At 37.5% G+C, this 64,503-nt stretch overlaps 7 protein-coding genes across 7 annotated transcripts; 3 read left to right on the top strand and 4 right to left on the bottom strand.

Annotated features, from left to right (window-relative positions):
• Nucleotides 1–1,389: 1,389 nt before the first annotated feature.
• Nucleotides 1,390–2,794, bottom strand: LOC128867736 (ATPase inhibitor mai-1, mitochondrial). The gene is made up of 4 exons (XM_054109196.1): nt 2,718–2,794; nt 2,536–2,638; nt 2,036–2,180; nt 1,390–1,750 (listed from the first exon to the last, which is right to left on the bottom strand). Exons 2-4 carry the CDS (start codon nt 2,583–2,585, stop codon nt 1,622–1,624), a joined length of 324 nt encoding a protein of 107 aa, XP_053965171.1. The 5' UTR covers nt 2,586–2,638; nt 2,718–2,794; the 3' UTR covers nt 1,390–1,621.
• Nucleotides 2,795–4,083: 1,289 nt separating this feature from the next.
• Nucleotides 4,084–10,454, top strand: LOC128865652 (protein virilizer). The gene is made up of 7 exons (XM_054105884.1): nt 4,084–4,310; nt 4,399–5,084; nt 5,163–6,784; nt 6,950–8,272; nt 8,336–9,035; nt 9,105–10,133; nt 10,194–10,454. The coding sequence occupies exons 1-7, from the start codon at nt 4,245–4,247 to the stop codon at nt 10,366–10,368; spliced, it is 5,601 nt and encodes a 1,866-aa protein (XP_053961859.1). The 5' UTR covers nt 4,084–4,244; the 3' UTR covers nt 10,369–10,454.
• On the bottom strand, nt 10,402–11,827 carry LOC128865653 (5-formyltetrahydrofolate cyclo-ligase). Its single transcript, XM_054105885.1, has 3 exons — nt 11,155–11,827; nt 10,837–11,092; nt 10,402–10,752 (listed from the first exon to the last, which is right to left on the bottom strand). The coding sequence occupies exons 1-3, from the start codon at nt 11,269–11,271 to the stop codon at nt 10,523–10,525; spliced, it is 603 nt and encodes a 200-aa protein (XP_053961860.1). The 5' UTR covers nt 11,272–11,827; the 3' UTR covers nt 10,402–10,522.
• A 3,435-nt stretch (nt 11,828–15,262) lies between these two features.
• On the bottom strand, nt 15,263–16,114 carry LOC128868002 (ATPase inhibitor A, mitochondrial-like). The gene is made up of 3 exons (XM_054109687.1): nt 15,885–16,114; nt 15,660–15,798; nt 15,263–15,558 (listed from the first exon to the last, which is right to left on the bottom strand). The coding sequence occupies exons 1-3, from the start codon at nt 15,929–15,931 to the stop codon at nt 15,472–15,474; spliced, it is 273 nt and encodes a 90-aa protein (XP_053965662.1). The 5' UTR covers nt 15,932–16,114; the 3' UTR covers nt 15,263–15,471.
• A 3,301-nt stretch (nt 16,115–19,415) lies between these two features.
• Nucleotides 19,416–20,760, bottom strand: LOC128866685 (uncharacterized). Its single transcript, XM_054107591.1, has 3 exons — nt 20,625–20,760; nt 20,262–20,559; nt 19,416–20,149 (listed from the first exon to the last, which is right to left on the bottom strand). Exons 1-3 carry the CDS (start codon nt 20,678–20,680, stop codon nt 19,988–19,990), a joined length of 516 nt encoding a protein of 171 aa, XP_053963566.1. The 5' UTR covers nt 20,681–20,760; the 3' UTR covers nt 19,416–19,987.
• Nucleotides 20,761–26,841: 6,081 nt separating this feature from the next.
• Nucleotides 26,842–28,561, top strand: LOC128867330 (kinesin-related protein 12-like). Its single transcript, XM_054108449.1, has 2 exons — nt 26,842–26,999; nt 27,071–28,561. The coding sequence occupies exons 1-2, from the start codon at nt 26,950–26,952 to the stop codon at nt 28,413–28,415; spliced, it is 1,395 nt and encodes a 464-aa protein (XP_053964424.1). The 5' UTR covers nt 26,842–26,949; the 3' UTR covers nt 28,416–28,561.
• A 3,306-nt stretch (nt 28,562–31,867) lies between these two features.
• LOC128867733 (uncharacterized) lies at nt 31,868–53,514 on the top strand. Its single transcript, XM_054109193.1, has 3 exons — nt 31,868–31,991; nt 34,140–34,543; nt 53,284–53,514. Exons 2-3 carry the CDS (start codon nt 34,328–34,330, stop codon nt 53,308–53,310), a joined length of 243 nt encoding a protein of 80 aa, XP_053965168.1. The 5' UTR covers nt 31,868–31,991; nt 34,140–34,327; the 3' UTR covers nt 53,311–53,514.
• The last annotated feature ends 10,989 nt before the right edge of the window (nt 53,515–64,503 follow it).

Raw genomic sequence — 64,503 nt, 5'->3', positions numbered from 1 at the left:
TTCTTTTTCGATTCCATATCTTTCTTATAACGATTTGTGATCTTAGCTACCTTTTCAATTGCTTTGATACTTGAGTCGAGTGATAATTCAATTTCCTCCATTTTTTTACGCAACGCTTTAAGCTTTTCTTTTTCCTGTAATAAAAAACCAAAATATATATTGTAAATATATACTGAATTATATACATTTACATCAGTATATGAAGAGTTTTGCATCGATGCGTTTTTGTACCTGCTTCAAGAAGAAGGCGTTTTCATCGGCTTTGCCTTTATCCCAAAAATTTGATAGACGTCTGGAAGTTGAATGCATATATGTGTATATACCCGCAATGAATTCAGAGGTGTTAATACGAATTATGGGACTTACTGGATGGTTTTCAATATGACCATTCTGTTCCTTGCTTTCAGAACTCGACCACAATGTACATAAAGCATAGTTCATTGAGATTTTGTGCGTTCTCAAATATTGCCGAATTTAATAGTAATACCAGAAATTTGTTATAAATAAAAATTTGTTTAAGGTTTACAATGAATTTTTGTATTATTTGTTTTTAGCTTGATAAAGAAAAGTTGAAAACATTTGAAGTGATCAAAAGAGTTCCCAGAGATATTGAATATATTTTAAAATATTAAAATGAATGTGTAAATTTGTGTGTAAAGCACCAAAGTTGCTTTAAAAAAAGAATGAATATAGAAACACCTCATAATTATTTGAATTTACTTCCCTTTCACTTTAAGCTGGTGATTTCCAAGACTGACGCGATTTTACCTTATCAGTTCTAAAGTAATTTTTTGTTTTTTTTTTTTGCCAATGAACAAATATATTTTATGGCCCATTGGTGATTCCCACCACAAATACAGCCATCATAGAGATGCTCGGCGTAGTATAAAAGCCTGTGAAAATCGCAATTAAACACAATAGACAAGTTCGGCTTCAAAGTAGAAGACAAGCTTATTATAAAATCTAAGGAAAAAGAAATAAATACTTAAGCAAAATGAACGTTTTCGCGTTATTTGGAATTTTGCTGATAATTGCATCCATTTTTAACGGCGCTACAGCTTCACGAGACGCACGCCCAGTACGCCCAAGCATCAATGCACCACCACCGAGGAGAGAACGACCAATTATTTACGATGCACCAATAAGAACAGGCAAACCGAAAACGATGTACGCTTAATAATATCATAAAATCTTTTAAATTTGTAGTTGCATAAACTAAAAAAAAAATACACAAATAGCATAAATAAAAAATAATTGGTTGTTTTTTCATTGAGTTGAGTTAAATGAACATTTTCTAGAAATTACCATGAAATACATGCGGCAGTAAATTACAGTAGCTGTCTGCACATCATATAAACAGGACGAAATTTTATTTTACAGATCTCCAAATTTAAGTAATCATCATTTTTATTGCATTTTATTTGCACATGGAGTCGAAACTTCCACACTGCGTTATATAAATGTAACGAAATAAACAAACATAATCAAGTAATATGTAAAAATGAAAAACATTATAGCATTTTTTATGTTTAGAATAGAATTTTTTGAAGGCGCCTTGATTTGTTTTAGCTACGGTGTTAGACTGTGAGTCCCACGCTTATATATCTTCTAATTGTTGGCTTTACTTTTTAATATTTTCAAGGAATGCCTTATGACGTTGGATGGCTTCTTCGTGCTCTTTGATTTGTTGAGCATGGAATTCGGCTTGGTGGATTTGATCGTTCTTCAAACGATCGAGCTGTTCCTTTTGCTGAAAAAAAAAATATATATAAATTAACACACAGAAGTTCACAAATATATTAAGATTCCTAAAAAAAATTAAACTATTGATTCGTTCTATTTGGGTATATGATATAAAAAAGAGAAAACATTCCCAGAAAGTTTACGAAATGTTGTACGTTATGTGATTTATAGCACACTAAAATGTATAAAAATAAGTTGGGAACAAACAGATTTCGTCACAGTCAGCCCCGGCTTCTCTACGTATTAGTCACCCTACATACACATGCACATATGTATTTACACATTGATGTACCTTTTTGTAGAAATACTCTTCTTCACGAGCTGCCTCCATTTTTCCAAAGGCACCGCCAGCTTCGCGGATTGAACCACCACCGCCGCCACCCTTACCAGCGCCACTACCCAGATCACCAAGTTGACTGTTGCTCATCTTTACTAATCTGAAGTTAAAAACAAAAACAAATTTAAATAACCAAGCACATTCAGTTTAATAAAAAACAGGTGAGCAACCAAACAACAAAAATTCCATGATAAAACGGGCACCGATTATGGCCGAAAATGCTTTGTAGATATTACATAACCGCTAACGAAAAATTAAGAATTTCGTCGAATATTTATTTCTTGTTTTTTGTCAAACCAATTAAGTCTGCGCTTTTAAAGCGTTTTTCTTATCTCAATCTGAGCCAAATAGGAAAAAAGTGAAAGTGGTTTATTGCGCCGCGTTTTACAATGCACAAAAATCTGAAATATGCCGGCTTTTGTACTTCATATTATGCATGATTGTAGGATACTTACTGCATTCCACTGGGATAAAGACGCGCAGCGCTACGACTTACTACAAACATTTTGTTTTTGTTTTATAGAAATTTAATCACTTGAAAAAGTATCCGGAATCGAACTGGAAGATAATAAGAATAAAATGTTAATTAATAACTATTAGCAGTGGTATATTTCAAATCTCAGATATGTGATATTACCCAAACAAATAACAAATATTTAATTTAAAATAGACTTTGCTTAAACTTCTACTATAAACGCTGTGAAATACCCACACATTTTTATGATCATTTTTATTATTTAACTCAAAGAAAAATTTCTTTCCAAAACTTACCACTTGTCACCTTTACTGTAAAAAAATTAATGTCAAAACTAATGTCTTGGCCAACGGAGTATTTGGAAACAGCGACTGGAATGCTGGATATTCCAGACAGATTGTGTTCATTTCATTACCGGCAGAGGACGCCACAAGCACTTTCTCGAGTCCTACACGTATGTAACTATGTTACATATTTGTAAAGGCTTTTCATTAAAAAAAAAAAAGCTGATAAAAATTCTTTAATGTTCAAAGTGACATGAAACTCTACTTGTAAACATGATAAAATTAATCTAAACCAATGATGATAGATTTCAAGATTTGCATGATAGCTATGGTGGAAAAAAATTGTTGAGGGGAACTTTGGCGGCTACGTCACTTGGGATATGTTAAAGAAAATTTAACTGGTGTTACTGACTTACGATAAAAATTGACACATCCAATGCTCATATCATGGCAACGGTTTGTTTACGAATATGGTGAAAAAACATGGGCGAAAGTGAGCCATTTTATTGCGCTTTATTTAAAGTAAGTTTTTGTTTAATTAAAATTGATAGTAACACGCTTACGTTTAGCTCTTCCGTGTAACTCAAATATAGCTGAATTTAATTTTAAACACACAACTTTTCACAATTTGTTAACCACGCAGGAGCAATCGAGCTCCATTTTGCAGATATATCTAAATTACACGCAATAGCTCCATGTGCAAGAGCTACATAAATGTAACTAAGTTTGAGTGTGTTACTACTGAAGTATTTGTATTCATCGATATGAGCACCGGCTGTGTTGATTTTTATCGTATATCAGTAACACAAGCTAAATTTTCACACATTTAAACACATCCCAAGTGACGTCAGCCCATCTGTAAAATTCGTTTAGAGCCGAAAAATGGTATGCTGCCTAGTATACCTTAAAAATCTTTTCACCATGTATACCAAGGTGGATTTAATAAGGTGACAGCATTCACCCAGCTGAATTTTTCACCGTAGGTATGGCTTACGTCAAAATGATATGCTTTGCTTGTATGTATTGGTATGTTTACATTCGTATGTTTACATTTGCTTGCTGATTTTGACATGATGCTTGCACCAAACGCAACAACAAATACATGTAGGGTTTTACTTATATGTGTTTGCTGTCACCTGTAATAAATTCGCCTTGATGTATACCAACAATACCAATAGTGAGTTTAAAAATTTAGACGGTGCAACGGCAACTCTGATATGAACAGGAAACAAACATGTCAATAGAAAGCATTATTAGTTGTAAAATTTTGGCATAAAGCCGATTTGGCTAATGCTGGTGGAAAATAAATATTTTTCCTCTTTTTATACTATTTTATTAATTTTATTTTACACTAAATATCTACGCAAAGTGTATTAGAATTAGTATTTAATCAGTTAAGTGTAAAATGGTGGAATCTGACGATGCAGCTGAGCTTCTTTTCTTTGACACTTTTTCACATGAAGTGGACACGGTAAGCGGGATACTAGTATATACGTAGTATTAGTTATTTTGTGACTGCAGTTAGCATATTAAGTGTTATTAACGTTTCGTTTATTTAGGACATCAATCTCGACCTTGTGCAATTCCCAAAACCAGTTTATATCACTCAAGTGCGAATAATACCTTTGGGAGCACGCGTGCAAGCCGATTTTCCCGGTGGTGTGCGTCTGGGCGCCACCAATCCCTCAAAATTCGATATCGACTTTTTTGTGAACGATTTGGGCATGCCGGGTGCTTCAACCTTTGAAAATTTAGGCCACTTGAAGTATAACCAAAACGATTGCATTCACCTAGAATGTACACAGGAGAAAATACCAACTGATGGTTTAGTCTTACGTGGCTGGTACAGCACTATTACTTTGGCAGTGTATGGTATATTAACGAATTCGATGAATGAACCAATAGCAAGCCCACCACCGCCACCTTGTGAACCAGCTGGCCCTGAGGAGATTTGTAATTTGAGTGGTAGCGGCGAAGCACGTGAGCCTAGTTTACCAGAGGAAACAAGTAAAGACGAATGGAAAGAGCCATTACCGAATGAGGTGCCAACGGTACACAAAGCGAATCTTAGTGATTTTGAGCGAGACGATTTAGAATATGGTGGCGTGCGAGGGACCGTCGAGCATTATCAGCATTCAGGAGATGAACGTGAACGTGGTATACGTAAGACATCGCATTCTTCGGAGCGTTCATTACCACCGCGCAACCGTACACACTCGGAAAGCAATGAAAGAGAATATGTGCGGTAAGCTATCAACCAGTTTTCTTTTTTAACCCTGATGTATAAGAATATTACAATATTTAAAAACTTTTATAATTTTAGTTCACGTGGCGAACGCGATCGGGAGAAAATATCTCGTGACTGGTCACGGAGCCCAGATTACTCTCGTCGTTCGCGTCGAAAACGTTCGGAGCGCTCACGTTCCGACGCCGAGGAGTCGCATAAATGGCCACCACGTACGCCACCCGCATCGATTGACTCTCCAACACGCCCACGTTCTCCCGATATTATGGAGTACTCGGAAGACGACGCACATTATAAACTTAAGTCCCGCAGTTATATGCGCTCCAACGAATCCTTGACTAATTGTGCAGCAGATACACAAACTTTGGATGATGAAGAAACACCTGGTACGCCGGGTGAACAATTTGAACCCATACTCAGTGATGACGAGATTATCGGGGATGAAGATTCCAATACTGCGATTGAGCAAGGTATGGGTGATGAATTCGAAAGTGAACTAGGAGCAGCAGCTGCTGCTGCTGGACCTGCTATACTCGAATTCAATCCCTTCACAATGCCACTAAATCGTTATGAGAGTGAAATGGAAGCCTTATATCAGAAGGAGTTGAACTCTTTAGTAGCCATTATGCGTAAATATGAGTTTCAAACTAAATGCACCAGTATTGAGGTTTTTAATGACACAACAACCACTAAAGAGGAGCGTGAGAACTTTGTTTATTTGAGTGAACAGCTTATTAATCAGTTGTCTTATATAACGCAACAATTCAAGCGCCGCAACTTCGTATTACAACAGTTTTTCAAAATCGATCCAAGCCACCTCACAAAATCATTTAATATTTTAAAAATAGCTTTAGAATTCGAATCTGCTTGTTTGCAAAAACAACCTGCTTTCAAGATACGTCATATAAAAGTAGGTGCACGCCTTACTGAACTTTTGGCATGTGCACCGCCGTTTTTGGAGCACCTGTTGCGTAAACAGAATTTCGATCCTTTCAACGCACTCTTCAAACTCTACAAAGAAAATTATATGGCCGTTTCAATTAAGCTTATGTTGCTCAAGGCTGTCTATGTATTACTCGACACTAAAGAGGGCATACGTTACTTCCTTGTAGGCGGAGAATTGAATGGCTATCAGTTGTTATTGAACACATTACAGCAGTCGCATCTCTCACGCATCAAATTCGCTTTGCAAGCGATTATCAAGAAACTGCACTTGAACGAGGCGCTCGAATGTGTGCGTGAAAGTTGCAGCAAATTATTCGTGCTCACCAATTATACTCCGGTTGCAGCAGCCGAACAATATTCCGACATCGAGCAAGCTATTGAGCAAATTTTGGATGCTCTGACAAGTAATTCGTGGTCCTACCAGCAACCGAAACGTTTTCTACCCGTCTCTAAAAAATTCGAAATAGCCAATGATCCTGCAGCACAGCGCAGCTTCGCCAACTCACTGCAGTCTTACTTCGTGCAACATGCATTAGGCGAATCTTTGCTTCTACTTTTGGTCAATGCCGGTGAACTGCCCTCGTCGTTGTTGCTGCGTGTCTTAGATTTACTGCAAACATTGTTAGAGACGCACGTGGGTGTCGATTATTTTGTTGATGATTGTTTTGAGACTACGCAATTATTGGTAGCTGCGCTGTTGGGCATAGAGGAAGTGCCAGAAGATGTGACACCCACGGAGGAGGAGGACTATGAAAGTGAGTTTGGAGAAATAACAGACTATTAGTTTCTTAGAATTTTTATTTTAAGTGCATTTCTATATTTTATATCTTATTTATTATTATTTTATATACGGCAATATTATATACTCAGATCGTGCACACAATTTTATAACGAATTACTATTTTTTTTTTTTATTATAGTGCATGTGAAAGTTGCTGACGAACTCACCCACCTCAAACAAGAGCCGGAAAGTGCAGGCAGCGTTGCTAAAAAGTCTGACAGTGACACCACTACCGCCGCAATCGTCGAAGTCCAAACAAAAGCTAAAGAATCAAAAGATGTAGGAATGGAGTTGGACAATTCTGAACCCTCTAAAGAGTTTACGCCAGCGCGCATTGAGCTCAATATACAAACGCTTCGCAAACCTTTGTTAAATCGCTTGCATCAACTCGGCGTAGAGTTGGCCTACAAAGTGCAAACACGATACCATTTGGATGCTATTATGCACTTAACACGCGCTGAAAACTATGACGTCATCAGACTAGCTACACATTTGCATGCACTGTACTCACAAACCTGCCAATCCCCGGGTCGTCATCTTACCGTTGAAGCAATAGGAATGAATAATAATATGCAGTTCTTCATGGATCTCATACAGAAGGAACAACACTTGCAAGCGCAGCGACAACTCTCCTCACCGGGTACCAAATATAAGAGTCCTGTGCTTAGTTATGCTGTTGATATGGTGGATTGTTGCGTGCGGCACTGTGCTCAGTTGGATTATTTAATTGAACACGGCGCTAGCATACTTGAATTGGCTAAGAATCATGAAACGTTTGAACCCTCAGTGTCAGCAGTGCTGCAAGAGATGTTTGTTTATTTAAAGCCCTTGGAAGCCTTAAATATATTCTCTTACGATAATATCACGCCATTAGTGGAGGTAATTGCGCGTTCGTTGGAATACATTACGACTTTTCCTGGTGATTTGATTATGGGCTTGCGTATTCTGCGTCACCTAGCTATCGGTCCCACCTGTAAGGCATATCGCAGCTCGAACACGGAGGAACTAAAACATCGGTTTGTAACGCTGCAATTCTACTCCGCAGACGGGGTGCAGACAATTATACAAATACTTGAGAAATTATGCTCGTATTTTGAACAACCCGGCTTACATACGCCCGCTTTAATCACGATGCAGGGTCTATATTGTTGTCAGATAATATTACCAGCACTCCAAGTGCTACGCGCTATGCTTTCATATGCAATACAATGCCGTGATGTTGAATTTAAGGATTTGACTGCCATCGATCACCTAATGAAAGCGTATTTTCTCTTGCATTATTTCCCTGCTGCCAGTCAGGCTTCGCATGAAATAGCACTGGCCAAGCAGGAGATCATACAGCTCTTGCTGGCTTATACCCAGCCCAATGAACAGGACGAAGAATCGCTGCACAAGTCATTGTGGACGCTAATGATTAGGGAAATATTGAAGAATATCGATGGTCCAGCAACATTCATACCAGGTATATTTCATAGACTAACTGAAAACTTAAAATTATTATTATTGATTTCCCTTGCTCTTGTAGGTCTGCATGTGCTCACTGAATTGCTGCCACTCCCATTGCCCATGCCACTGCCCGCCAATACGCAATTACCCGAAACTCAAACTCAACGTTTGATTACCGAACGAAAGCTATGGTCTGCACATTTGCATCCGCAAAGCGCACAAATTGCCAAACTTATTGAAACAATTGCACCCTCCACATATCCACCACTGGTGGATCTCATGACAAAGGTCTGCCTACAGCTAGCTGACCTGGCTCCCAACATGACGCTCCTAATCACAAAAACTCTTAGCGATTTGCTGTGTACAGAGTGGCATTCTGCTTCTGCCACACCCACCGCACACTTGGCACGATTATTGAATTTTTTCGCGCGTCTGACGCCATTTGCCGCGTTGAAGATTTCCGCGATCTCCATACTAAACGGCAAACTATGGGAGCTCTTTCAATCGGTACTTTGTTATGCTGGGCCAGCATCTGAAATTGTGCAGAACTGCCAATTGTCCATACAAAGCATTTTGAAAAATTTTATAGACGCAGGAATTTCCTTTATTTCACCGAAATCAATAGCATCGCCCGAGTTGAATTTGGCCGCAGCACTGCCAGCTAAGGAGCTGTTACCGCGCATTATTGAAGCTATACTAACGAATCTATTTCATAACGATGCACATCAGGAATTGTACGAATTAGCGTTGAACAACCTTAATCTTTTAACAGAACTTGAGTAAGTCACTTATTTAATTTTTTCTTGTTAATACCTTACCAATAACTTGTTCTTTTTATTACTGCACAGCATTACATTATATCATTTGACGCAACAGTTGAAGCAAAAACGCACCGATTTCCAACAATGGTTCGAAAAATTCTTAAAATGTGCTGAATCAGATCAGACACCAATCACTTCCATTGAGTTACTCATTAGTTTCCTACACTCCCTTATCTACATTGCTGAATATTTGCAGCAACAGCAAACAATACCCATACGTACTATAAAATGGTCTGACTCGCAGCTATCTCTCTTGCTGGGCTTTCAAAAGAACACGCAGCCAAATCTAATGCAACGTTTGAGCGCCGCACACACAAAATGCAAGAACAATACACCCACTCAAATCAAAGTAGAAGATGACATCACTTCCGCCAGTAAACTTCTTTCTGAAATAACTACGCAGCTGGAGGCTCTCGACGACGTTGTAGTGGCAGAAAGCGAGGAAGACGCCGCGCTTGCCAGCGAACCAGTACTTCCACAAAGCGAGGGCATTGTCATGCAGTTTGCTGCCCGCCCCATTTTTATTGAATTTGACGTGTCAGCAGGTGAAGAGCAATTGCACGCACGTTACTGGCTACAAGCGGCCACTCTAGATTTGGATGATGACAAATACGAGCGCGTAGCTTGCGATCTAACTGAATTGGCTGCAGAGTGTTTATCCCCCGACACGAATCTGACATCGGATTGTAAGCGCGTCCTACATTTGTCCGCTTCACCACAATCGAATCGCGAGCGCACACCAACAGCACCATGCTTCCGCACACGGCGTGTCGAAGTGGAGCCGAGTACTGGGCGACCAGAGAAGAAAATCTATATTACACCAGTACGTGGTCGTGGTTTTGCTCGTGCGCCACCATCACGTGGCGATCTTTTCCGTTCACGTCCGCCGAATACATCGCGTCCACCATCCTTGCATGTCGATGACTTTCTTGCTTTGGAGACTTGTGGTGCACAACCCACTGGTCCGACGGGCTACAATAAAATACCACCTATAATGCGTGGTTCACGTGTAGGACGCAATCGCGGTACACGCATATCGACAGCAGCCGCGTTTCGGTGTGTGAAATGTGTATATTCGTAACTATGAATTTTTAATTATTTACTTTTTCTTTATAGCAAATCCAAAGTTATGCGCACCTCATCACCGTCAACATGGAACGAATGTGGGTCACCTCATTATCGCAGCGCCACTACCGAACCGCACTTTGGTGATTCACATTACCCGACCAGTTCACATTTCATTGGACGCCCACGTGGTCGTGGTGGTCGGCCGCGTCCCTATCTACGCTAGAATTTAAGTAATGGAAATGAAAACTATTAAAAGTTAGTTTTTTCTTTTTTAATTAAAAATATAAATGTACATTTATATAAAATTAACGGTCATCTTTAACACAAAGGTCTATACAATTTACATATAGTGCATATGTACAATGTGGGGGCAGCTGTTATTCCGTGACAATAGTTGTAAGTCGTACGTCATGTGGCTCCAGCGGCAGAGTGCTCTCGTCTACTATTTGTTGGCGGAATGCCAGAGCCATCAATGTAGGTTTCTTTTCAGGATAGGTGTCAAAATACCGTTTCAGAAAGCTATCATAATAGCCCATGCCATGACCCATACGACCACCGCTCAGGGTGAAGGCAACACCTGGCATTAGGAATAAATCAATGCCGCGGCCTGTGCAGATAAAGAAAAATATCATTTATGGTAATAGGCAAACTGTGTAACAATTTTTACATGTGTTCAATGAGCATTTCTAACCATTTGTTAACGCATTTTCGCGCCCCTCTTTTGCACTCGGTTGCTTAATATTCCACTTGGTGAGTGGCAATGACTCGTAGTCCGCCCAATCCTTGACGCGCACCATTTCCATCAGCTTACCGCTGTAAGTAGGCACAAAAACATTTTTCTGCTGGTTGAAGAGTTCACGCAATAGCGGCAGCGTATCAACTTCGCTGCCAGTGCTCAGGTAGATGCTAACATCAGCCGCTTGACGAAAAGCCTCAGAGGCGATTACCTGCGAACAATTGTAAATATAAATATTACGTATATGTAATGGTATATGGTATTTGCACCAACCTTTTCGAAAATGGCCTTCGATTGTCGCGCTACTGACTCGGCGCTAATGGCTGGTATAACTTCGGCTTTCATGCGCTGCCTCAGTACTTTTTTCAAAGGATTTCCAATCGTCGTCATTTTTCTAATGATATATTTCACTCTTTCCTTATATAAGGCTTTGCAATTACTCCAAACTATTCGATTTGCGGACAATTTACTTGGTGCACCCTCCCCTAAGCGGTGGCTAAACTTATACTGCCGCTAAATTTTGAATTTTTGCACGAATTGGCCACTTCTTATGTCTTATCAACAGATATTTCAAATAATGTAGCAGTTATCTGCTGTTTGTGCATGGCATTAAAATCAAGCATCCACTTGGGTGCCAAGGGTTATCACTTGAATTGCAGTGGTCATCAGCAGTTTGTTTACTATTTACAAGCCAGCGAATATTTGCGGTCTAAATATTTTTACATGTTTGTAGCTTGGCACGTCGACTGATTAGGAAATCAATATATTTGCTGATATTTGTTATAATTACTTTAGACTTAACAAAAAGTTCAAGCCCACTTGCATTGTTTGCCTTTTTGAACCGGTCAAGAATTACTCATGGAATAATCGATAACTTAATTTTATACATAGACACATACGTTTACATATAAGTAGATTATTTACTTTTTCGTGCTTAACTCAAAATCCGTAATTAAAAAGCGTGATTTCCCATACAAAACGTCTCTCCCAAAATCTGGGATTATAAAATAATCCTAGATAATAACCAAGAATGATAGAAAGAAGATTGCGCCCATCAGAGCGTACGTGACGTCACGTTTGCTGAGTTGTGCAGTATTGCCAACCATTTGCTCTTCGCAATAAATTTAGTGCTTTTTTCTACCGAAAATGCGAAAATTTTGAAGTTTCGTGTTTGTTTCTTTTTTTTAATTTAAAGCTACCGAAACTTTAAATTAAAAAACAAACTATATTATTAAACAAAAAAACGTTAAAAAAGGTCACTCTGAGAAGATTTTAGTTCTAATGAAAATAAGTTGCTTCTTATAAAATTTGATATTTTGAAAGTGTGAATTTAATTTTTTGGTCCTTTTAAGGTTATGCAAGAATATTAAAAGTCCCTCTCTCAACTCTTTTTAAGATTGAAAACCTTTTTACACAGTTTCTTCCGACCATCAATCCTTAGTGGACATAGGGCATCAAGAGGTGTATTCATTGTAAAAATAAGCCGCAAAATACCAGAAAGTACTAAAGAAACCATACTGACATTTTTACAAAAAGAGTACCTTATCTAGTTACATAATCTCAAATTTAGCAAATACGTCGTTCCCTTAACAAAAGAGTCTCGCTTAACAAAAAAAAACTCATAAATTAAATTGTACATAAGCATAACACATTTATTAAAAAAAAAACGCACATTTTAAAGACAATTTGCCACGCATACAAAGTTCTATAAGTGATTCAATAAAAATTTGTTGGGTTATTTTCTTTGAATGGGCATTTTAGTGCGTTTTTTATATCCAAAGCTAGGCAACACGGCAGTAGCGAGAGAGAGATTTGACTGCCGAAAGCAGAAGAACACCAACAACACCTGCAATCGCGGGCAATGCCACCAGATGTTAAAAAAAGTAAAGCTAAATAAAACTGAGTGAATTATTTAAAAAATTATTAAAAAATGTATATTTTACAAAATTATAAACATGACATTTTAATTAGAACAGCTAAAAATTGTCATGAAGAAAGAACTAAAATTCCGAGACAAAAAATAATAAAAATCACAAAAAAAAAATGCTAAATCAAGTTAAGAAAATGGTAATCTGGCCATACTGGAGCTAAAATCACGTAACTAGTTGTCAAATTCGCTGAGCGCAAAGTAACGGGACCACGATAGGCGCCATCTCATTGTTCTTTCCATCATGGATAATAACGATACTTTTTGAGGTACAACCCTGTGTTTTATGTGTTATCGATAATTAGTTTTTACGAATGTAAAAAGAAACGTCAAAGTAAAAACTAAATAAAATGGACGGCGGCAAAGAAAACAGGTTTTGTAGACATAATTTTAATAACATTTTTGTTAAATATTATTAATTATGCATTTATATTACAGAAAAAACGTGTGTCCCTAAACGCTTTGCCCTGTTATTACATATTATTACGGTGGCCGCGTTGCCGATTGGGATGGTGCGTGACTACCATTCGGAATTCACAGAGAGAACGTTCTTTCGAATCCCGGTGAAAAATATTTTTCTAATAGCGGTCGCCCCTTGGCACGCAATGGCAAACCTCCGAGTGTATTTCTGCCATGAAAAAGCTCCTCATAAAAATATCTGCCGTTCGGAGTCGGCTTAAAACTGTAGGTCCCTCCATTTGTGGAACAACATCAAGACGCACACCACAAATAGGAGGAGGAGCTCGGCCAAAGACCCAAAAAGGGTGTACGCGCCAATTATATATATATATATATATGTAATATCGAATTTCGCATGCGTATTGCTGCCATCATTTTTTGAAATCTCAGTAAACGTCGTTTACGGATTTCCTCCAACTGTTTATTACTAGCAACCAGTTGCGCAATTAAATTAGCTATTCCTTCTCCTTGTCTGTTTTTCATATCGTGAATAATAATTAAACAAATCAAAATATTCCACCAAAGCAATTTCTATGAGAAAACACCTTTCAAAACAGCCTTGACAGCTGATTCTCAATTTTGCGGGTAATCTGCCAAATGTGAACGGGCAGATTAATTTCGTGGATTTATTGCTAATTACTGCTTTTGTGATCATAGTTTTAGGTGCATACTGCAGATAACAATATCGAACAGATTTTAAATATGAATCTGATTTAAAAGAAATCGATTCTTTGGAGAATAGTGCTGGACAAAATGAAAATTTGTGCTTTCTGATGGACTTGATTTGATTGATGTGATATTCATTTCCATGGGAGGTTTGATTTTTTTTATGATCGCAACTTATACTCTTTCAAACATCGCGTTCTATAAAAAAATAACTTTCTCAATCTTACAACAGCTTATAGAGTATCAAATAAAACGTAATGTTGCAATATTGCTTGATTTGAAATGCCATTGCCTTTCTCGATTTCGTTTGTTCTTGCAGCTTTTTTGGGCAAGCGAACTTGATTGCAATTTATCAGTTATCGGTTGAGAGAATACAAAGGATTGCCTCTTCATCACCTCTCGAAGAATTTGACAGAATCAGCTGCTGAGTTGACATACTTGTACTCGTATTAATTTGTTGTTTTTTTTTGCTTACCATAAATTTTCTTTCCATCTATATTACGCCATGTTTATAAAGGGGTTTTCACAAGTGACGACAGATGTATAATTTTTCACGATAGAACAATGCATTTAAATTATTGAAACTTATTATGAGAATGGTCGATCTTTAAAACCATATTGCAAAATTCGCGAATTTGGTGGAAATAATCGCCCGAATTAGTCGATAGTTAGAAAGCTGGTGAAAAAATCTCACGATATTGGTTCAGCCAATGATAGAAAAAGGACTGCTAACCAAAAACTGAACGTTCTGTTTAAAATATTGCTGCTATAGCGCAATGTGTTGCTGCACAACCTTCTACCAATCTCGACTTTTTCAACAATTAGGCATTCATACATCGACTTTTTGACAGATTTCTCGTGGTGGATATTTAAATGATGTCATTTCACATATATGTATAATTGTTATTTGAATAAAAATAGGAAGACTTGAAAGAATCTAAATTTTTAACTGTTTTATTTTAAAACAATATCTAGACTCATTTTTTGAAGGCCCTCCTGCTTAACTAATTTTTAGAAAAATTTTGATATTTACACATTAACATCATTATTTCCCTCGCACACCCCATCTTATTGTTGTTGTTGTAGCAGCATAAACATTCCCCATATTTACATACGGGGAATGTTGCTGGAGTGACAGTCCTTGGCCGGATATAAATCGTTTCGGTAACGTAGAACCGACTGTTGTGGAAACGTACACACACACCCCATCTTCAACTTCAACTACTTCACTGCCAAGTCATGCTTATTTTTAACTTTTTCAATTTGCTCACATTTCTATTATATTATTCTTGTTTAATTATTTTTGAAATGATAATAAATACCCGGAAATTGATTGATTTTACTTTTTTTATATTGTAAAATAGTCTTTCAAATAACTACAATTAGTATAATTTTATGGATCTAGTCGAGCAAAATAAATTTGTTTTAACTGTCCTACTGATGAGATATTCAAATTATTGGGGGCAATTCATTGATTGGCAACTTTCCAAAAACAACACGTACGAATATTTATTTATTTTCATTCTGTTTGCTTCACTTCACTGCTTTGCCGGTTGTGCGGTTGCATTTGCATTCTTTCCTGTTTCGCCGCTCTTGGTTTTCAGATTCTTCAATTGCTCCTTTTGCTAATGATTATGAAAGTGAAAATGCAAGCACAAACAAACATATTTGTTTTTCGAAATTATTTAAATGCATACATATCTTAGTCTCATTGCCATCTATCTACCTGTTTGTAGAAGAATTCCTCCTCACGCGCTGCTTCCATTTTTCCAAAGGAGCCGCCTGCCTCGCGTATGGAGCCTCCACCACCACCACCTTTGCCTGCACCGCTACCCAGTTCACCGACTTGAGACATTTTGCGACAACTAAATTAATAAATTTTACCACTTTCTAATTCCTCTTCGCCTTTTAGCCCTATTATGTAAACTATAACAAATTTTCGCTCACTTACTGTTGTTTCAACGCTTGTACGTTAACGATTAAACGGCGTGTCAGCATTTTTGTCCTTTTTGTTTTGCTACTGCGGAGTAAATTTCTTTAGATTTCACAATTATTTGTTTATATTTATACACTAAAATGTTTATAAATAGTTTTGGAGACTAATCGTCAATATTTTCGGAATATGACTTCCGCTGTTTGTCTGCTCGCAACGAGTGAATTGTGTGCAATAATGAATATTCATTGGAATGGGGAAATGCATCAGCTGTAACAATTTTAGTTCGCGCCAAAATGTATGCCACACCAAATGTATGTTAAGCTTTGCGAAAACTAAACCGTAAAAAGTTATACCGGAAATTAATTTTGAGTTTGATTAGAAAAATTAGACAATGAGGTGAACAGTTTTTTTTTTAATTTTTCTAACACTTCAATAATAAGAAATTCAAAGATATTGAATATAAAGGGTGGGCCAGTCTATATTTTGAAATCAAGTGTTTTTTTGACACCGACAATTATTGCCCGCTTAAAATCTGGAATGCCAGTTAGTATTGTGCTCCTGTTCTCTGGTGACAGCTGCGTTGCCCAAACTGTACATTTACTGAAAAGAAGGTTTGAGCGAGGCGTATTTTGAACATTTTCTCCAACTAAATTGGCATAGGCTCGCTTTTGGTTGAGCGCAGAACAATATTTAGAAATTCGTAAAAAAATGTTCTGCTAAAGTGAAAAAAAAAACGAAGCTTGCAGGCCACTTCGACGTATTCGGCTTTCAGACTCACCAGGCAGCGTGCGCTCAAGACTGATTTTGATTAACCGACTTTATAAATATGCCCTTTAAAACAAGTCCCCAGATTTAGAATCTGGCTCATAAAACTACTTTCTATTGAAAATTGCTGCAGCAATCTTTTTCTAGAAATTAACTTGGTCGATTTCCGGTTTCAGAAGGAAGAAGGCGCACCATGTTACACTATCATCATCAATAAAAAATTTATCTGTTGGGTACTCTGTTCGGTAATCGACTTATAAGCGATCTTGACAAAGATAATTGCTCAACTTGGAGCTGCGATTTGATCTTGTTGGTCTTTTTTGTGGGATTATCGTTAAAGTTCGATTATAATATAGTATGAGGACATCTGGTAGTGTTTGGGTCATTTATGGTTCGAAACCATAGCACCTGGGAGCATAAAATATTTAAGGACCGTTGGCTATAAAATAAGGTTATGGAGAATAACAATTACTTATAATTTGAAGCAGAGAGGATCTACGAACTCACTCAGGACTCCACAGGACACTGTTGCTCCATTATGAGCTTAGAAAAGTTAATATTTTTGATATGAACAGCTGTCGTTTTTGACATGAAATTAAATAAGCTATATTATCTCATTGGTAGGCGCTCAAGCTTATCAATACGCAACAAATTAAGTACTTATTTACAAACAAACACTAAGACCGGTTTGGACTTACTGGACAAATATTCAGCGTAGGTTATCTAGAATTTAGAATTAATCTTAGATTATAACAACTTATGGAGTTCAATTCTGTGATATCGTGATCTGTGATTAAGCGGCTGAAGAGAGACGTCAGAAGACCGGCACCCAAAATAGGCGAGGAAAGAGATTTTAATGAAATTTTTAATTAATTTATTATTTTATACTGCGCCATAGATGATATAAGGGTGATTTTTTAAGCGCTATAGGAAAGTTTTTCAAAAAAACACACGTCAAATTCAGAAAAATGCATGACATTTTTATTTAAATCGATAGTACAGTCCATATAATTTAATGTTTGAAGATTATTTCATGCAAATGTTGACCGCGATGGCGCTACAAATGGTCCATCCGCTTAGTCTAATTATGGCATACTCTTTCCAATGTTTCGGCCTGTATCTCACACATAAATGCTTTAATGTTGTCTTCCAATGCGTTAATTGAAGCAGGCTTGTCTGAATAGACATGAGCTTTCACATAACCCCACAAAAAATAATCTAAAGACATTATATCGCACGATCTGGGTGGCCAATTGACAGGTCCCGAACGTGAAATAAAATGTTCACCGAACTCGCCTCTCAACAAGTCCATTGTTAATCGTGCTGGTTGGTATGTGGCACCGTCTTGCTGAAACCATATGTCATGCAAGTCAAGCTCTTGCATTTTGGGCAAAAAAAAGTTGGATATCATTTCACGGTAGCGCTCAGCATTCACAGTTACGTTACGATTCGCAGTATCTTTGAAGAAGTACGGTTCAATGATACCTCTAGCCCATAAACCGCACCAAACTGTGACCTTTTTTGGATACATTGGTAGCTCTTGAAATTAAATTAAAGTGTAGCCAATTAAAAAGGCCATAAGTTTAGTTTGGAAAACTACTTTTATTCAATTTACTTTTGCTCGATATGACCACTTTTTGCCTTGAGATGGTCCAGAAACGAATCGCAAGCTGCCCGAATGTGATTTGCAGGTATTTTGTCCCACTGGCGGACAATGGCTTTTTTCAGCGCCTCGAGATTGGTAAATCTTTTAGTTCGGATCATGCCCTCCAAAATGGCCCAAAGAGAATAATCCATCGGATTCGCGTCTGATGAATTTTAAAGCCATTGTGTGGACGTTATGAAGTTCGGAACATTGTTTTTTTAGCCATACTTGCTTCACTCGGACTTTGTGAGACGACGGCGTCGAGTCCTGTTGAAACGTCCAAGGTCTGTCAGCGAAATGTTTGTCTGCCCTCGGCTTCAAAGCAACCTCCAGAATACTTTTCCGATAATATTTCGCACTTACCTGCAGTTACAGCGGTCCAAACCACTAACTGTGGCGATTCTGGCTCCTGCTGGCTAATCGATGACTCAAATTCTCGTCTGAACGGTCGGTCAATAAGCCCTATCGGTTTGGGAGTATACGAATTGCTTTGTTTGAAAAATTCTCTCGTCAGAAAACACAATGTTCGGAACACGGAAATTGACCGCTTTCGGCCAAGCGAAGCAACTCCTTCGCTCTCTCAAGTCTGACTTGTTGCTGCTTTGGTGTGAAATCATGCGCCTTTTGGATTTGTAAGGCTTGACTATGAGATCATTTTTCAGTATGTGGTGGATGCTACGGTCATATATTTTCAGTTTTTTCACCATTTGATTGGCACTTCGTCGTGTATTTCGCTCAGTAGGTTCTTCACTTTTTGAACAATTTCACGGGACGTTGCAGTCTTTTGATGACCACCTCCATGACATTTCGCGATGCTACCAGTATCTTTGTAACGAGTGCTGCTGCGATAAACAAAAACTTTATTTACTTTAAGGTGCTCGAGCTCACGAACAATCGCTGGTTGTGATTTTACCGCCAAGTATAATGCAATCACACTTTGAAATCCATTACTGATTTTCTTTTTTCGCGTTTACTCTCGGCAAAATGCTTCCGCGCGCTTATAAGCAATACTCTGGACTGTCATTTAGCCAACTTACAGACAGCTGATGCCTATGCAGTTGGTTACATTTCGGGTGCCGGACCCTGTATATATATATGAATAATACATAAATAAATGCCAAACGATTTTGATTTCTATTCGCTCAAATATATTTTAATATTAAATTCTTAAGGAAAAAATCATAAAATAAATACTACATACAAATATATGATATATGAATGCATGTGCCTAGTATTCAGCTAACGATAGAATTCGAAACTTATCAATTAATAAATAATTGCTTTCTGTTAGTGGCTTTTTTGGGTCACTTTCACAAGTCTCGATGATTTTTTTTATTACCTAAAATTGGTTACTGCAAATTTTCTACTACTTATAAATGTTCGAAACGACCTTTACGCGCTTTTGTGCAAAACGTTTGTACAACAGTTGCTCGTTAACAAGTTTTGTGTCTTAGTTTGTTTTTGTTTCGTTTATATACTCGTATTTATGCAACGTACGATTCGGCAGTTGGGCTTTTTTAAATTTCACCCACTTTTTCAGATATGCATCCGGAAACAAACGTATGTAGCTCTTAAAAACGAAATAAAATTTAAAAAAGCCAACGTGCATATAAACGTATTTTTATCCAAAAATATATTATTTGTATCGTAATTTTTCTTTGCCTTTCAATAAAAAGGAGATTGGAAAAAAATATATATAAATAAAAATTCACTTGAATACTGGGGCTTTGCGCATTTTAGGCATCGCTTCCATTTGATTTGCTAACTCAGCGGAAGCACGTTGACGCTCCTTCATTGCGCGTTCATCACGCAACTTCTGTTCGACTTCCACGCGCATTTTCTGTTCTAATTTATGCAAGTTCATCGTTTCCTGCGTAAAAGGCGCGGCATAACAAAATAAAAAATATATAAATATGCCATTCTTGTAAGTATTAACTGCATTTGTAAAAACGAAATAATTGTTACATTTTGGAATCACTCACTTCGACCAGAAAGTATAGCTCCTCCATGCAATTCTTTTGCTTGTTCATTAAACTATGCTGACGATGAACCTCATTTTCCGTATCGCGTTGCAAACGGTCGACCTCTGCAATTGCAATGTTAATATCACTGGTGTCATATCCAGAGCCACGTAATGTCTGTTCACGCATTTTCAGCATCAATTTTACGTCGTTTAGCTTAAAAAAGCTTTCCTCCTTAAAGCCGCCTTGTAGCTTCTCAAGTCCACCGCCGGGTATATAAGGACTGTATTCATTGCTGAAAACTCGATTTGCACCAAAGCTGCAAGGATGAATTTCAAATAGAGTAAATTACTAAATTCTCTTGCGCTCGTTGATCTTGCGTACCTCAAACAATTTTTAGTTGCACCCAAAAAGCCGCGTTGGAAGATTTTCGACAACATTTTTCTAAAAAATATATATTTTTTTTTTGTGCTAAATAGTTGGATTTCGAAAAAAGGTTGTACAAATTTGAATTGACGTAAAATACCAAGTCTACTAAATGGTGCCAAGAGGTTTTTTTCGACTTGGTTCACAGTAGGAATTTTCCATGGTGTAATAAATGAGGCCACCGTAGCCGAATGGGTTGGTGCGTGACTACCATTCGGAACTCAGAGAGAACGTAGGTTCGAATCTCGGTAAAAGATTAAAATGAAGAAAAAGTTTTTTTTTCTAATATTGTAGTAGTCGCCCCTCGGCAGGCAATGGCAAAACTCCGAGTGTATTTCTGCCATGAAAAAGCTTCTCATAAAAATATCTGCCATTCGGAGTCGGCTTGAAACTTTAGGTCCCTCCATTTGCGGAACAACATCAACGCACATCACGCACGCCACAAATAGGAGGAGGAGCTCGGCCAAACACCCAGAAAGAGTGTACGCGCCAATTATATGTATATATATATATATATATATATGAGGTAATAACTGTGATGTATTGACCATTATTGACTGGGATCCGAATAAAATTGTATACGCAAATGCAACAACAACAATCTAGGATGTGCTCCTGATAGAGATCTGGTGTTAATAATGGCCCGTTCTGTTCGTTTTCGACATTATTTGGTATTTTGTAATTGGAAGCATTGACAAGTGAATGCACTTATATATGCACAACTTGAAGTTATTTGAAGTAAATTACCTACTTACTTACTTGTATGGCCTGATCAAGATTCACAATCCGTTATGGGATTGAGACGGACTGCAACAACCGGCTGCCATGCATATGCCTTCTCCAATTTGTTACACCAGTCGATGGTAGGGTGCCCTCGACTTGGTCCTTCCATCGTAGGCATGATCTTCTCCTACGTCGTTGTCCTCTAACTTGCCATCCGAATACCTTCGTTGTTGGAGTTTCTGCATACATACTAGGACTGATTTTTCGCAGTATCTTCTCTTGACATTGATTTATTTCCAGGCGGTTTGTTGTGGTGATGGCGGTACCAAGGTACATAAACTCCTTGACAATTTCCAAAGTATATTTGGAAATGCTGGATCCAAAACGACGTGCGTCTTTTCTAGTTGACAGCATATACTTCTTGTTACCCTCGTTGACCTCTATTTTGCTCTCAGTCAAATTCGTTGCCGCAACGGACCCATTGTGACAACGGGCCCGTAGTGATCCAATTGACTACGCCACGTGTCACTTAGCGGGTGGTCGATGCGATTTTGGCAAATTCAGTATATCAGTCATAGAGTCTATTTATTTCACTGCATTTCTGGGCAAAATAGAACAAAAAAGTGAGCAGACATACTACTTTTAATAGATTTGCCAAGAAACTATATGTATGCATTATATTATTAATAAAGGGTCTTTCAAAAGACGCTCCTAGATGTTGTTTTAAAATAAAACATGTAAACATTTAATTTCTTTTAAAAAATTAAAAAATAAATAATTGGCGCGTACACTTCTGTTAGGTGTTTGGCCGAGCTCCTCCTCCTATTTGTGGTGTGCGTCTTGATGTTGTTCCACAAATGGAGGGACCTACAGTTTCAAGCCGACTCCGAACGGCAGATATTTTTATGAGGAGCTTTTTCATGGCAGAAATACACTCGGAGGTTTGCCATTGCCTGCCGAGGGGCGACCGCTATTAGAAAAATGTTTTTATTAATTTTGCTTTCACCGAGATTCGAACCAACGACCTCTCTGTGAATTCCGAATGGAAATCACGCACCAACCCATTCGGCTAATTTCTAATTTCTTTTAGGTTTGACTATTTTCAGTCAAACTACGGCTCTTAACAGTCAAATGTGAAAAATTATATCATTTAAATGTCCACCACGAGCTCATCTACAGTTGAGTCTGTCAAACAGTTTATGAATGCCTCATTGTTGAGAACTTCGAGATTGGTTGACGGTTGTTCAGCAAAATTTTGCGCTACAGCAGCAATATCCTCAACAGAACGTCTAGTTGGTTTACCAGTCCTTTTCTACCAACTTTTTTTCCTTTTTTCACCAACCTTTGAATACTCGACTCATTCGGACATAAAGAAAGGCACCGTCTAGGAACAATTCACTACTCACATCTAGGCGTCCCTTTTGAAATAACAGGTCAGTCCATAAGTTCGTGCGTTTTTTAAAGGGGGTTTTAAAATTATGTAATAAAAAATATGTTTAAAGTATTTATTAATCAATAATATATTTTCCTTCATTATTTACAATGGGTTCCCAACGTTTAGGCAAATTTTCAATTTCCTGCTCAAAAAATGTGTTGTCCTTGGAGCCAAAATATGCTTCGACATCCCTTTTTATAGCTTATTTTGGGGAGTAGTTCTTGTTACTCATATGGGATTGAAGTCCACGGAAAAGGTGATAATCACAAGGTGCAATATCCGTCCATCCGAGCTCGTTCAGCTTGCCTAATGTTTGCCTTGCGGTGACCTCATACCGCAAAAAAATTGTGAAATTGTTGAAAATTGTGTTGTCGTGGTGAAACAAAACTTTGCGTCTATTCACTAAAGACGGTCGATTTTTTTAAGTGTCTCATTCAGGTGTGATAGCTGATGGGATAGCTGATCGGAAGCAGTTATCGTCTGGTTTGGTTTCAGAAGTTCATAATAAACAATACCGGCCATATCCCACCAAATAGACAGGAGAACCTTTTTGGGGTGAAGGCCATCTCTAGGGGTCGGTTCTGGTGTTTCATCTTTATCTAACCTTTGGCGTTTGCGAACAGGATTATTGTAAAGGATCCATTTTTCATCACCAGTAACGATACGGTTAAAAAACTTTTATTTTCCAGCCGTTGCAGCAGCTGAGAACACACATTCACTCTCTGCTGAAGGTTGGCGACGGAAAGTCTATGCGGAACCCATTTTCCTAGCTTTGAAACCATTCCTAACTGAACCAGGTGTCTGTGAACATGGAACAGTGAATTTAACCTCTGAGCTATCATATCGACTGTCAAATTTGCCTCAGCTTCCACGAGTTCGAGCAAGGCGTCGGAGTTAAAGACTTCAGGACGACCAGACGACCAGCGCGAGGGGCATCCTCCACGTCGCAGTTACCACTTCGGAATTTTGAAAACTACTTTTGCGCAGTCCTTACACTCACGGTATCCTCTCCGTGAACAGCAGCAGTTGTTGCATTTTTACCATTTTTATAAAAAAAAATACAAAATATGCCTCTTATACGCGTTCGAAGATTCAATTTTATTTTTTAACAACACGTGCTTCTATCCGCGATTAAAATCACTTGGGGAATGCGAAATATATCAAAGAAAATATAAATAGTTCCGTTATATTCCGTGAATAATTTTTTGTATGCAAAAATCGTACAAAATTGAGGTAAAATACGCACGAACTTATGGACTGACCTGATACCTTTTATAATGGTCATTAGTTTCGCCCCTTAAACGTATGATTATTATCTATAATAATACCATCTAGTGGCTGAATTTAGATATTTAACTTTAAGATGATGATGAAAATAAAGTTAAGTTACCTATTAAGTGTAGTTATAGACAGGGTGCCCTATGGCAGCATTAGGTTTTAGTCGCCCGATCTTATTCCTATGGAGTCAGTGGTGATACTGGCACTCTGGCGTGAATAATGTAAGGACGTGCGGCTACCGAAAATCTTAACTTGACTGTATTAACGAGAATTGTAATTCCGTAGTTTGGTAATTAAACTTTCATTTCTTCTCACCTTTTTTGAATAAATTTTAGCGAAAGCGGCCCATATCTGGAACGCCTCTCATTCTCAATTTTCCCTTGAAGTTGCCGATCACTCATATATATTTCCGTGAAAAAACTACAGGATATCAAAAAAGCTAGGCAATCAGCTGATGTTCTCCATTACATTTCAATACTTATACGAGTGTCGTTTGCCGTGCAGAAATAAAAAAAACACTTCATTGTTTTGGGTAAACCTATTTTATTTTCCGACATCGTCTCCTTCTAGACTTATACGCTTCTATGGCTGTTCTGTCCTAGTTTGTCGATTCCTTCTGAATAATAGGATTTGTCCAAATCTAAAAAATAGGTATTCGTTTCTGCAATCACCTCCTCGTTGGAATAAAATCTTTTTCCCGCCAGAGGGGAAATAAATAGTAGTTCGAGGAATCCGAGGGAACCAAGTGTGGATAATAGAGGGATGTGAAACGAGTGGAAAAACGATTTCCATTAATTTTGCGAGCACAACTCCTGAGGCGTCAGTTGGTGCTTTCTCGTAATGAGAAAAGGAATCACTCAATGCCCTCGATTCAAGCGAATAACAAACTCGAGGAAATGGACTGATCTGGCTGAAAAGTGGTGTGTGTTTTTCCAAGAGATGCTACTACCTAAACATAATCTCGATATGAGCCTGTAATGCCATCTCTTCGACTTTCCACGAACTTTTCACTCTAGTCTATTCTATTGAATTAGTTTCTATTAACAAATGGAATCGACTATTCCTGATTGCTAATCTGACTTGGCCTTTATGTCGTGACAACTGAATTAAAGTTTTGCTTATTCACTTAATCCTTAACAATGTTTTTAAAAAGCAAAAACGGACGAATTTTACGAGTTGCAGCATTTTTGATCCACTCGTTAGACGCAACTGTTAATTGCTGCACTAACATAAAGCTCCTGTAAAGCTCATAGAACTGATACTTCCATCATTTACTGCAACGTTAAATGGTACATAAATCTTTTTTCGCATACTCCAAGTACCGCCTTATCGCATCTTTTCATTGTCCAAGTTATATGCAAATATGTAGTGGCGACTGTTCGCTGTGAGGGGATTTTGCTGCTCGATTTTCTTCTCAGTCCACAGTAGCACTTGTTGGTGAGATAGATTCTTCGTTGGATTTCTAGGCCGGCATTACAAATGGTGTTGCTGTTCGTCACTAACGCCGATGGGATTTAAGAAAATTTGTGAAAAAAAATGCGAAAAACTCTGCAAGTCCGCTTAACTGCTGATCTCTTAGCTAGAGTTCCACAGTGTAAAATAACATTAGCTGGCTCCAAAATGTTCTTTGGAAGTGTTTAATATATTAATTCATGATAATAAATATACAATTTGGTTTATAATATTTTGAACTTTAAGATTGTCAAAAAATCCGCCTTTGTAACGTCTGTAAGCCTTTGAAACACTGTTTTCAGTTCAAGGCTCATTCATGACAGTTGGTGGCACTAGACCAACAACAACTTTTGATTGAAGAGTAGAAAAGATAAAATGAATTCACTTTGATTCATTCTGTGCTGACAGCTACATGGACACGGCGAAAGAAATAAAACAAATCAGCTTATTTACCGGTACCACCTTTAATCAATTCGCCTTGGTTTCCTACAAAATTGAATAGTCACTTTGCGTTCTTGACTTCTCCTTCCTTTCATGGGTACGCGATCGACAACTGATAACTTATTTAAGTATTACCTTCAACTTCTCAACCAGCTTTTAAAAGTGTGTAGTCCAATACTGGATCACTCAATCTTTGTGAAAAACCTAGGATTTTTTGTTTGAAAAAATACACTGATTCATATGCTGACGGCAATTAACACTCCACTTCGTAAACTCTTCTCAATTTAAGTCTTTCATCAGTCCGAATTTTGTGTCGAGCTGCATATCCAGCTTGATGCCTTTATTCTCAAAAAAGATTATTGTATCTTGAAATTGGAAAGCATGCATATGTCGTCATCGAAGAGAACGATAATTTGCATTGGATTTCGGAAAGGTAGCATTTTTTGTTTTACTCGAAAATGCTGCAGAAAATGTCATTTCCGGATTGTTGATTTTTGTGAGATGAAGGGAATGGATATACATTATTTTTAGTTGTAGCTTTTTTAGGTGAGATTTCCGGCCACACAATCCATGAAGATATCCATCTTTTGCGTGCTAGGCTTCGTTAGGCTTCTAAGGCGAATGTGGTCGAAGTCGAAGCTGGCAAAAATGGATTAACAGCCGAAGAAATCATATAAATAAAATCGCATTTGAGAACTAATGGGTTCGATCGCTCACATTTACAGATAAACAATATATTTTGCTCACTTTATTTTATTTTTGATTTTTTAATATTTATGTTCGCTCGTCACTGATCGAGCTTATTCATCCTCAATGCTTTTCATTTCACAAAAGTGCTGCCGCTGTCGTTCGATTTTTTGGTTCGAATTTTTAGTTTTTATTAACTCAAATTTGTCAAACATTTTTTTTATTAAATCAACTTTTAAGGCATAGAAATTCCAATCTTTACTGCAAATGTTTCTCACCAGAATGGTCAGCGGTTTTATTTGCTCCAAAAATTCAAAGTAACCGGAAAAGTACAAAACTGAGGAAGGTGTATTGCGTTTAATCAGTTATTTGTTTTCTTATTTCGCAGCAAAAACGCAAGCATTTCTAATCAACAGCAACAACAACACCCGTCCTCACATTCACATGCACAACAATCAAAATCGCCAAAGTTAATTAAGAAAACGGATAAATGTAAGCGTTCTCTGTCGAAAACCGATTCGAAGAAATCCATTTCGGAGTTGTTGAAGGCACAAGGCAAATACTTCATAGAAAGGCCCAGCAGTAGCAATACTAGTAATAATAATTACAATAATGGTAGTAACAACACCACAAAAGAAGCGCCCAGCACTTCCAAGTCCACTTTAAAGCCGCCAACCAAAGTGAAATCCGGTAGTTGGAAGCGTTCGGAAAAACAAATATCTGGTTACAATAGCATTTCCGTTTCCGGCAAGAAATCAAAATCCCTACGTAAACGTTCTCCCTCCTGGCTGAAATACTCTAACACGCCAGTGAAGATAGCCGATAAAGTAACCTACGTTAGCACAGCCGACTCCACGTCAGTTTGCCGTCCTGGCACGCTCTACTCAGATGTACTTTTTGGCGCTGGCTCTTCATGCTTGGTAAAAATCAAAACTCTTACGCCTCGTCGCAATGCAAATACTGCACAGAAGAAGCTCACGAAGGCGCTGCTCAAGTGCACCGCTAATGAGAATGAAGACGCTTCGGGTAGCGAAGCTGAAGCGGATCGCGAGCCTTTTCCCAGTCTGAATGGTGCTGCGGCAACACCGACAGGCACGCCGCCGTCTACGGTTGCAACAACCGCCACACCAACTGATGGCAGTCCAAGAAAAATAACATCGTCATCGCCAGCAGGTTTACCAATACCGGGATTTGAAGCTATCGCACCTATAACGACGTCTGCAGCAAATATCAATATCCCATCATTTAACGAATTAACGCCGCCAATAATTGCGCCACTTAAGAGTGATGACGATGCCGATGTTGTTATACTTTCCGAGGCGAATAGTATTTGTGGTAACACAGAGAATGGCTTCGACGATGTTTCGTATGGCGACTACTTGGAGCAGCATTTTAAACAAATAAATGGAACCGCACCTGTAGTGTTGGGACAGAAATCGTTAGCCACTAGTTTGGATGGAGCGGAAAATGGCAGAAATAATGACCCTGGCACAATGTTAAGGCCGGAAATTCTCCCAAGTGGTTTTCCTAGTATTGCCACAAAACCGTTCACCATAGACATACCACAATGGAACTTTCTCGATGCAGATATTAACACGGATGCGTATCCTAAATTTCTCTGTCAATTTGAAGATGAACACTATCTAAAGGCGGAAAAGATGGCACTATTGGGTCTGAAGCTAGCACTAGGCAATGGTAACTTCAATCTACAGCAAGGCAAGTCCAAATTTTGAGTCAACAAGGGGAGTAATAAGACCCATTTTCGAAGGATTTTAATATCCGCCGCAATTTAGTTGATCCTTTTTGTTTTACAATACAAAAATAAATGCGAAGCTAAGTTTGCATACTGAATGTGGGGGCGTGTACCTATTGGCGGAAATAAAACACTCAACAACTTTCAAATTTTAATCTCACAAATGTGATTCAGGATGGGGAATTTTTTCACACATTTAATATCTTTAACCCAGTTTTTCAGTCCCTTTATCAAACACCTGGTCTCTGAAAATTCAGGATTGACTACTATTGTATATGGTGTGCCACATCGTGGAATACAAAATGTCCGAGGAAATATACTTACTGTAGGCACAGATAGATATCTTTTAATGGAATTAATTCTATTTGAGAAACTGAAGTGGAAAACCCATGACGAAACCATTGAAGACCAATTACTGTAAACTTAAAGAAAAAAAGATCTTGAAAACTGAAAGAAAGTATACTGTAAAAAAACCATATATTCCTTAAACGATTGAGGAATTATGTCGACAGGAGGTTGCGAAATGGAATAAGTTGTATTGGGGTTGTCTAGAGGGCCGAAGACGAAGTGAGAAACTGGCGATCTGTAGTTGATACCAGATTACAGGTTAAGATAGACTAGATTGCTTTTTAAAAAAGACCACAGGTGGGTAGGTAGGTGAAATGTTTGAAGTGCTACTTTGGCGCTCAGCAAGTAGCACTAAATCGCCATTTTGATAGCATATGGGACCTCCAATAGGCAGATATCTACAGCCAGGTAGAGCTGTTGGTGTATTGGTGTGATTGAGAAGGTAGACAGGATTTAGGTTGGCGCCATGTCCCAGGCTGTCGAAGAAAGGAGCACCCAGTGACTTTAATTGTCTAGCTACCAAACCTGGACATTTGCAGACGAAGTGCTAACAGCCTCCTTCTCTGAAAGGCCCCCACAGCTACTGCAATGGAGGTTAAATGGTAAACTTAGCTTTTCCGCATGTGAACCGTTGGTTTATTGACCGGTAAACAGAGCTACGAGTTTGGAAATTGAGTGACGTGGAGACCCTAGGGCTTTCTGAGTCCTTCGTATCTTGTACTGGGGGTCAGAGTTTTCGAAATACCACATGAAAAACAGTCAAGAGGATGCCGATGACCAGGTATGAGATCTCTGAGACAAATTCAGCCACCATCCTGGCAAGCTCACCAGCAATTTCATTTACCTCTATGTTTCTATGTCCTGGAACTCAGATCAGGGAAATATTACTTGCACACCCAAGAGATGTGATCTCCTCCTTACAGGAGTTGACTACAGGATCTGCACCATGGCATTGTCAAAGCCTTGAGCCCGGCCTGACTATCGGAAAATATGTTAATATCTCCCTCGCTCCCACGTTACCTAAGAATTTTGCATACCTGCAGGATCGCAAAGACTTCTGCCTAAAAAGTGCTAGCAGTATTGGGTTTATTTTAAGGATATAGATAAATGGGCTGATTTAGAGAAAGCCCCTGCTCCTGCACCCGATTCCATCTTGAAGCCGTTAGTGAAGATAGAGATACCAGCTTAGGTATAGATTTCCCCTCGTTCCAATCCTGCCTATTTGGAATGATTACTCAGGCATGGCCCTCAAACTCCAGTTTGTGGATAGAGAGATTTGTCCGAAGTTCAGAGAAATACGGTGTTAACTGCCCAAAAATGCTGCCCAAATATGTCCCTTGAGAGATTGCCTCCAGAGGCCAGATGGGAAGAAAGTGCAAAATGACGTTCAGGACAACACTGGGATAAGTTCTACATGCTCCTGTGATGCCAATGCATGCAGTCCTTTGCACTCTCCCCAGTTTAGTGATATTATAGCCATTTCGAAGAGCTTCCCCCCAAACCAGGCATCGCTAAAATTGGTAGATCCACTACGTTGATCATCCAAAGCACGACTTGTGGTTTGAGTCCCTATTTTATGCCGAACATAGATTTGCAAGAGTAGAAATGACCTTTTTGACCCGATTTTCAATGTGTGGCTTCCATTTGAATTTAGCGTTCAATATTACTTCAAGATACCTAACTTCCGATAAAAGCGGAATAACGCCGTTCTTTAATTTGGGAGGTCTAAAGTGTTGAGGTTTGTATTTTCTATTTTCAATACCATTAGGACAATCGTCAATAGTTTCTAGCCAAAGGAGGGGCGATAGGACACCACCCTGTGGTGTAACTCCACTACTGAATTAATTTCCCTACGGCCTACCAAGGACGCGATCCAGAGATAGATGGGTCACTCTACCTCTAGTCTATTTAGTGCAGTGACAATTGACTCAGCCCTTACATTATTGAAAGCGCCCTAAAAAAAAAGACCCGAAAAAAAAAGGCCTAAACAAATAATTCTCTGCGATGCCTGGGACACAAATATTTCCCCAGCCCTATTCCAATATACCAAAAATACAAACCGATGTTTTAGCGAATGCAATAAACATCTCCAGTCAGACTGTGTCCAATTGTTCTCATTCCCACATTAATGACCTCTATCTCTGCTCGCTTCTACAGCTCCTACAGAAATCGTTAAACGTTGTTTCACTGAAGAGAAATTTCAGCTCCTTTTATGCTTTCGGTCTTTCTATAGCGCGTTTTTGTAATACTTACGATAGCCGAATGGATAAAGGATTGGAAGTGGCGTTTATGCTTGCTTTCAAAAAGTGGATCTCGCCACAAAATATAATAAGCGGGATAGTAAGGTGTTCAGGAAATAGAACCGACGGTCAAATTAGTTGGGGCCCTTAAATGGGACAAGAAGCAACCGTTTTTATATCCTTTATATCCTTCTTCAAAATCGTTTTTATATCCTTATATCAATTCCTACGTCTTATGTATACGTTTTTATGTCACTGTTGTACGCCACTGAAGTGCTTGCGCAAGTAGGTGCATCCATGAGTTCCCAATATACTGTGCATAGATCAACATCCATATAACATATCTCTATAGGTATGTTGATGTTACGGTAACTAAAATGTGGTTACGTGTTTTGTAATAATATTTTAACATCGATAATTATATTTTTATGAATTCAGTGGAAAGTTATGAACTATTGGTTACAACTTCCGAAAACGTTTGCTTAATTTTAAAATATTTCAAATTAAAAAAAATATGCATTACGATATGTTGTTCAGTCGGAAACCCTATGCTCAAGAATTGAATTGTGAGTATTCCCACTCAAATCATTCGTTTTCACAAAATCCAATGCACAAGGCTCACATACACACACACAGTCTGAAATGCTCACTCTCGCTCATTCGCACACAAATCCAAAAACTGGAAATTTCCAGAGCCCACACATGCAACTGAGCGCGCTGGAAATGCAATTAACGGAGAGTAAGAACAAAACGCAGAGCTTGATAAAGAGCGCGAATGTGTGCGTGTGGACGAATGGCGAGCGTTGGCGGCCATCGGAAATTCTGGTATAACGCAGTCAGCAGTAGTTGAAAACGTTGAGTGTTTTCGACATTTGGACGTGGTGCGGTCGTATCGAAAAATTGTATGCGGAACAAACGCACCGGAGAATAAACAGCTAATACAATACTGAAAAAATATAGTGTAAAAGGTAAAAATACAAACATCTAATGGCTGCAAAGTGCCAGTGAAGAGTTAGGTATTTTAAATTTGTGTACGGAATGCTATTTAATAAATATTAAAATAATTAACTACCAAATTACGCGAATAACAAAATATGGAAGAGTAGCATCAGTTGTGCGTGCGAGCAAAGTGAGTGTTGGTGTGAAGGCAAGCAGCGTAGGCGCCGCCGCCGCTCTATTCACTGTATAAATTCAATAATAGTAATTTTTTTTCCGTCTGCGGCTTCTCTACCATTTTTACTGTGTCTTTGACAGTGTCTTTATATTTTGTTTAGTGAGACCAAGTAAGTGAGCGAGTTGCCAGCTTTGTTAATAAAATGTTAAAATGAATCTACTTAACAAAATGAATATTATATTTTGTTTGAATTTGCAAAGCACATAAGAAAACAAAATATAACTGTGTAACGATGTCTGGATATTGAGAATTTCAATTTGATGACCAAATCTAGCAACGAGTGAACTCATGTAAAGGAAATGCCGGTACTCAGTGCACCAACATATGCAAATAGAAACAAATCGGTTGCATTTTTTGTTGTTGTCTATTAAATCAGCTCACTTTATTTCTCGCCACTCGCTAATGCACAGACTTTCCTATTGTTTCCCCCCAAACACCAGCGAGTTCACCGCTATACATAACTCCACATAACTCCAGACAGCATAAATCCAATAACCGTGAAGTGTACTATAGTGGTAGCGGTTTCTCCACTGTGGGCGGTCGATCGGTCGGCCATTAATGCCATAGTAATGTGTCGTATGTAATGCCTCAAAATGGCTGCATTCAAAGTGTTGATCGAAGTTTAATTTTATCACAAGGCAAAAAATATTTAATAATTAATAAATAATAAATGATAATTTTCAATTGCTGAGTGCATGCATTGCGTTCTTACTCGTTTTTCCTTCTTAATGTGTGTGTAGCGCGTTTTCTTCGCTTGTCTAAACGCATTTCTGTTACTGTCGTACTTGGCTGGAGGAGGTGATGTGCGTGCGCAAGTGAGTACCTCCATCAGTTTAGAAGAGACTGTGCATAGATCAGCATTGCCAACATTTGCACAGAGCTCGATAGCAGAATATGCGTATAGGTCGTCGCGTCGCATACCGTTGCGCTCCCCCTACTTCTTACGTTTGTCGTTTGTGGGCAGTGTTTTGTTTGTTTTTTATTTTACCTTTGATTTATGTTGTGTTCGTGTGCGTAATACGGTACTATTGATGTAAAAGCTTCGACTCAGTCAATATTATCGTCGTTATTTTCAGCGTAAACACCAATGCCGCCTTTGCACTCTGTGCGACGTTCACCGCATGCCCCACACCGCTTCACAAACTTGTTAACATAAGCAAGTTATTTTTCCACTCTTTCGTTTGACGCTTTTCCAGTATCTTTTAGGCCTATGTAACTAATACACGGTAGAGTGGTGTATTGAACGTCGCTGTATCGTCTGTCATCGTAATCATCATCAACATCTTCGACGTGTTGTGTTTCTTTTTTACTTTTTGTAATCTGTGTACATACTCGTATGTATGTACATATGTGCACTTGCCTACGTACACCTTACGCCACGGCAGCCGGAGCCCCACTTCGCATAGCCCAATCCCAATACAGGGAATATGCTGACTAGTTCATTGCTTAGTAGATATATAAATTTTTTTTAATTTTTTACGAAGAATTTTTTCCATTGTTTTTCTTTTCGACTTCTCGTCGGTGCGTACACTTCTACTGGACACTTTGATGTTTGCCGAACTGGTACGTCTGCTTGCCAGCCTTCCTGGTGATGGGTTAATTTTTGTATACTGTTTTTATTACATTTAATGAAAAGGGGCCGCAACACGCAACCTTACGATACGCTCCTATGGAATATACAGCGGCAAGGGCAAAGGCGAGCTCTGGTGGTGTTATGCGATGGAGAGTGCAAAATTGCGTACGATAGTTGAAAGTCAATTATAATCGATTGTTGAAAAAAAAAAAAATTATAATAATAATAGTAATAACAAAATGTCGGTACGCGCGCGTATAAAAAAATCTATGCAAAAAAATGGAAATAATAGTTTGAGCTCAAGTGGTTTTAGTGGAAAAGTGTGCAAAAATTTTACATAAATATATAAATTTTCTATTTGTCCCATAGCCTTTCAGCGCTATTTTTAAGCGACGAAAATAAATTTAAAGAAAAAATCTCTGGGACTTTTTTTCTGTTTTAATACTACGTTAGTTTTATACATACATAAGTACGTCGTTCGAAAAGAAGTTTGAAATTTGTTCCATACGATAGACGTACCAAGCAATTACACTGCGCAATTAGCAACAATAACCACCATGTATAATATCTACAAAAAAGCATCGACAACAACAACTAGTTGGATATCAAGGTCTTCGTCCGGCTCAGAGATGACGGCAAGCAAACGGCGCGTGGCTGGTGGCGTTTCTACCGGCCTAATATCTTCACATGCGACCAGTGGTAGCAGAAAGTTTTTACTTGCAGTCGCTTGTCTGTTTGTCCTGTTGGCCAGCGCCAATTGTGCTGCAGATCAGGTGAGTTTCCTAATATTAGTACTTTTGTTACACCTTCTGCAAATTCGTAATAGAAGTAAAAGAGATAGTTTACTAATTTGTGAGACACTAATTTGTTTGTGCTTATGAATTTAAAGAAATATTTATTTGTGCTAGAAACACGTTAAACTATATTATAATATATAGAACCCACGAACTTTCGAAACCGATTTCGGCTCCTTTTGTGTAGCAGTGTGGGTACACTTGGAATGCAATTCCTAAACACATTTTTTTATTCAGTTAAAAGTCCTCACTTTGGGTTGGGTTTCCATTATTACCACTAAAGGTTTGCTTATAATGTTTAAGTGCGTGGATCTTATTTAAAAATTATTACACACAAATATATTCAATCCATCAGCCGTTTTGATTTACAGTACTTTTTATAAATTACCATTTAGGTCAGGTTAGGTTGAAGCGGTTGTCCTGTGGGACACACTCAGGCTCATAGCCCATTGTGTTGCCGCGTGGGGAGCTTGTCCCTATCTCTCCTAAAACCAGTGTGTGCTTTTCAAAAATTTTAAAATATCTCTGATTTCTGTAGAACTGAGTTCTTCCAACTCATTGAAAAATTGTCTACCCAGAATAGTAAACCTGCGTCTGGATAGAGCAGGGCAGTGGCGCAGTACGTGCGAGATTGTCTCTTCCTCGCGCTCATCTAGACAACTTCTACAGAAGTCATGTGTTTGCACACCCATCCTTTAGGCGTGTCTACTTATTAGGCAGTGCCCCGTTATGACTGAGATCAATGTGCTAAGACTGTGTTTATTTTGGCTTAGCAGAGATTCTGTGCGTTTAGCATTTAGAGTCGGCCACAGTTCACGGGCGATTTTGCAGGTGGCTTCATTACGCCATCTTTCGTTTGTTTTCTTTACAATTTCTTCAAGGTTAAGTAGCTTACATGTTTGTAAGGGCATCCCTATGTCATTATCTATGTACTCATCAGACAATTTAGTGCCGAGTCTATCCCGTTCACCGGGCTCTACAGTTACCCTCAATGTCGCGAAGGCCAGGAACCCATGTTACCTTTAGGTAAAATGAATCAGCCATCTCGTTAAGAGATGTGCGGCATTTCATGGCTACCTTGGAGGTTGTCGACTGTTTTGTGAGGGATTTTATCGCCGCTTGGCTATCAGTGAAAATATAGATATCATTTCCGGATATCGCATCACACTGTATCAGTGCCATCAGTTCAGCCTGAAAGACACTACAGTAGACGGGGACCCGAAAACTGAGGGAGATCCCCAGATGTTCGGAATATACACCTCCGCCCACCCTGCCCTCGACCTGTGAGCCATCTGTGTATACATGGATGGACTCCCCCTGTCTCACATCGTCCCGTTCCCACTCTTCCCTTGAGGGTAGGAGGGTCGTAAACGATGTAATAGCAAGTATAAGCGGGAGTGCATAGTTCACCAGTCCGGGAAGCCCCAAAGTGCCAGCCAGGATTTTACCGTGACCATAATCCGTGTTTGACCACTTATTTAGAGTGTTCAGCCCTTTTGGCGCACTGCGTGCGGTATATATTGCCTGTAGATCTACCGGAAGTAGGTTTAATGTCGCATATAATGCTTTACCATTTAGCTTTAATAGAAATATTTAACGTTAAAATGCTTATTTTTTGCATAAAAAATGCTATCTTATGCTTATCTTACTTAAATGTGGCCATAATTATGAAAGTGGTCTAAGTCAAAATTTCAAAAAAAATGACTTACCACTTTTTTTCACATCCACATTATCTTAAACTGTATGTATTTAATGTAATTTTCACGGTATAGTCAAATATTTGAAGAAATTACATCTAAACATAACTAGAGAAAGTCAAGATGTACATTTGCAAAATGCCAAACGAGCTAGGAACTGTCTTGCAGAGGACAGAAAAAGCCTACGAATATTCCAGCGATTACTATGGATTCTTGTTTGATTTACAAAAACTACTTCCGTACCCTAAATTGTCTGTTTCGCTAGGGTTGGGCTTCCATAATTTCCATAATGGCAATGTCAAGATGTATGTATGGGATGAAGAGGTGTAAGGTAGGCTGTATCATGCATTTCAGTGCCTCTGGAGGATATTGTAACTACTCAAAAACAGGTAAAAGCATATAGTGATGCGTGTTCAGGTCAAAATCGTTACACTAAAGTAGCATTAACGTGGATTAAAATTGCTCAGTCAAATAATAATAATATTGAAACGATAGACCACAAATTTTTGGTATCGGGATATTGCTTTCTACCGAATGACCGTGATTTCGGTTTGATAGAAATGAAACTAAAAACAGCAATTTACTTATACAACCCTCAACTTTATTATGAATTGTTAGAAAAGTATAAAAGGAAAACGCCATTTTAGTTAAAACAAATGACATTGTCGGAATTTATTTCGACGAAGTCACTAGAAGAATCAATAACAAAAAGAGTAAAAAATTACCCTCTGTCTCTTGGCTGAAAATTCAATAGATGCGTTAAACCTTATAAAATGTTCTATAAAACTTCTTTAGAACTTCTTTATAAATTCCACGTTTCGGATCTTTCACCTAAAAGAGGAAGACCAATAATATGCGAAAATATTAAATTACTTCCATTATACACCACCCGTAGACCAGTAACGGGAAGAAAAACGTAAAGATATTATGTGTTTACCACCATACGTCCCTCCAGTTTATAATGAACATTTTAAGAATCTTTAAAACTAGAAAAAATTATACAAATTGATTACTTTTTAAAAATAATTAATTAATGCTCATGAATTATTTCATTAAAGTTACTTTTCACATAAACTCATAGTTCTTTATTGCATTAAGTCATTTATAGACATTCAATTAACGTTGAAGGTGGTCTAAGTCAATTAGAGCTTCAAAAGCAACATTTTCATATGAAATTCATACAAAAATTCATAATGATAAGAAATTTTCATTAATCAGAACTAAGTAAATTATTAGGTGGGCAACTAAGTGTTCGCTGTTTTTTTTGATGAACATACAACTTTATTCTGAAAAAATGGTTACGAGTGAATCATTGAAAGTATTGCCCATCGCTGGCTACTACTTTTTCCCATCTTTCTGGTAGATCTCGTATACCGTCGCGGTAAAACTGTTCATCTTTTGAGGCTATCCACGGATCAAGCCATTTTTTGTTGCCTTCATATGAATGGAGCTGTTGGTCAGCTAAGCCATGTGCCATCGATAGGAACAGATGATAATCGGATGGCGCAATATCTGATGGGTTTTAATGGGTTTGGCAACGTGAGGCCGAGCGTTGTCATGCTATAGAATCACTTTTTCATGTCTCTCCGCGTATTGCGGCCGCTTTTCGCGCAGTGTTCTGCTCAATCGCTTCAGTTGAAGTCGATGCCGATCTCCAGTGATGGTTTCGCTTGGTTTTAACAGTTCATAATAAATAACATAAACTTGGTCCTACCAAATACATAGCATATAACCTTCGCAGCGTGAATATTCGCCCGAGGCGACGACGTAGAAGCATGACCGGGCAGACCCCATGACCTTCTTTTCTTTGGATTGCTGTAATTAATCCATTTTCCATCAACCCTTCCTTTTTTGCCGCTGGAGCTGTTGTCCACATGCGAAAAAACACCGTTCATCATCGCTTGGTTTTAACTCATGAGGAACCCAAGTCTCCTGTTTCTGAATCATTCCCAAAGCATGCACTCGCTTGGAAGTAGATTGGCGGGTAATCATAGATCATTGGGCAATGCCTCCAATTCAGCGGCTTCGAAGTTTTCTGGCCTTCCTTCAGGCGCACGGTCGTTATTAAAATCACCGTCTTTGAAGCGACGGAACTAATCTCGGCACGTTGTTTCACTTAAAGCAGCATCTCTATAAACTTTTTGTAGCTCTCGATGCGCTGAAGCCGCCGTTTTTTTCGAATGCAAGATGAAAATCAACACTTCCCGAAAATGACGATTATTTGGCACAAAATCAGACATTTTCACAAAACCATAAGTAAATGATACCAAAACAAAATCCCAAATGTGTCGAAGCAGTTTGTTTACCATATGTCTAAGTTTGGTTTATGAGATTTAGGTCATGTTAGAATCGACTAGCACACTGATGGCGGCATCTATTAAGAAACAGCGAGAACTTAGTTGTGCACCTAATACTAACTATTTATTTTAGAAAATATAACCAATGTTATGTAATCGGCAGGGAATGTCAGTCCATGTTACTGTGGAAAGAGAAAGAATTGTGTTCCATTATGCTGCAGTGATATAAATAAGAACTCTATTGATTGTGGGATCTGATCTTGAGCGTGTTCATTTCACGAAGGCCAACGGATGCCAACACTCCAACGCGGAAAAGCCCAGTCGACTTTTTAATTTTTTCAGAGACGAAGAGTCGCTATTCTGCACTTTTCTCAAAAAGATTAAAAAATACTTTTTTTTGCCTAGTTTGCAATATAAAAATCCACCTAAATGCTAGTAAATATTTGAAATCATAAGTAAAGTAGGCGGTCACCGTAACTTAAAGGGTTGTTGTGAGAGTACCATTCGGGATTTAGAGAAAACCTAAGTTCGAATCTCTATGAAAGACCAAAGTGAAGAAAGTTTTTTTTCTAATAATGGTCGCCCCTCGGCAGGCATTGGCAAATCTCCGAGTATGTTTCTGCTACGGAAAAGCTCCTCATAAAAAATATGTGCCTTTCGGAGTCGGCTTGAAACTGTAGGTTCCTCCATTTGTGAACAACATCAAGACGAACACCACAAATAAGAGGAGGAGCTCGGCCAAACAGCCAAAAAGGGCCCAATTATATATATATTATATATATATACGTATATAAGTAAAAAAACACACTTATTCTTGAAAAAAAAAAAATTGAAGTTCGATAGAACATTTTTGGTTTTTAAAATGAGTGAAGTCGATAAAAATATATTTTCTAGTTCAATTTTCGCCTGTGGCTCTTGTGTTTTTTGAAATATTTTAAATAAAATAACATTTAAAAAAAATATCATGAACTATAAAACCTTAGTTAAATGCTTTCTGGGTTAACAATTGCGTTAAACATTTCTCTTCAATGATATTCGAATTTAACGCTTTGCCTGACCCTAAGAGGATGGGACTTTCATAATTAGATTGGTGGAACTTTGTTTTTTCTAATAGGGGCAGTATATGGTGCCACGCCTGCTCCCCCTCATTATTGAGAGTGGGTTTTTTTCAAATTTTTCAAAACATATTTCATCCTCAATTTTGATCGTCTCATGAAAGAAATATTTTCTTTTATGTGTAGAAATCTTTTAATCACACATTTTCTCGTCGAAGTTCATGATTCTGAATGAAACGTGAAATACTTTTAAACGGGGCTTCAATGGTACATAACAGTTTCAGTTTTTTCTTCTATTTTTAAGTGTCGAAAGTGACTGAAGGTTTATATTTTTATCACAGTGAAGCTCACTAATGAACGTTGCTTGGAAATGGTTAAAAATAAGTAAAAATCTTTCGTCAGCGACTGCAACTTTAATGCCGACTACTCCGTTCACAGGTCACACACAGGAATTTTGAATTTTTCAGTTCGCATTATAGCAAATTTTTTCAACACTCTTACTACAAGATCAAATTAAAGCAAGTGGTAAAGTCCATTAGAGGGCGATATGTAAGGAAAAGTAATGGAATGTTGGGTATAAATAATCAATCGCTGCAAATGAGTTCGCGTTGGCCATATCAGCGATATCGAGTTGAAATGAAATAAAGCAGATATCTTAATTGACCTGTGCCTTATTCAACCTTTTTTAAAAATGATATATGCAGTTGGTATGCTCTTATTGATCCAATAGAAGTTAATAAGAAAAATATCGCTGGTCAACAAAACAAAAAATAGTTAAAAAGAAATAATCATAATAATAATCCAAAACCCGGCAGTCAAATAAAATAAAAGTAAAATAAAATATATTTCTTCGCCTTTCAGTAATTTGTATTTTTAAATTACCTCGCCGTTCTATCGAGCAGATGTAGTATCTATAAATTCCGTTAAATCGACGAAAGTATTATGCGAGCTGTGTCACGGACGATACAACTTACAAGGAAATTTTTAGGAATTAAATTTGGCCCTTAATTTTATCCATGCTTGACTCTGTTAAACATATTAGGAAGTAACATTAAATACCATACATTTTGTTAAGATATTCAACAAAACTTTATTGATTTTATCAGTAGTCTTGCTTTCAGTTACAACTTTTAATTTTTCCACGTCCAGAACAAGCAACATTTCTTTCTTTTTCTTTGGTAAAGTTTGAAGATTGCTTTATACGTTCCATTTTTCTCTACTAGCATTCGCCAAAATGTTATATTTTCAAAAAGGTCAACAGACATTACAAACTCTTACGTGAAATTATAATCAGCTAATATACAATAGTTTTTCCGAAAATAGTAAAAGCAATTGACGTCATAAAATTTTCTTTTTGAATAACTTTTTTACTAAATAAAGAGAACAACGAATTCCAGTTTTGAAAAAGTTTTTTTTTAACCTTCCGCCATCAGTAAACAACATAAATTTTGAATGACTCGCTGGAGGACTTAGACATTACATACACCCCACAAATATCACACGATCCACCGATCCACTGGTCCGAGACGAGAGATAAATTGCTCACCGAAGCAACAACGCAGTAAACCCATTATTTCACTGGTTGTATGACAAGTAGCGCCAGTTTGTTGGAACCAAATGTTGTGGAGATCACGATTTTCAATTTGCGGCATCAAAAAGTAGTTTATCATGGCGCGATAGCGTTCGCCATTCGCTATTACATTGGCGCCAGACTCGTCTTTGAAGAAATATGGGCCGATGATTCCTCCAGTCCATAGGCCGCACAAACAGTTGTTTTCAATGGATCTAATATGGCAATTTTGCTTTTTACCATAGCCATTAAATTAAAAATGGGCCTCATCGCTGTACAGCATAAGTTGGCCTGAGCGCACGATGAACACTTTTCACAAAGCGCCGTCGAGGCGTAGGTCTTTCCATAATCAAATGGTTATATATAGTATATAAAAAAAGTTATATATAGTGTTTAGTTGGACAGTAGTCACGCGTAATCTGTCAAAACAACACTATTGGAAAATGTACCTGCAATCTGATCACTCTGTATATATATAATTGGAGCTTGCACCGATTATTGGGCATTTGGAAAAAGCTCCTCCTCCTATTTGTGGAGTGCGTCTTAATGATGTTGTTCCACAAAGGATTATTCAACAAAATGATATTTTAGCAATTCATTATGACATTGGCCCTTACCCCTCATCACCATTTCCGATGAGCTATGGCATGCGATCCGTCACTTTCATGGCATGCGTAACATTTATTGTAAATGCATTTTTTACGTGGGCATTTTATTGCATAGCTTTTCTTAACAAAAAAAAAAAAAAATAAAACAAGTTCCGTGCAAAACATTTTCGAGCTAAAGAAAAAAGTGTATTAAATGAAAAATAAAAAAAATGTCGGTAAATCAATCTATACGCTGGCTTTATGCGCTAATAATGTTAAATTGTATTGGTTCTAATTTAATTTTAAAAATTTCGGTTGATTTTATAATGCTGCCATCACAAAGATTTCGTATAAATGAAAATACAGCTGTCAAAACACCACAGTGACAGTTTATTGCATGCGATACATCTCATGCCATAAGCTCTGCGATTTATCACATCAGATCTGCGATGAGCGGTCTCCATGTGCATTACGTCGTCTGAGATGTTTTGCATGCGACAGGGGTTAGCAGCCAATAATTCAGCAGAGAAGTAGGCGTTTATATTAAAGCTAACAGTACAAAGCAATTCGGTCACGGTTATATGAGAGAATTGTGGACAGCTCAAACTATGTTATTCTCCAGACCCATTTCACAGTATATATAAGTAAAAGGAAAATATGGTAATTAGCTTGATGATGTGTTGGCCGAAACAGGTGTAAGTTTTTCAATAGGCAATGTAACTCCCTTTCAGCTATTTGAAAACAGGGCTAGAGCTGACAAAGGAGTCGAAGAAAAATAGCTTGTGGAATGCATTAAAATCCTGCGGGACTGCAAAAATCATGCTTTGCTCATATATTTTTGCGTTTCTACCCTCATTGAGGCGTGTTGCGGATCAGAGTATCAACAATCTACTGAAGCTTGCGAAACAGTGTATCATGAATAGGATGTGAAGTCTCCATTTAATATTTTAGCAGCACTATGGACCAATTTTGGTCTATGGGAGATTATCGTTAATCAGCCAAACTAATCTAACCTAACCAAGTTCTTTGTTTCATGTTTGCTATGAAGTGATCTGCATAAAGTAAAGCGAGAATAACACTTGTTTATAATGATTTCTAGCAGTGGTATTTAGCTATGCATTCTGATGCAAAATTTACTCCTGAATCTAAATATCAAATCTCTGTCAAATTTAAAATATTTATAACAGTTTTTGAGATATACTGAGATTATTGTATTTTTTGCTTAACTGTTTATAACGTCTACATTTTTAATCCAATTTTGATTAACAATGGCTTGTTTTCTTCGAAAAGACCATAGAAGTCTGAAGTAAACGTATTTTAATATGTAATTTACCGAAAAAATACTATGTTTTTTGCGAAATTTCGTTGGAAACAGTAATGAAATTCTAGACCAATTCATAAAAAGCTTCTCACTGTCAGCTTGTTGGAAAAGTTTTGTAGACATTTTTGATAGAGAATTTAGTTGCCCTTAATTTCCTGAAAGTAATTTTGCAGTTGATTAAAGGCATTGGAAAATAATGGCAATTTACTGCAGCCACTTTTTTCGGAACTTAAAAAATTAAGATTAAGATGTAAATATAAGAAAAAAATTGTAGCTTTCATTCGAAATGGTTTCACGAACGGTTTACATAGATATTGACGTCGCTGCTCGAACCAAAAGATTGTTCCTCGACAGGCCATGTTCTAAAATTCTCACCACAAACTGTAGTCCAATGGATTCAGATCTAGATTTCCAGACGGCCAATCTTCTGCGGCTATGAATCCAGGATTATTGTTTTTTAGCCGCTGCAGGGTGGTTTTTGCTTTATCGGCTGGAGCGGAATCATGCTGGAAGATCCAACTGCTCAACTGCTACATCACGCCTTGTAAGACATCCTACCGGTACACTTTTACCCCTCGCAGAAATTAAAAGATGTAACGTCTTTACTGGACACTACACACAAAACCATTTTTTGTGTCGTTTTGCTTATTAAAAACTTTTTCAACAGTGAAAATTTTCTTATCTGCGAAAAGAATATTTTCATTGTCGTTGACCGCGGGCCACCGAAGAAGCAGATGTAACAGATGCAGACTCGACAGATTTTCTTCAAGCGCGTTGTCAAAAGATGAGATGCGGTGGAAGACTTTCATGTGGAGATCATTCCTAATTAGTCTGGACATGGATCTGGTCGTTAAATCATTTCCCTCGTCATGATTTTCTCCTTTTTAAAGGGATTTCTGGGAATACTTTTTCGAACGGCTTTTATGGCTGCCCGGGTTCGAACCTCACAAGGGCGACCACTTCGTAAAATCTCGCTTGCACTTTCACCACAGTTGCAATGCGGTTTTCCTTAGCTCCCCAATCCATTGTTCACAAGCGAGATTTGCCAAAGCATAATTTATGAGTACACAATACATACGAACAAAAGAAAAAAAGCGGAACTTTTTTCTGCAAATTTGTTCTCGCCGTAGGCATTGTAAAGAATTTATGGCAAAGACTAAGTATGCATATAAAATTATAATATTTGATTATCCATTCAAACAGTTGTACCTGTTATTTCTACCATTTGCTTTCTTTGTTTGATACAAATGGTTTCACATCGATATTACCCTTTATGGGAAATTAACACAACTGTTAATTGCAGAAGTTTCTTAAAATTTTTGCACAAATCGTTTGTCTTTAAAATTATTAAAAGCTGTTTTGCGTCCCACAAAAATACTTTTTTTTTATTAACTAGTGCCAAAGCAAAGCGCGAATGTTATCTTACGAATTGAAACGGTAAGTGAAGCCAAGTCCTCAAACAAAAAAACAAAAAAAATACTTCCATAGCTCCAACATCAATATTCTAGAAAAAAGTTTGATCACTTTCCTATTTTTTTATATTTGAATAGAAACACAGCTGTATGAACTCACTAAAACTTTTAATCCACATATTTGCCACATCCAAATGATTTCCAAGAAATGAAGCTAAATAAATATTTAAAGTGGTAGGAATTTGAACCACAACTGCAGCAAAAATTATGGTTTTTTTGCAGATGTCATTAAAATGCTGGTAAAACGAAATAAAAGTACTCATACATAAAAAACCAATGAAAATTATGTGAATGGTTATTAAACGGTTATAAATTGCATTTAAACGGTACTTATATACGGTACGCCTGCATAAAAGATTATATGGGCATGCGAAAACTCCAATGAAGCATAAAAGAAATATCTACATGCATACATACATACCAACATACATAAATTCAAGAAGACTCTATTGGTGCAAAAAACAAAACAAAAAACAGAAATGCAAATACAAAAAAGGTAAGGGGAGCGAGTTTCGTCGCTTTTATGTACACATACACCTTTTTGGGCAAGTGAAAACACTTCATTTACACTTCACTCCTTCTCCTCAAATGTTTGCTTTTGTATTGACGAATCAAGTCTATGCAACTGCATTGCTGTTCCTACGATTGCTCGTTAAACGTAGTCTGTCCATTTGGTACAGTCAAAAACAAAAAAAAAAAATGGAAGATCCGTATGAACTTATGTATGTGCAAAACAAACAACAATAACAAAATGCATTTGCAAATCCGTCACAATATTCGTGCAATAAGGAAATAGAGTTTCACTCAGCTGCTACTACAGTGGTTGTCACTGTAATAGTTCCTTCTATGTAGCCAGTTTGACCATTATAAATGAAATTTCCTTTTTTTTTTTGCTGCTGCTACCATTGTTACTTGTCTACTAGTCGTACTTGTCGGACTGTGGTGCCATTCATGGCAATTGCTTGGCGCATTGTATGCGCGTTATTGCCCGCCAATGTGCCTATTCATCAGGTTATGCATTTAGTTATCAGTTGGCTGGATGTTACTGTTGTTTTTGCATTTGGTGTTATACTTGCTGCTGTTGCTGTTGCTGCATATATTGACGCCTCAAAAAAGGTCACATACAAGTATACATATGTTTATGAATTTACTGTATATACACATAAGCGCAGTCTCAGTTGGAAACCTACGCCTGGTGTCATAGAAGTTGTATGCGTGACGCGGAAAATCTTCCGCTCACCTTTCCAAACAAACATCAACCACATTTTCAAACAACTAAGGCATATGTTAGAATGCCTTCTGAAAGATTGACGCTCAGTAAGACATGTCACTCATTATGTCACATATTTGAGCTATCTGTTTTTCTCTATTCTAAACCAAGACACATCCAACAGGCAGCAGCAGCTGAATGCAGTTTAGCGTAATTAAAAAAAAATATATATATAAAGACCAAATAAATCAAAATTTTAACGCTACTGCTGCTACCTGTTTAATATACCTTGATTCTGAGCTGTTTACTCTTCCAACTCAATGCAATTTTGACGTCATCCAGTGGAAGCTGTAAGCATTACATCCAATATTGATATTATGACGTCATCGTGTTCTTAAAATGTTGTAATAGTACAAGTTTACTTTAATACGTTTGAAATGTTAATAATAATAAAAAGTAGATATACCGGCGGCTACAAATGATAACACATCAATATCATGACAATTTTTGACTATTTTTGCTTTATGTTTTGAATGTTCATTATCTTTTTTATAAAAGTATATGTCATTGTCTAACAAAAACCATATAAATTCATGTTTCAAATTTTAATAGGACTATGAATAAGTTCGTGCGGTTTTTTTCCCAAAATTTGAAATTTTATTGACGTAAAATGGTTACAAATTTAATATTCAAAATATTGTCCATCGCTTACTACTACTTTTTCCCATCTTTCTGGCAATTCACGGATTCCCTTTGTGAAAAATTCGGTCGGTTTTGCCGCAATCCACGAATCGATCCATTTTTTGACTTCATCGTAATTACGGAAGTGCTGGTCAGCCAGGCCATGTTGCATCGATCGGAAGAGATAGTAATCGGATGGCGCAAGGTCTGGACTATACGGCGGGTGGGGTAGGACATCCCATTTGAGCGTTTCTAAGTATGTTTTGACCACTTGTGCAACATGTGGCCGAGCATTGTCATGTTGCAAAATAACTTTGTCGTGTCTATCGGCGTATTGCGGCCGTTTTTCTCGCAGTGCTCGGCTCAAACGCATCAATTGTCGTCGGTAGACATCCCCCGTAATCGTTTCATTCGGGTTCAGTAGCTCATAATACACAACACCCAGCTGGTCCCACCAGATACACAGCATAACCTTCAGGCCATGAATATTCTGCGCCGACGTCGATGTTGAAGCATGGCCAGGGTATCCATACGTTGCCCGACGTTTTGGATTGTCGTAATGGACCCACTTTTCATCGCCAGTCACAATTCGATGCAAAAAACCCTTTCTTTTGTGCCGTTGAAGCAGTTGTTCGCATGCCATAAAACGGCGTTCAACGTCTCTTGGCTTCAATTCATACGGCACCCAATTCGACATTTTCAAGTGTGGTAAAAATATTGTTGTTTACGCTTCAAATAAAAAACTTATACTGACGTTTGTGCCTTACGACAGTAGCTCTCCAATGAATGTTTGGAAATGTGGATCGATGGAATAATAATCAAGTTACGCCATCTGTTGTAAAACCGCACGAACTTATTCATAGTCCTATTATAAAAAAATTAAACGAGCTGTACTTCTATAAAATATGATGAAAAGAGAAGAAAAATAATCAAAACTGGTCCAATTGTTGATATGCCACCGCTTTGTCGCGGGAATGTACGTATGTACATATATATAAATAACTTAACCCTGCACGTGCTCCCCTCTTTAGAACCTATCTGCGGGCTTTGTTGGATGAAACATCTGCAAACTTTGAATTTAAGGGGTCCCGGTGGTCTAGAGCTCGAAAATTTAGGGACCTTTAAAAAAAAATTAAAAACGGTATTTATATGTTTTAGGCTTACATACAAAAATGAAAAAAAAAATTGTATTTTCTTGTTTTAATAATTTTATAAATGGCATTGAAGTTGACCCTCTTGAAAAATTAGACCTGGACGATGTTTTCCATTGTGCCTCTTCTATTTATCGGAAACAAAAAAAACATAAAAAATTATTAGTCAGTATGACTGTAGCTATGTCCCGTACTAGAATAAAAGAAAATCGACAAAATGGCGCGGTTTTGAATTTGATACCCGAAAAATCGGGGTTTATCCAGTTTTTTAATAAGAAATTAAGTACCAAAGCCATTGATGATGTGAACAACATATTCAAATTTCAGACGATTTTTTTGACAACATCAGGCTTGAGATAATTGATTTTAGTTTTGAGATAATTGATTTTAAAGTTTTGCGAGTGGCCGCGTGACGAATCTAACTCACTCTACCTGCTAAAACGGCTGTAGAATTGAAAATACTGGGAATATCCTTCCAACAATTTGACAGTATATTCTTAAAAGTCTATACTTTCGAGATATCGAAAAAAAAAATTGATTTATTGAAGATTCTAGACCGCTGGAACCCCTTAAGTAAGAAACAAATGTTACCTGTCAAAGGAAAATATATTTGTTGATTTTGGGTTTTTTTTTAATTTTTTTAAACCCATCAACATATTACATATAATAAACATAATGGTGAACTCCTCCAAAAAGGAGCGAAACACGATTGTTATTAGTCGTCCGTGGTTAAAAATTTAGATGGTTTTTTTCATATTCATGTACATTCAAAATTTCAAGACTAGCTAAAATGAATCGATTAAAAGCCGCATTACATACCAACAAGAACGCTTATAATTTATATATTCCACTTTTCAGAGAGTGGTGACTTATTGCGTGACACACTATCGAAATCGTTATATGATACTCGTATTATATATTTCCTCCACTGTTTGTTTTTGAGCGCGGTTGCAGGTTATCCAAATTTATGGAAACAATATACAAATAGTTTGTTAGATATACGCTTTTATCCAATTTTATAGAAACAAAATCAAATAATAATAATACACAAGTACTTTAAGGGGTTATACGCAGTTATGACTTTCAAAAAAATCGATTTTTTATTGCATTTTTGTAATGTACATATATTCAAAAGTATACGCACGAAATTTGAAGTAGATCTAAGCAATACTTTCGGAGTTATACCTAAATATGTAGAGATGCCTCGGCACGTTTTAAGGTAGGTATTAAAACTTTAAACGTGTTTTTTTCAAAACGGCATTTTTCAAGTCGGTGTACACGATATCTCGAAAACGGCTTGTTTGATCGGTCAACCGTTTTAACTCAATCTTTAAAGATACATTTTCTAGTAATTAATTGTTCCTTTTGTAAATCTGATACTTATTTTCCATTTTATAATCAATTTACGGCCAAATTTTAACGTAAAAATCGAAATCATTTCTTTTAAAAGATGCCATTTTGTGAAAATTCACTATTTTGATTAGCCGAACGATTAATTACTAGATAATCTAATATATTAACAAAATTTGTTTGGTTTTTTGATTTCAGATAATCCAATCCTGAGTTACGATGTACACCGTAAATCGTTTTTTTTTAAAGGAGGTTCCAGAAATAGCCTGCAGCGCGCTCTATAATCAACATTTTCATAAATAAAAAATTTTGTTACGTTCTTGAAGGATGCTTTTATAACCGCCAAAAATGTTCAAATTAAAATATTCTGAAGTTTCTTCAGGATAAATCCTTGACAACCCGTCTTTTATTTGCTTCATAACTGCGTATAACCCCTTCAGCTATGTTAATTGATGAGCTATTTTCCGATTGGGTGTGTGCCCAGCTTCAGCGCACTACTCATGCGTTAACGTAATTTCACTACTGTCTTTTTATCGATGCTTATTCTACTCGTGTTCGCAATTTCTTTTTATTCTTCTTTATTTTCGTTCTTCTTGTACCAAATACTGCAAACTGTCACTTTTATTATTTGACGTTTGATATTTACCGGCAGCTGCAGTCGTATGTGCTTTGGTTGCTGTTGTTTTACGAGTAGCAATTGCGTATTCCATGTGTATAATTTTATATCGTATGACTGCAGTGTGTCCCAGATGACAATTGTTTGTTTGCTGGTTTGTAAAAAGAATTCGAATTGACGTCCTCCTAATCATCTACCCAAAAGGCACTACTTTCTTTTTGCATAGTGCCAGTCCATATGTTTGTTGAGTGAAAATGTATATGCTGTTATTTCCACTACCATTTCCATTTACTTCTTGCGATTTCACGTGCATTGTAACGGTCTCGCGTTTATCTTGGTATAAAATACAGAGATTTTATGGGTCGGATAAAAGCTTCAAACTTTTATAATGCTTGAAAGATAAGTGAGATTTGTGAGATAAAAGTTTGTACGAAAAGTGATGACTATCTTTAATAATATAGGTTAAGTTGAATCAGAAAAGGCAATTACATCTCCCCTACTGTTTGCCCACTCGGGATCAAATCACTTCCTTATTTCTATTTCTGATGTTCCCCTTGATCTTCGTAAAAAATACTACTAAACGGAATATAATGCTATAGGATTTTTCAATTACGTAGTGTTAAAGTTGAAATTTCATAAAAGAAGCTCTGTGTGTGGGAGGCATATTTTCTCATTTAAAAGTCAAATTATGTGCGCTTATGCAATTATGTATTTTATGCTATTATGCATAGAATATGACATAGTTGAAATCTGCACCGTGGCTTCTCACGATGGCACACATCGGAGAAGTTCAATTTTCAATGACTTATCTGCATAGATCTGGCTAAATTTGACCAATGATCTGGATTGAATTGCACGATTTTGATGAACAACTCACTTCGCGCATCAGGTATTTTATAAAATTTAAGTAGTTATTCAATTATTGGTTTTTCGATATACCTATTTTGTTGGAACCATTCTTTCGCCTGATTCGATGTGGTTTTCAGTTTAGCTCGTTGAAAAATCGAACGAAGCAATAAGCTCAATTAAGCAATGGCTCTTACAGAGCAACTCTTGCACTTAACTTGCTTTTGATCAGTATTTTTGGTACTGTAGAGTTATTAATATCTACCTAAGAGTTGGAGACATCAAAAGAGGCTCCTTTTTATTGTCATGCTATTTTGGCGCTTCACTCTCTATTTTCTGATCGTATCTTATGTCTTACAATATTCTTCGAACAATTTCATGGAACACCCAAATAATTCAATGATTATTTGTTAGCTCCTGTCGTCTTAATAAATTTGTTTTTATTCTTCAGCATTTTAAACTACACTGCTTGGCCCTTCGCACTTTTAAATCTAAATTGCATTAACCACTGAAATATATTTTATATGATAATATTTTTATTATGTAGGCTTTTACAAATAATGAAAATTAATATTTATTATTCTTTTTCAATTTCGTAATTTTTTGCTGTAATTTCTATTAGAAGCAAGCACTCATCCTCATTTACGGTCACATTTTGATTTCGATCAAGTTTTACTGTTTAACAAATTCTCATTATTTGATTGAAACAGAAATGCGACCATTTATTTTTGAAAGTTAGAATCAAGCACGTCTGTTTTTTTTAGCGGCGATTTCTAATAGAAATATGACGAAGACATTAAAGCGTTTAGTCGTAACTGACAATACTCCCTTACCTCTAAATATTTATTGTAATGCTGTATTTTCATATTAGAGTTTTTTTATGCTGAGCTGTTTTTTTAGTAAATTATAACGGGTGAATAATCCTCAATTTTACTCTGACTAGTTAAAAGTAAAAATAATTGTAGTTATTTTTGTAACAATACCGATATATCCGGCAACTTCGCGCACATATGGCTACGCTGCATTTTCCATGAATCGCAAACACAAAAACACACACAATTGCTGTTGACATTTGCCTGAGCATCGCCTCAAATGAGTGGTTTTTCCTATCAAGCACATTCACCATCCTTCGATTTTTCTTAGCCATGCTATTTATTATTGCTGCAGTTGTAGGCTTTACATTTTTAGTCATAAGAAATTTGCGAACCATTCCATCCACTTTGCAAGCAATAAAATCCACACATAGTGAGCCCACACGCGGTAAGCACAAATGACTTCACTCACTCAGTAGAATGCAAAAATAAAAGGCATTTAAAGAAAACACACGTAGGAAGCGGCTGTGCTGTCACTCTCTAACTCATAGGAAATACGAGTACATCAACGATTGGAAACGGATGTGATTTCCATGTTTTGAAACTTGTGGCAATAACAACAATAACCGCAAGAGCGACAGAGGAAAGAGCAATGTTGCATTTGAGTGGGAGACTTTTTTATTTTGTTCGGATATTGCAAAGGAAATGCACATGTTTTGTATACAAATGAAGGAAGTAACATTGGAAGAGTAAGGAAAAGTAAAATCAAAGAGGAGTATACTCAGGTAGTGAAAAGAAGTGAATGATAAATAGAAAAAGCGGTGGGTTAATATAATTAGTTTGGAAATTACAAAACATGTATTGATAAATGAGCATACGATAGAAGACAAGCAGAGAGCGCCAGGTAGTATTGGAAGTTAATTCCATGGAACTGCTTCGAAGAGAGTGTAAATACATGAAATGAGCAAATGCAGTAATTGAATGTGTGTATTTGTACTCTCAGAAGTAAATGTATAAAAGTGTAAAAATGCGAAGGCGTAAGCGGGGTATTTATTTGGTGTTTGCTTTGTTATGTATAGAGGAGTTAGTGGAGTTTTAAGGGCGATGTAGTTGTTAAAAGCGAAAGATGAAAAAGGTATGAAGTTGGCAGCAGCAAAGGAAATACATAATGATGAAAATAACACAAAAAAGGAGAGAGTGAATAAATGAGCGGAATTCAAAAAATGAAATGAAAACATAAAATGAAAAATTGCTGCGAAAGAGCACACAAAGCAAGAGAGACTTAAATAAAAAAGATAGAATAAATTGGTAATTATAGAAGCAGCAAAAAATTGTAGACAACTACAACAAAAACAAATAACGCATACTTGTAACTATATATGTCGAAAGCCGCGTGCACATAGTACCATCGTTACAAAAAAAACCAAAAATACAAATAAAATACAATTGTGGTACTAGAGGCCCAACATGTATTACATTAGTACATAGTAGTAGCATAAGTATTCACTACATGTGCTGGCGACGTCGATATCAACCGCGGTAGTGACAGCGATATAGCGATTTGTACATGACGACAACCATAACACCACATTTGGCGAAGCAAGGGTAAGGCAACGCAATGTGCCAATACCGAACAATGCGTTGTTGCCATATTTCAATTTTTGTGGCTTGTCATCTGCGGTATCATCGGCGTGTCTGCTGCTGCCGCTGCTGTCTACGTCATGTTTATTTGTTTGTAGGGTTGTTTTGTTGTTTTTTCTGTGCTTCCACGGCTGTTTTAGTTTATATGCTTACATTTGAGTGTGCGTGCGTATGTTGATGTGCGTCGGTGCGTTTACCTCCGTTTTTATGGTTTGCCTGCGTTTTGGAATTTCTGTTTTTGTTTATATTTCGAATAAATGTTATTTCAATACTTTTGCTTTTTCTTTCATTTCTGTATATTTTTGTTTGCTTTCAGATACGCGCATTTTGAGAATTGCTTTCAAACAATTAATAAATATCAAATTTTCCCTTGCTGTGTTTAATTTTTTCTATTTTTGATTTTGATTTCACAGATGTTGGTAAACAATGTCGTCCGCTGAACTGTTACGGATTTTGGTTTTTAGTACTACAAGCGTGTACGGAAGAAAAGTGATTCAGTAAATGATAACAACAACAAGAGCGGCTTATAACAAGGAATGCACAGTTGTTTATTTATTGATAACTCTCTTCTGGAATTAATTTCATAAAATACAGTTTTGTTGTTTTTTAAGTATGCATGTACGACAAATAAAAAAAAATAAATTTTGTCGGAAAAGAAACAAATTATATTGGTTATGGGCATAAGTTTCCGTCCTTTCTTGGTCAAAGTTAATAGAATTATTCAAACAATTAAATAATATCATACATAGTATTGTGTTAAGTATGTCCCATTAGAAGCTACAACTTTACTTCATCTTTCAGGTAGCGTACGGATTCCTCTGACGAAAAATTCGAGTTCTTTTGATTTGATCCATTCATTGAGCCAGTTTACGATGCTCTCGTAAGAAGTGAACCGCTTTCCAATAAGGACTGGCTGCATTGATTGGAACAGATGGTAATCCCAAGGTGCAATGTCTTGGGAACACGGCACGGCGGGTGGGGCAAGATTTCCGAATTCATTCCCTCTAAATATTTCTGGACGGATTCGGGAACGTGTGGCTTGACGCTGTCATGCAGCAAAATCAGTTTGTCATGTCTACCGTCGCAGTCCGGCCGCTTTTCTTTGAGAGCTCGATTTAAACGCATTAGCTGCAGACGGCAACGATCGCCAGTGATTGGTTCAGTTGGTTTAAGGAGTTCATAATAGATGACACCCTTCTGATCCCACCAGATGCACAACATAACCTTTGAAGCATGAACTTGGTTTTTCGCTGTCGATGGACCCGGCTCTAATAGATCCATTTTTCATCGCCAGTGACGAAGCGATGCAGAAAACCTTTTCTTTTCTGCCGTTCAAGAAGCATCTCACTCATCTCCAACCGTCTCGCTATATACACTTGTGCTCATACAATTAGGTCACTACATAGAGCATGTGTTTTTAACAAAACACAACATATATAAGCCAAGCTTTTACATAACGGTAATAAAATTAAGAACTTTTACCTATGACGAAAACAAGGAGACAAACAAAAACAAAAGTTAACAATGCATTTGGGTAAAGTTCAGAATAGTATCAAAATACGTAAAACCACGTGTGCTCACAGAATTAAGCCAGTGCAGGTTAAGTAAAGAAGATAATAATTTATTATAAAATTTATAAAAGTAAAGCACAAAGTTTGGTTTTCGGATAATTTAATATAAATAATTTTTTCGTCAGTATGGGGAAAAATAAGAGTTCAACTCCTCAGGAAAGAAAAATTATATGGGAATGCTTTCAAAAGCATAAAAACGTTACAAAAGTAGCAGAGCTTCTGACTTTTTCGAGAGGAAGAGTTAAGAATGCACTCAAACATTTCAAAACAAAGAAGTTTTGAGAACTTGCCGCGTAAAAAGCCAAGAAAGACCACGTGTTACGATGACAGAAAAATTGTTCACATGAGTAAGGTGGATCCTTTTTTGACTTCTACTGAAATAAGGACTCGAATGGAGGAGTACCATAACGTATAAGTTTCAGCTCAAACCATCCGGCGGCGTTTACAAGAAAATTCCTTAAATGGGCGAATCGCACGAAGGAAACCTAACGTGTCCAAAAAAAAAAACATCGCAAGAAGACTTAGCTTTGCGAAGCAGCACCAACAGAAAGACGCAAAATTCTGGGATCTAGTGGTATAGAGCGATGAATCCAAATTCAATGTATTTGGAAACGATGGCAGACCCTATGTAAGGCGACCCCAATTAACTGAGTTAAGTCCAAGGTATACTAAGAAGACTGTGAAACACGGGGGGTCTTCTGTAATGGTGTGGGGATGTTTCAACGCATCTGGCGTAGGCCCAATTGTTAAAATAGATGGAAAAATGACAGGTGTTGTGTACAAAGATATCCTTGCGGAACATTTGGATGGCGACTATGCTGATGATCTGCCGTTAGCTTGGATTTTTCAGCAAGATAACGACCCCAAGCACTGCTCCAGGGTTGTTAAGGACTGGTTTGTGGCAAAGAAAATAAATTGTTTGGAGTGGCCGGCTCAAAGCCCCGACTTGAACCCCATTGAAAATTTATGGGGCATTATTAAAAGGTCAGTTTCTGCTAGAAAACCGTGTAATAAAGCAACATTGTGGGCAATGATACACGAGGAATGGGGTAAAATTACACCGGACCAATGCAAGACACTAGTCCGAACAATGAGCAGTCGCTGTAGGGAAGTTATTTTGAAAAAGGGTTTCCCAACAAAATACTAATCTAGCTTTGGTTAGTTTTTGACACGTTAATGTCGAATTTCCTTTAACTACAACAACTTTCTCACAGGTGGCTTGATTACATGAGCACTGAAATTTCATCATCATGAAGATATTTTTATTTTATTTTTTTAATGCGTACTTTGTTGCATATTTGTAAGTTAAAACAATTAAATAAAACTAATTTCCTTTCTTAAAATGGTAATTGTTGTTTTTATTTGCCTTGTTTCAATGAATTACCATGCCACGTTGGTTTGGTCATACGAGTGGCCTAATTGTATGAGCACAGCTGTACCTCTCCTTCAATTGATGTGGCACCCAGTTACCTGCTCTCTGGACCCTTCCCATCAACATCCAACTCTTTAGACATATCATCAAGGGTTCGAAATGCGTCTTCATCAAATAATTGTTGTAGCTGAATATCTTCGAATTTTTTCGGTCCCCCTTCGCGATCTTTATCACTCACGTCGAAATTGCCAATTTGGCAGCGTCGAAATGACACTTTACAAGTTGTATTTGATGCAACGGTACTACCGTAAATATTGATCAATATACGACACATTTCAGCTGCACCTTTCTTTAAAACGTAATAATGAAGCATGACTTGCCGCAAATGCTGTTTTTTCGGGACGAACGTAGACACATTTTTGAAGTCATATAAAAAGGATCTTTACGCTTCAAACGAATGTCAACTAGTGCGATCGAGACCTCACATACATATATACCTTCAAATCACCAGTACATTACTAGAGCGAACACAAAAATAGTAGCAGCAGCGACACCTCTTTTACGATGGTGGAAACTTATTCCCAATAGTTTGAATTCTGTAATTTTGCAACAATTTTGAATTCTGTAATTTTGTCACATTCAAGTGACAGGTACACATTCAAGTGACAGGTGACAGACAGGTACTACGATAACGTCGGTGAGTGTGGTGACCAATAAACCTGTCTGAACTCATTTTGAAAATAAGCAAACTATTAAGGAAAAAGATTTCCAGTTTCAAAAATTCAAAAGTATGTAGACTTCATACTCGGTTTTCCACTGCCGTTTTCAGCTTAGGTAGAATATGGTCTCCCTGTAGCGCGGAACTGAAGAGGTGTTATTGGAAGAGATATGTACACTGGTCAGAAAAACGCAGCGTACGTAAATTGTACGTAATTTGAGTTGTGACGTGTTTATTCAAGCAGTTTCCATTTGTTTTTTGAAGTGAAACTTCTGAGGCTTCGGTGGACGAGCGAGAATGGAGAGTAAAATTTCAAGGACATGCAACGTTTTGGGCATTTTTGTTCTGCGAGAGAGAAAAAAGATATAACGTAGAGGAAAAGGGGAGAGAGAGCTATACCTTATATATATCTTAGATACACTTTAGGCTATTTTTCCTGAGTTTTTCTTTGTGGTTGTTAATTTCTAGTGAGAAATAACACTGCCTACTTTTTGGCGCTTGTTTGTTGGTGCAAACTTGTAGGAAATATATTTTTGGTGCCTACTTTTTGGCGTTATTTTGATTAAAATGTTAGTCACAAAAACCACCCTGAGAATTATTCGAACCTTAAACGCTTATTTGCGCAAAATTTTGAAAATCTGGTGGTCTCGAGTTATTTCAAATCAGGAAATGCTTAATTTGACCAACGAACTCCCAATCGAGTTCATCATCAAACGCAGTCCACTTGGCTGGATAGACCACACTTTGCGCAAAGATGCCGACAAAGTATGCAGGGTTGCCTATGGTGGTATTTTTATATAATTTATATTTTTTTATATTTTATTTTATAATTATTTATACATATAAACGGACATATAAAAACAACAACAACTCTAATAAGGGGTTAGGGGTAGTCAGAGGCAGGCAAAAATGATGACTTTCAATAATTTTTTTTGCTAGTCAATTGCTTTATTCTACAAAAATAAAAACATAGCATTAATACACCATGTTTCGACTTGACTTTAGCAAAATTTCAAACAAAAAAAATAATAATTGTAACAGTTCTCGCTGTTTGTGTGAAGCCCGTTTCTCCAGATCACTGATCATCACAAGTCCTTGGAGATTCATCTAGAATCAATCGGACGAGAAAAATTAGTTTTATTAACAGATAATGTTGTGCCTAATCGAAGCTTTTTTTCAAAATTAATAATATGGCGGTCTCAGAAAATATTTTTCAGATTTTCGAGAAAAAAACTGATAATTAATTGTTAAAAAAAATCGAAATTTTTGAAAAACAAAAAATCCTTCGATCAGACACGAGTTTTTTATGTTTTTCAAAAGCAGTATAAATTTATTGAAATCTACCAAGAGGGTTTTAAGTTACAGTGATCGCCAGTTCAAAAAACATATATATATATATATATAATTGACGCGTACACCCTTTTTGGGTGTTTGGCCGAGCTCCTCCTCCTATTTGTGGTGTGCGTGTTTGATGTTGTTCCACAAATGGAGGGATCTACAGTTTCAAGCCGACTCCGAACGGCAGATATTTTAATGAGGAGCTTTTTCACGGCAGAAATACACTCGGAGTTTTGCCATAGCCTGCCGAGGGGCGACTACTATTAGGTAAAAAAACGTTTTCTTCATTTTGGTCTTTTACCGAGATTCGAACCAACGTTCTCTCTGTGAATTCCGAATGGTAATCACGCACAAACCCATTCGGCTACGGCGGCCGCCAAACATCAAAAAATATAGTTTTGAGGAAAACGCATTTAAAGTTTTGCTACTTGCTCTCGGAATGTTCTCTATGTTAATTGTTGAATAATTCGAAAAGTATTTGTCGGATTCACTTAAAATTTTCAACAATATTGTGAAGATATTATACTTTAAAAAATGCAAAAACAAAATATCCCATTTTTTGAAAATTTTTGCACGTGTGTTTTCTAACGCCTTAGGTTCAATTCGGCTGTTCTTATGCATACATACATACACATATTGTAGTAAAATTTTTTTATTTTATTTTATTATTCTTTATTATTATTTGTTTTTTTTTTGTTATTGCTGGCCGCCGCTTATTTTATATTGTATGCGTTTGTCTGTCAACAGTTTAATTGATTTTCTTTTTCTTTATATTTTGTTACCCTTCTTTACAACAACACACGGGCTTTGTGTCACATGCACGTGTGCATGAAGTTAAAGGCGTGCCAGTGTTGAATGCCAAATGACAGTAGACAAACCGGAAATGACACAGATTTGACAGTTTTCGATTCATGCACGATTATCAAGTGACAAAATGTTAAGGCAGAATAAGACTTAAATAAAATTTCAAGTGCATGTTTTAAAATGAATGGCTCTTAATAAATTATTATAGACACATACATATATAAACCGACTATTAATTTTAATATTGCTTAACCTGCAAAAACTATGATATTTTCACTTGAATTGAAATATACAGTTCCGGTACTCAAAAAAAATATTCTCGGAACTCGAAGAGGCATTAAGGGATTTTTTTGTAATAAATATAATTAAACAAATAAACACACCCATGTAGGCAGTATCCACCGTGAGGGGTAAAATACGAGTGAAAAATAAGATTACTACCAGTTAATTTTTCAGCTCAACCATTCGCGTTCTATTTATTTTCATATTATTTATTTATTAACCCTCGAGAAGGCGCGCCTTAATAAGTTACACGAATTGGCGCACGTGAGCATTTTGTTCACACCACTTTCACATAAACATATTATGCTCCTAGGTTAGGTAGATTAGTAAGATAATGTGTTTTTTTTATAGGTTAATGATTTATTTTTATTAAGATATATGCATTTTTGAGTTTTAAACTCTTAGAAACTATATTTGATAACATAAAAAAGATAAAACGAAAATTCAATACATTTTTTTTCACTAGCAACAAAAAAAAAATTTAAATTAGTAGCAATACATATTAATAAAAATTCAATATTTCGCCAGATCTTTGTTAAAGGAGCAATCGAAACAAGTTGGACATATAGTTCTTGCGTGCTCAGTGCAGAGTAATTTGTTGCACAAAAAACATCCTTTTTTGGTGCGTCTATTTTTTCGCCTGGGACACAATGCGCAAAATCCATTATTTTCAGAGGCTTCTAATAGGACTATGAACAAGTTCGTGCGGTTTTTTTTCGAAATTTGAAACTTTATTGACGTAAAATGGTTACAAATTTAATATTCAAAATATTGTCCATCGCTTACTACTACTTTTTCCCATCTTTCTGGCAATTCACGGATTCCCTTTGTGAAAAATTCGGTCGGTTTTGCCGCAATCCACGAATCGATCCATTTTTTGACTTCATCGTAATTACGGAAGTGCTGGTCAGCCAGGCCATGTTGCATCGATCGGAAGAGATAGTAATCGGATGGCGCAAGGTCTGGACTATACGGCGGGTGGGGTAGGACATCCCATTTGAGCGTTTCTAAGTATGTTTTGACCACTTGTGCAACATGTGGCCGAGCATTGTCATGTTGCAAAATAACTTTGTCGTGTCTATCGGCGTATTGCGGCCGTTTTTCTCGCAGTGCTCGGCTCAAACGCATCAATTGTCGTCGGTAGACATCCCCCGTAATCGTTTCATTCGGTTTCAGTAGCTCATAATACACAACACCCAGCTGGTCCCACCAGATACACAGCATAACCTTCAGGCCATGAATATTCTGCGCCGACGTCGATGTTGAAGCATGGCCAGGGTATCCATACGTTGCCCGACGTTTTGGATTGTCGTAATGGACCCACTTTTCATCGCCAGTCACAATTCGATGCAAAAAACCCTTTCTTTTGTGCCGTTGAAGCAGTTGTTCGCATGCCATAAAACGGCGTTCAACGTCTCTTGGCTTCAATTCATACGGCACCCAATGGCCTACCTTTCGGATCATTCCCATGGCTTTTAAACGTTTGGAAATGGTTGATTGATCAACTCCCAAAGTTTTTGCAACCTCTTCTTGCGTTTGAGCCGGATCTTGATCGAGCAATTCCTCCAATTCGGTATCCATGAACTTTGGCGGCGCACCCTCGCGTTCTTCGTCTTCCAAGCCAAAATCACCACTTTTAAAGCGTGCAAACCACTTCTGGCACGTTCGCTCAGATAGAGCATGCTCACCATAAACTTCCACCAAGATACGATGACTTTCGGCTGCTTTTTTCTTCATATTAAAATAATGAAGAAGAATTCCCCGCAAAAACACATTATTTGGCACGAAATTCGACATTTTCAAGTGTGGTAAAAATATTGTTGTTTACGCTTCAAATAAAAAACTTATACTGACGTTTGTGCCTTACGACAGTAGCTCTCCAATGAATGTTTGGAAATGTGGATCGATGGAATAATAATCAAGTTACGCCATGTGTTGTAAAACCGCACGAACTTATAAATAGACCTATTAAATGTTCATTGTTTGGCACTATATGAGATATATGTATTTTCTTTTAATGAGCTTGGAAGTGTTTTGATAGTCTGACGACGTACAATATTTGGCTTTATAAGCTCCAAAGCAAATTCTTTCAAAAATAACCTTCTCTGTGTCATGATTTGGGTATTGCATTTATAAATTGTTGCATTATAAATGTTACAAATTTTTCAAGTAAAGTATCTTTCAAAAATAGTGCGAGGCATTGTGAAGGGGTTATAGCGTCTTTCGCTGTGCCCTTAACTCCTGGAAGATGTGTAACTATGTTACAGCGTCTAGTACGTATATTGCGAGTGGGTACATCCATAGCCCATTTTGTACACATATCTTTTCCCAAATAAAATTGCCGCCTTCCTCGCGGCATTTCGACGTTTTCATCTTGATCAAAACCTGCGTCGGTATCAGAAGATTGTTCTGTGTCTGTGTGTGTTGGTGATCAGTGTGTTCACTTTCACAATCACTTTCCTCAAAATCTTCTTCCACGTCGTCCTCGTCATCCAAAATTTCGTCCAACCAAGATGCAATTTGTGAGGTGTCATTTGCCAGACGACGACGTTTGCTATTAGTTTCCATTATTTTGCTAAAAAATTTACCTAAATAATTATAAAGAGAAATTATACGCGTTTATTGCAAAAAAAAAAAAAATATATTAAAATACTTACGTAGTTAGGCGCGCAGTGAGCAAAATGCCGCACATATAAAGTAAACCAATATCTTCGATCTCTATTCGCACACTACACACTTCGAATGCTTCTTATTGCAAAGACAAATCATTTATTTAGAGGTACTGAACGCCGTTATTCTAGGACTAACGGTAAACATTGAAAATTTGGCAATTTTAAAATTGCGTGAGCAAATTGCTCATAGCGCGCCTTCTGAAGGGTTAATTAAGGCAATCAATATAATAGATTCTTATAGGCTAAGTAGACATATTTGAAGGTTAATAGGCAATAAAATACCACTTCATACTAGCCAAAACAAAAAAAAAATCGTATTCAATATTTTCCAAAAATAACCAGTTTAAAACAGTTAAAATATAAAAAACATGCATTTTATTCCACTCCACGGTTTTAAAATATTTTAATCAATATGAAAAGTGTATACAAATTAGGTTCTTCCTCAAATTAAATGAAACTTCTTTCAGGTACAGTGATTGATTAATCATGTACAAAATGTTCAAACTTAAACTTTAATTACAGCCTAAAAAAATCAAAATAAATTATTCAAAAAGACTAATAAGGAAATACAATTTGAGGTACTCACTTTAAGAACCTAAATAAAATTAATGCTATTCAAATTTTGGATTCATATTTTAGGTGTTCGGGTGCTGCAAGGATTTTTCCGCGAATAAATGGAGAATGAATTCGTATCGAGAACTTGCGAAAAAATTTTGTTTTGCGGCGTGAAATAATGATTTTTTTTTTACGTTTTAAAGTTTAAACCTAGCTGGCTTAACAAGATTATCAATCAGCTCTTCTAATCTTACTGGACTGTGATGTGAGGCTACATATTAAATTAATATTATTATTATAAAATGGCAATATTATAAAATGGTCTGCACTGCGATCTGAAAAGATATGTTGTGCAGCCATATAGCCTACTCAAACAGTTTTAGTCTCTTAATAAATCCTAAAACTGTTGTAGCCTTAATTTCTACCAGGAGGTTTGGATCTATAACCCTGTTTCCCAGGTAATTTAGTAAGCGTCGTGCCACTGCCGGGCAATCGTATAGAACATGTTCTGCTTTTTCTTGTGTCTCTTTACAGAGTCTACAAGAATCAGTTTCTGCCACACAAATTTTTTTCGTGTGGTAGTAAGTTTACAATGTCCTGTTAGCAGTTCAGTTCAGAGTTTTATGTCTTTTCTGCTGAGCTTAGGGATTGTCTGCACCTTTATGCGTTCTGGATCAATGAGTCTTTTCGATTGCCGCATACCCGTTTGGGCTCTCCAGTATACGATTAAGCCTCATGGATCCCGCTCAAGTAAAAAGACACTTTTGAAGCTGTTGTTTACCCCGCGGGCAATGACATTGATGGCCTATGCTCTAAGGTAAGCGACTACCTCGCCCGCCTTTCTCGCTTCTTCACTGCGAGGAACTTACAACTCTCCCCCACTAAATCCATGGCGACCCTTTTCACCACCTGGACAAAGGAGGTCAAGCTCTGAAACTTAAGGTAAAAGTCGATGACAAAACACTGCAATAAGGACCGCGACAGGATGTCTTATGATGTCCCCGATACAACACCTACATGATGAGGCCTATATGCTGCCTGTGAAGGAGCATAACAAACTGCTCAGCAAGCAGTTTCTGCCAGGGTGTTACCACAGGCATCACCCATGCAGACACCTCTTTGAGCCTGAGCCACCTCCCAGGCACATCAGGAGGCATTTCCTCAACTACGCGGACGAGATCCAAGACAAAACAGACAGACAGCTACTGGATCGGACAGTGTACAGACAGACCATAAACGACATTCATCGGGAGACCATCATCACCTTTTTAAGCTCGCGACCGAATGCCGTTATCGGAGTCCAACCCCAACCAATCATAGACGAAGAGCATCAACTTCCCCGAGAGTCTAGCATAACCTTGGCACCATTACGTTTTGGATACTGTAGCAGGTTAAACTTCTACTTATCCAGAATCGACCCCGACATACTAAACATATGTCCGGCATGTGAAGGCACCCAAACCTACTCATCTTTACCCTTCTCCCTCTGGACCCAGCCCGTCGAAACACCTTGTTTCCTGGACCTACCGTTAGATGAGCTAGACGAAGACGACCGGTGGTTACACTACACTGACAGGGCAAAGTTACTGCAACAACAACAAACAACAACCCCGCAGAAAGGTCCAGGACACATGTCGGGGGTGTTGTCACACTTCTTCGCTAAAGTGTCCGCAATTTCATTTCCCTTCGTGCCCGTCATGCCCCGGTACCCACATCAGAGTAACAATGTTTCTTGATGCTAAGAGTTTCGAGATTTTTAAAACATTCCCAGACCAATTTTCATTGAAATGAGAAGCTATCTAGCGATTTTAGAGCTGCTTGGCTATCAGAGAGACAGACATTTCCTGGCACATAGCTCTAAGGTGTGGACCTTCGCCGTTTTATTCCATTGCAATTGCTTTCTTGAGGTGTGTGGTCCGATAACTCGAGCCCCGGCACTGCCGTCTTCCATTTTGAACCTATCCGTAAGCCACACCTTTGCGCCCTGTTCTAAAGAAATTTTATTGTTTCTCCATACTGAGCGATTACTTATGACCATCTTGAAATTCTTGGATAATTCTAGTTTCCTTTCCATCTTGTCACAGACCGTCAGGCACGGAGAGTTCAGTATTGAACCCAGAATTCTTACTTGCCCTGTAAGATTGTCTTTTTTGAGATGGAATAGATTAGGAATCCTTAGAGCTGCACTAACTGCCGGCTGTTTGGCTACATGTTGGAGTGGAATGAGTTCAGTGACCATTCATAAAGCCGTTGTTAGGCGATTTCGCATTGTTCCCATTATGCTCAGACAGGCTATTCTGAATACCTTGTTACTTTTGGTT

Source organism: Anastrepha ludens, chromosome 6 (assembly GCF_028408465.1).
Source record: "Anastrepha ludens isolate Willacy chromosome 6, idAnaLude1.1, whole genome shotgun sequence".
Classification (NCBI taxonomy): Eukaryota; Metazoa; Arthropoda; class Insecta; order Diptera; family Tephritidae; genus Anastrepha; species Anastrepha ludens.
This window is presented reverse-complemented; position numbering and strand designations above follow the sequence as displayed.

What these genes read in the sequence shown, in the direction of transcription:
- LOC128867736 (XM_054109196.1), bottom strand. Translation starts at nt 2,585, where the DNA reads ATGTTTGTAGTAAGTCGTAGCGCTGCGCGTCTTTATCCCAGTGGAATG. An exon ending in CTTTATCCCAGTGGAATGCA is followed by an intron (nt 2,181 to 2,535) that starts GTAAGTATCCTA and finishes TTTTAACTTCAG; the next exon opens with ATTAGTAAAGATGAGCAACA. An exon ending in AAGAGTATTTCTACAAAAAG is followed by an intron (nt 1,751 to 2,035) that starts GTACATCAATGT and finishes TTTTTTTTTCAG; the next exon opens with CAAAAGGAACAGCTCGATCG.
- LOC128865652 (XM_054105884.1), top strand. Translation starts at nt 4,245, where the DNA reads ATGGTGGAATCTGACGATGCAGCTGAGCTTCTTTTCTTTGACACTTTT. An exon ending in GGAGGAGGAGGACTATGAAA is followed by an intron (nt 6,785 to 6,949) that starts GTGAGTTTGGAG and finishes TTTTTATTATAG; the next exon opens with TGCATGTGAAAGTTGCTGAC. An exon ending in TCGACAGCAGCCGCGTTTCG is followed by an intron (nt 10,134 to 10,193) that starts GTGTGTGAAATG and finishes TTTTCTTTATAG; the next exon opens with CAAATCCAAAGTTATGCGCA.
- LOC128865653 (XM_054105885.1), bottom strand. Translation starts at nt 11,271, where the DNA reads ATGACGACGATTGGAAATCCTTTGAAAAAAGTACTGAGGCAGCGCATG. An exon ending in CGAAGGCCATTTTCGAAAAG is followed by an intron (nt 11,093 to 11,154) that starts GTTGGTGCAAAT and finishes AATTGTTCGCAG; the next exon opens with GTAATCGCCTCTGAGGCTTT. An exon ending in CGAAAATGCGTTAACAAATG is followed by an intron (nt 10,753 to 10,836) that starts GTTAGAAATGCT and finishes TTATCTGCACAG; the next exon opens with GCCGCGGCATTGATTTATTC.
- LOC128868002 (XM_054109687.1), bottom strand. Translation starts at nt 15,931, where the DNA reads ATGCTGACACGCCGTTTAATCGTTAACGTACAAGCGTTGAAACAACA. An exon ending in GTACAAGCGTTGAAACAACA is followed by an intron (nt 15,799 to 15,884) that starts GTAAGTGAGCGA and finishes TTATTAATTTAG; the next exon opens with TTGTCGCAAAATGTCTCAAG. An exon ending in AGGAATTCTTCTACAAACAG is followed by an intron (nt 15,559 to 15,659) that starts GTAGATAGATGG and finishes CATAATCATTAG; the next exon opens with CAAAAGGAGCAATTGAAGAA.
- LOC128866685 (XM_054107591.1), bottom strand. Translation starts at nt 20,680, where the DNA reads ATGTTGTCGAAAATCTTCCAACGCGGCTTTTTGGGTGCAACTAAAAAT. An exon ending in GCAACTAAAAATTGTTTGAG is followed by an intron (nt 20,560 to 20,624) that starts GTACGCAAGATC and finishes TCATCCTTGCAG; the next exon opens with CTTTGGTGCAAATCGAGTTT. An exon ending in AGCTATACTTTCTGGTCGAA is followed by an intron (nt 20,150 to 20,261) that starts GTGAGTGATTCC and finishes CCTTTTACGCAG; the next exon opens with GAAACGATGAACTTGCATAA.
- LOC128867330 (XM_054108449.1), top strand. Translation starts at nt 26,950, where the DNA reads ATGTTTCTCACCAGAATGGTCAGCGGTTTTATTTGCTCCAAAAATTCA. An exon ending in ATTTGCTCCAAAAATTCAAA is followed by an intron (nt 27,000 to 27,070) that starts GTAACCGGAAAA and finishes CTTATTTCGCAG; the next exon opens with CAAAAACGCAAGCATTTCTA.
- LOC128867733 (XM_054109193.1), top strand. Translation starts at nt 34,328, where the DNA reads ATGTATAATATCTACAAAAAAGCATCGACAACAACAACTAGTTGGATA. An exon ending in CCAATTGTGCTGCAGATCAG is followed by an intron (nt 34,544 to 53,283) that starts GTGAGTTTCCTA and finishes TTGATTTCACAG; the next exon opens with ATGTTGGTAAACAATGTCGT.